Below are 72089 nucleotides of genomic sequence, written 5' to 3' on the forward strand. Positions count from 1 at the left end.
TCACATGGGACTTTTCAGCACACGCTGAAGGGCACAGTTCACTTTATCACATATTTCATCATTTTGTCTATTTTGCTTTTTTGCTTTACCTAAGTCAGTCTGGGTTGCTGTTGTTTTGCCTTTTTTCAGTGGAGAGCCTCCTGCCACTATAAGGAAGAAAGATGGCCTTTGCCCCTGAAGCATTTTGTCTACCTTTCCCAGCTCATGTCCCTCTAAACAGTATATGAGACCAAGTGTAAGAGGAAAGGCAATAAGCATAAGAAAGGGATTTTAAATAACTAATTGAGAACTTGATAGGATCATCTCCCTTTCAATATGAACAGACTAAATGTCAGAGGCAAAATAAAATGTTTTCTCTGCTTCCTCAACTGTGTAAAAGGGGAATAACAGAACTTATCAGCAAAGATGTTTTCCTCTCCATCCCCTGATTATCCTTATGTCTGTTTTCTCCCCTTAAGCAAATATGATTAGCTCCCAACTAGGTAACAAAAGTGAAAGCTTTGTGACTAGTGTCCTAGACTAGATGTTTCCATTTCACTACCAGCTCATGGTGTGATTATGAGTGTGATAAAACAGTGGTTTTTATCAGGTCAGGTTGTTAGACTGAAGCAGTGGTTTTCCAAGGAAGACTCAAAGAGCCCCAGGACCTCCGTGAATTTATTCTAAGACGTCCAAGTTAACTTCCTTTGTGTTCCTTGTTTCAGTTTGCTGGAGAGACTGTGGAGTGAGTGGAACTCTATGCGTTAACTCTCTTGTCTTTTTATTTCTTATTAGAAACAAAGTTTTCTGCCACAATCACCACTTTGGTCTCCTTTCATCTGAGCTGTTCACTTTATTCAATAATTAGTCTCATAAAGAAGAATAGGGTCTAGCAATGCCCAGAGATTTTCTCCATTCCTTTCCATGATATGCTCAAGCAATCGGAAATGTTTAAAGTAAAAGCAAGGTTTGCTTCAGGAATGCTGAAGTTTATGTTAAAACATTGACAAGATACATTTATTTAGCTTAGTCAATGATTTCTTCTCTGATCCCCCAATTAGGAGATGGTGGACGACCTGAGGCCTGACAGTCTATGACGGAACAATAAAATAAAGTCTAGTGTTGTTCCTTAAAAAAGGATTCAGATCCTGTGAATCCATTAACATTCTTACTACTATAATAAAACAAAGAAGGAGGACACAAACTGTGTTAAAGTCTCCGTAAAGGTGTCCTCTAAATCATGTTGGTCAGAGCGCCTGTTCCAAAGTACTTTATGTTTTCCATGCCTGGAATTCTGGCTTTAAAAAATGAACTGGGTGATGGGCATTAAGGAGGACACGTGATATAATGAGCATTGGGTGTTATATACAACTGATGAAGCACTAAATTCTACTTCTGAAACTAATAACAAAATAAATTTAAAAAATGAATTTCCTCCCAAATTCTATATTATTTTTTCAAAAGCAAATTCCCCTGGTAGTAATGAGCTGATGTCTAGTGGAGGAAGAGCTATTTATGGTTGCAGGAAAGAGAAACAAAAAGGCAGTTCTCTAGGTTTCAGTTTGGCTAAAGTTCAGCCTAGTATTTATTAGTATTTATTAAAAACTAATTAGTATTTAAAACTAATAATTAATTATTATTAATAACTACTTAATAGTAATACTTAACTATTTACTAATAAATACTAATTAGTATTACTATTTATTAAACATCTGTTTTTTAGCAGATACTATCTCATGCTAACTATGTCTATGAAGATGAATAAGGTGTCTGCCCTGAAGGATTCCACCATTCGATGTTAGAATCAGATATTAAAGAATCGTCCATAATAAAATGTGATGATACCAACAGAAAACACTTCTTAGGGCTTACCACATGCTAGGTAGTTTCAAAGGCACTTTTCCTACTAAGTATTATTATTAGTAGTAGTGTCTGTATTTTATATATGAGAAGCTAAGTAATTTTCCTAGCTAGTAAGTCACAAAACAAGAATTAAATGTCCTACCATCTGACTCCAGGGTCTTTTCTTTTAATAACTGAATGACAACATCAGCACCATCAACGCAAAGCAACTAAAAGCTCAGAGGAATGAGTGATTATTTCAACTTAGGGGTTTTGGGAAGGCTTTGGAGAAAAGGTGGCATGTGAGCTAGGCTTCAAAGGATGAATAATGTGGGAGGATGAATAAATGTCAGACAGAGGGTTGGAGAGTGCATAGAAGTGCATAAAAGAGAAGGGGACATCCTGCAGAAGCAGGATGAGTGATATGTGCATCATCTTCAGGGAAAACAAAATTGGTAGAATAGAGGGTGACTGGAAGCCTGAGTGGAAATGAGAAGAACAATAGGGAGACAAAAGGGAATGATGGAAAGGAGATTAATCAAATTATCGAATTTCATATCTAGGTAGGAATGTCCTATGTCCACATTTACCAGGGGAATTTGTGCATGATTGTTAATGATGCCTACACCCTCAAAAGTGCTCTGACTTGTGAGATAAATCATATGGATACCAAGGCCCAATCAAGGTGTGGAGGCTTATTATGACCTATGTCTGCCAAGAACATTTGCCAGTCCAGCTAGTGCCAAGCATACTGTAGGCCAGGCAGATCATGAACAGAGAGAACTCTGCTCTTTTACACTCTCATGGGAAGCACTTAACACTCACTAATCTTTGCACCATCAGCTGTAGGCTGGCCCAGTCAGCTATGCACCTCCTGGGACCCTTCATCCTCCCTCATCTGAGCTCATGCAGCAACGCTGTGGTAGAGGTGGGACTGGATTGAAGCCATCTAGTTTCTCTGTCCTACATTCTGTCAAATAGAACCACTTAGATTTTTCTCAAATGTGAGTGACTAATGTTCTGTTTTTCCATGTAATTACATAGAGTTACATGTATCATAGGTTTTTAACTTTCCAATCAGTATCTATGCATGTTCATGTACACGAGTTGGTGTTTGTGACTTGAGATTGAGGGACGAACCACAGTGAAACTGCGTGCCTCTCTGAAAATATGCTCCCAACTCAAAACAACAGCCATCACAAAGGATCAGATAGAGAGGTGTTTTGTTTTATGAAGTGGAATGTCTCACAGTCAGCAGGGTGTAGTTGACACTTCGGCTCACAAGGTTTATGATCAGGAAGGTGCTGAGAATCTCCAAGTTATCTGCTCACAGACTTAGTGATCAATACTACTGAGTTTCTTCCAAACATTTGCAGTCATGGGTCTGCGACCTCCAGATCTACTTATGCATCACCCCTTTCCACTCAATCAAAATTATTCTTCCCAGCAACCTCCAAATAAACAGATATCAATGCTTATCTCAAGGTTACCTTTGCTCCTAGATTCTGTGATGCTACTTTATGATGGTTTGCTTCCAGTTCTCTGGTCAGACATTTTCTCTTTCCTGGATTAGCTTTTTTGGGGGTTTGGCCCATGTTCCACTACTTAATCATTCCCCCAATAATCTCACCTAATGGAGTGACTTTAAAAGAAGGTAATAAACTAGAGTTGAGTTGAGTTACATAAAGGACTAACATAAGGGCAAGATTCCTACAGTTAATGAGTATTGCAAATCTTCCTTTATTCTTTGAGCCTCTTTTCTTTGAACCTTCTGGATAACCTTTTAGTGCTCTGAAATTTTGTATCTCTCACCTATGTTTGGTGAGTCCTATATTCCCTTTGGTTTTTAATTGCATTTCAGTCATCTTTTATGATTAAAGTATGGTTAAATACTAGTGTTACCTATTTTGGTCATATTTTGTAGTTGATAATTTAGGACGTTTTGTAGCTTCACTTATTTGTGATATTTGGATGGTAGGTACTCAGGAAAACTTTTATGGATGGATGCTGGTTGATATATGCTAACATGTCAAGATCCCCCCAAGAATGGAAAGATCACCAGATGTGATTCCTGAAACACACCACCCTTCCTCAGTAATGTCCCCAGTCATTTGAGCTCCTAAGGTGAAGGTAAGGAGGTGAACTGGTAAAGAGCTGTGAAAGGTGCTATACTACAGAAGGGAGGGTTTGCTTATATGAACTATTTTCTCACGTTTGTTTTTTGAAGCTGGGTTTGAGGTCTTACAGTAGGTTTCCCCATGCTGCAGAATGTACGTCAAGTTCTCGTAAGGCTGTTAAGGGTATCGTGTTGGTCTTTATCTTTGCTATTCCTATCTTTGGTCATCTCCTGAAAACCACTAAGAGAGAACCCAGGTAATAAGCTCATTTGTAGAGTGATAATGTATTCTAACTTTTAAAGAATTTATTAAACATTGAAGGCTAATATTCTAACAGAGGAAGAATGAAATTAGTTTGATTGCAGAAACATGAGCCGAGCAAAGGGAGTGATTTGTTCAGCTTAGTGTGTATACTCCACCTCTATATTCTCTTTATAACTGTAGCTCTATTGTGTTACCCAAATCCATATTACTCTTCTGTCCCAGAAGTTCTCCTTATTCTCATTCCCTGGTTTATGTGACATGCCAGGTCGCAACGATGTCTCTGATTGACCTTGGGCCTGATTCCTGCCTGAGTCACTGTAACGTGTGAAAATCCAGAATTGAGGGATTATCATATAGTGTAACAGTGACTGGTGAAACTAGGTCTAGACCCCAAAATTTTTTGATGACTTGGCATAGAGGCTGGAGACACAGGTTGTTTTGCACAGTCTGCCCCTAGGTCTTGATGACTTCTGAAGACATGATTTTCCCACTACTTGAAAAGCATGGAAAGAACACTGAAGGGTGCCTGGGTGGCTCAGTCAGTTAAGCATCTGCCTTTGGCTCAGGTGATGATCTCAGGTCCTGGGATTGAGCCCCACATCAGGGTGTCTGCCCAGTGGGGAATCTGCTTCTCCCTCTCCCTCTGCCCTGGCCCCTGCTCTTGCTCCTGTTCTCTTTCATAAGTAAATAAAATCTTCAAAAAAGAAAAATCAACAACACTGAATCAGGTAGTAACAGAAACAACACTGAATCAGCTCAGTGGTCAGAAGGCTTTCCGCATGAATCTTACCAGAAAACCTCAAGATTCCCTACCAAGTGATGTTTACTCTCCAAGGAGCTATGATGCCCATCATAGTAGATTCCATCAAAGACTCACTGAGTCACGGTCTTCCTGACTCCAAGGAAGACAAGGTCAACCTCGTGTTATTTCTCTAACACAAGTCAACATACCTGGACCAGGTGAGAGAAGGTAGAAGCTAATGCTCATCAAACTAGCCAGGTTAAAATTGCTCTCTCCATGATGCTCAGTTGTGACTCAGCTATTGCTCATTTCCCCTTGAGCTCATGGATAGAATCTCTGGACAAATTGTAAATTTTGTAAGGAAAAATATCAGGTTTCAAGTCCTGCTCTCTTAAGGGGGAAATGAGGACAGTAACTCTACCTCCTTTATAGGATCATTGTGAAGATCACATGATAAAATCTTTAAATCAGTGTGCCTGGAACATATTAAACAATTAAGCAATATCACCTAATTTTTTTTATCATAGAATCTTAAAGATCTTCCAGAACATCTAATATGCTTTATCCACTTTCCAATGAGGAATTTGAGACCTAGAGAGAGGGATTCATATCATCACATATAATATTAACAAAACTATATATCTATTTTATTTATTATATGAATACTTGTTCTATTTTATGAAGTATAATTTAAAATTTATTATTCAAGGAAAGATGATAGATTTTAAATAAAAAATGATTACATTGAAGTCAACACAATGTATAGCTTCCAAAAGCCTGTCCTTATTTGAGCTTTTATTTGGGGAAGAACCATATCACTAAAGGAAAAATTTAACCTCTGTGATTTAAAAAAAAAAAAGACAGAAGGGTGAGGAGTACAATGGGAAAAAAGGAGAAAGATTAAAAGCTGGAAGACTTAATGTGTCTTATCCTTGAGTAGAATGTCTTAATTTATAATGCACAAGGTTAATGGACATGAGAATTATTTTAGCCACATTTATAGGCAGAGAAATTGAGGACCAGAGAGATTGAAACATCCTAAGACCAAACGAGTAGCAGTACAGGCAGGATTAGAGGAATGCTCACTCCCACGACCTGTTCAATGTTTTTCCAGTCTAGAATCCCATATTCTGAGTCTAATGATTTCAAGTCAACTCTCTCTCTCTATATATGATATATTATATATATCAATAGGGTCTATCTATCAATATATAAATATATATTAGCAATGTCCTAAAATACAAAATAATTTATCTTAGTCCTGTGAAAACGTACAAACACGCACACACACACACACACACACACATACCCCTATATGTAAATGCATTTATACATACATAGATTTATAACTTGAGTAACAAATTAACAAGTGCTACATGTGGAGGTCATGGATGTTCTCTGAACTTTTCTTTCAATTCTTCCTCAGATTCCTCAAGTATACATGTAGAAAGCTCTGAGCATGGTGGTGCCCAAACTAGAAACTAGTCTCTGTTCCTTGTAGGATCACCTGTGTAAGGTCCTTTTCTCCTCATGTGTTGGTGATACTCCCAACATCTCCCTTTCCCATAACTGGTAGATCATTCTCTGGTCATTGGCATGAAAATCAGTCAGTGTAGAAGGTAATGATAAAGCTTCAAAAGGGTCAAATGAGCCAGGAGAAAGAGAGTAGGAGACAGAACTTGAATAATAGGTAGGATGGATACAAGTTGGTCTGTTGGACAAGACTATCAGATTTGATCCAGTAATTTAAATTTAATTTAAATAAAAAAGATGGCCATCACTGGTATCTCTGGCCCTTATTACAAGTGATGGTAATAAATCGAAATATGTGTACACTCATTTGTGGTTTGCAAAGTTATTATATACAAACCACATGATTTTATCCTCAAAATAAACCTGTGAGGATGGTAAAGTATAAAACAGATACTGTTATTTGCTCTTAAAACCAGATGCCAAAGACAAATGATCACAAATAACTTGGGAAGGCAAATAGATCACTCTCTGAAGCTAATATTTTATAATCAAAGCATACTATATCAGAAAAATGAACTTGAAGAAACAATGTATTTTGGTCCATCTGTATTTGACTATAATCCAAATAAATGTGTTTGTTTATCCAAAATACAATGTAGTAATTAGTGTCTTAGTCCACTTGGGGTGCTATAACAAAAACGTAGACAGGGTGGCTTAAACAACAAGCACGTATTTCTTCACAGTTCTGAAGCCTGGCAGCCAGCTGATTCAGGATCTGGTGAGACCCTGCCTCCTGGACACAGGTGGCCCTCATTGTACTGTGCCCTCACAAGGTGAAAAGGGCAAGAGAGCTCTCTGGGGACTCTTATACCAGCACTCTTCCTGCTCATGAGGGCTCTAGCATCATGACCTGATCATCAACCAAAGGACCTGCCTCCTAATACCATCATATTAGGAATTAGAACTTCAACATATGAATCTTGGAGGAACAGAAACGTTCAGCCCACAGCAGCTGGACAGTGTGTGGAAGTTGGGTAGGACCTCAGAACCATTAAAAAAAAAAAAAATCTTTAAGATAAATATTTATGGCTAAAATAAACCCAAGAGGTAAGATATCTAAACAAATGAACTGATGAATTCCAAATAGTCTGGTTTCAAAGACAAGCCCACCATCATGTAGAAAGGGATAAAAGAAGTTGTAGCCAGTAGATTCTTGGTGTTACCAGCCCATTGGAAAATTACTTATACAGAGAGATGAATGCAACAGCTATTTAAAATATCTAATTTGGTGATTTACTATCTCTGATCTAGGGAATAGCATGAAAGTACAATAAAATTTCCACCAGTCAATGGCAAAAATGTAATTTTAAGGTTGGCATTTCCTTTCCTTGGGAGGAATGCATTTTTCCTTCTGAAATTATATATCTCTCCTTTTCTTTAAAAAAAAATGGCAGTTCTAGTGTTATATTTTTAATGTCTTTACTTGCCTTTACTTTGTAGCCCTAATTGAATATTTTTCTTTTTATATTTGCTGACAAATGTAATTTAAAATCTGAGAAAAGCCAATTTTGTTCAACAATTTGATTCAATTCACCTCTTTTCCTTCTAATTTGGCTTCTTAGTAAGATCTTACTAGAGAGAGACTGCAGGCTTCAGATTTTGCTAGTTAGTGTGACATTTAGGATCTACATTTTAAGTTGAAGTTGGGGCATTCAGACTTCCCATGTATAGCAGAGTATTTCTTTTCTTTTCTTTTTTAAAGATTTTATTTATTTATTTGAGAGAGAGAGAAAGCATGAGAAGTGGGAGGGTCAGAGGGAGAAGCAGACCCCCTGCCGAGCAGGGAGCCCGATGGGGGACTTGATCCCGGGACTCCAGGATCATGACCTGAGCTGAAGGCAGTCGCCTAACCAACTAAGCCACCCAGGCGTCTCTAGCAGAGTATTTATCTTAATAATTTTAAGTATTCTAGATTTAATAAATAAGGATTCTGATTTTATGCCTCAGCTTTATGTGCTTGGTTACTGTGAAATATCACCTTGAGAAATCAATTCCTTCTCCAAGTGTAGAGAAAATTACATTTTCAAGGCTACAAAACTGAAGGTCAGATGATTAGACTGTGAGAAATTCTCTGATGTCATAAATACCAGTCTTTGTTGTCTCTTGGAACAGCTGCTTGGCTTTTTCCTATTGCTGAGTTCCACACTCTTAGCCTTTTTGTACTGACAGAGAAAAAAAACTCAAAACACTGAAACCAATGCGTGGCAGTGGGATAATTTGGGTTGATGTGGTTTCTAAATTTAAGTCTTCTGATTCTTGGTCCTACTCTTATGCTATTAGCTGGTGTTTCCTAAAATGTTGAACTGAAGCAACTCTAAAGGGGTGGGAAGCAAAAATTCTGTAGAATGGGATGAAGTTGGGAGGGAACAGGGGATGATGGGGAATGACAGTTAAATTTGAAATAAATTTTCTAAGCTTCCATTTTATGTTAAATGTCCTTTAAAAATCTGATTAATGAATATTTTATATTCTATTCCAAAATAACTTCATTTCTATTTTTTTATCCTCAAAATTTCAGGTCATTCAGACTTCATAAGATAAATCCTATTAATTCTGTTGCATCAAGAACCCCAAGCCCACCTTGAATTAATCCTTCTCCACATAACACAGTTGGAAAAGAAGGGCTCTACCTTATCTTGTTTCCTCTTAACTGTGGTCATTTTAAAAGAAATTTGCTTTTTCTGCATCCTCTACCTATTCCCTTATCTTCACCTAGTCTTTAGGGCCTTTATTCTTGAAGATTTAGCCCTGTAGCTTAAGCCCCTGATCTACCTCTTTCTCACCCACTGGTCCTGAGCAAGCGTCTCTGGCCTATGTCCTGGAATTAGTTCTGAATGTTAAAAAAAAAAAAAAAGTATATAACAGGGGTGCCTGGGTGGCTCTGTCGGTTGAGGGCAGACTCTTGACTTCAGGTCAGGTCATGATCTCAGGGTCATGAGACTGAGCCCCACTGGGTTCTGTGCTCATCGAGAAGTCAGCTTGAGATTCTCTCTCTTCTTCTCCCTCTGCCCCTCCCCCTGCTCACACATGTGCTCTCTCTCAAATAAATAAATAAATCTTTAAATGATTATGTACACACATATTTTCAAAATAAAGAACATTAAGTACAATATTAAAACTAATTATGGCTTATGCGATACCAGAAAAAATACTTTTTTCTTTACATTTGTCTATATTTTCCTATTTCATGCATTAGTTTCATAACCATAAAAAGACAATAAAAGTTTCTTTAAACACAAAATCAATTTTGGAGAAAAGAGAAACCATTATAATTCTATTACTGGAGAAATAGACAAAGAGAAGAAAAAAACTCCTTTTTTTTCCCCTCCATCACCATGATAACACTCTCATGTATCCTTTAAGTGTACAGTTTAATGGTATTAAATATATTCACACTGGGCAGCCATCACCTCCTCCCCCACACTCTTTTTATCATGTAAAACTGAAACTCCATGTCTAGTAAACAAAAATCCCTTCCCCCCACCACCCCAGACCCTGGCAAGTACAATTATATTTTCTGTCTTTATGACTTTGACTATTCTAAGTATCTCATTTAAGTGGAATCATGCCGTCTTTGTCTTTTTGTGACTTATTTCATTCAGCAATATGACCTTCTACCCATGTAGATGTTAATGCAGCAGAATTTACTCCTTTTTAAGGCTGTAGCCCCTCCAATTGTATGCATGTACCACATTTTGCTTTTCCATTCATTGTTCTACAGACACGCATTGCTTCCACATTTTAAATATTGTGAATAACGCTGTTATAAACATGGGTGTACAAATACCTCTTTGAGACCCTGCTTTCAGTTCTTTGGGGTCCATTCCCAGAAGTGGAATTGCTGGGTCATATGGTAGCTCTAGTTTTGATCTTTCGAGAAACCTCTGTACCATTTTTACACAGCACCTGCACCATTTTACAACCCCACTGAGAGTGCCTGAGGACTCCAATTTCTTCACATATCCTTTTAATGGGAATTTTTCCATAATCAATGAGCTCTGAAATTCTTTTTTACCCTTATAACACTATATGTACTTTCTATGTCTCGACAGTTTTCAAATTTCTTATTTAATAATATTTTTGCTTTTTTGATGTTTATGCAGATTTCCATTGAGTAAATGTATCCAAATATATGCTCATTTACTCTGTAAGTGACTTGCATGTTGTGTGACTGTGATTTATAAGAAATATATTTTTGGTTATTCACATCCTCAGTTCCTGGCTCAGTGGTCCCAAACCCCTGTAATTTCCTGAGAGATACTTTTTTCTTTACATTTGTCTATATTTTCCTATTTCATGCATTAGTTTCATAACTAATGAAAATGGGACCATTTTTTGTTACAATATTTGGTCTCTGGTCTACAGTTCCTGAGATCATTTCAGAGCATAAAAGTGAAATGGGTGTCTTGTTACTCATAAGGAGTCCCTTTCCACCACCCCTGTGTTTATGTTAATAAGATGACTTCTGGAAACACCTAAGGATGGGGGCTGGTTGCCAGGGGAACTGACAATGGATGAAAGGTTGCAACTTTTAGTCCCACCCTCTGATTTCTACAGAGGGAAAAGGGCTTGGAGGTAGAATCAGTCAGCACTGGCCAGTGATATAATCAGTTGTGACTATGTAACAAAACCTCCATAAAAACTCAAAAGGACAGGGTTTAGAGTTCCAAGTTGTTCCATGCATGCAGACTAGAGGAGAGGGGCATGCCTGGAGATAGTATAGAAACTCTATGCCCCGTCGCTACACTTTGCCTTATTTATCTCTTCTATCTGGATGTTCTTGAGTTATACCCTTTTATAATGAACTGGTCATCTAGTAAGTAAAAATATTTCCCTGAGTTCTGTGAGCTGCTCTAATGAATTAATTGAACTCAAGGTCACAGGTCATGGGAACCTTCAATTTAGAGCCAGTTGGTCAGAAGCCCATGTGACAACCCAGACTTGCAATTAGCATCCAAAGTGTCTATTTGTGGGGGAGCTTAACTTATGGGATCTGATGCTACCTCCAGGTGGATAGTGCCAGAACTGAGCTGGACTGTAGAACACCCAGCTGATGTCAGAGAATCACTCAGATGTGTGAGGACATCCTTCCTTCCTTTTGAAAACTGGGTATTCAACAACTATTTAAGACAAACAGCAGACATTTAATGCTATTCATGGCAAACAATCCATTTCTACTTGCCAGTGGTCCCAATTCCATTTCTGTCATTGCCTGGCTCCAGCCTTTTTCTGTTTATCAATACTTAAATTCCCTTACAATTAATGTTTCGTTAGTTCTGTCTGACTTTCATTTTATTTAAAGATTTTATTTATTTATTTGATACATACACAGTGAGAGAGGGAACACAAGCAGGAGGAGCGGGAGAAGGAGAGCAGGCTTCCCTCCAAGCAGGAAGCCCAATGAGGGGGTTGATCCAAGGACCCTGGGACCATGACCTGAGCCGAAGGCAGATGCTTAACAACTGAGCCACCCAGGTTCCCCTCTGTCTGACTTTTAACTCACTCCATGGACTTGAATCATACTTGTCGTACTGGAGATTATTGCTTTTTGTTCTCTTGAATAAAATGGTTAATGCAGACGTACGTCAGGTTTTCTGCCAGGCTCAAAGCTGCATGTGAACAGGAACAATTTAGCTGTCTTTCTAAAATTAGTCTATCCCCATAGCTTTGGACAGGGCCAGTCACTGGATCGTCAAGATAATTTCTTGATTTTGATTAGTTGAGTGAATGTTTTTGTTTTGTTTCTTTGTTTTTACACAATCCATTTTCTGAAAGGTGTCTGTTGTTATAGCAACATGTACAGATTGTCATGGCAACATGCTCAGGCATTAATTTCAATTACTTGTAAAACAGAAATGCTTGTCTGATTCAAAACAAGCAAGAGAGTCAGACTTATACTCTCAGGTTCTATGCTCTCATGCCTCTACTTTACCTCTGACAACAACCTGACCATCAATTTTTGGAACAAAATGAAGTAACCTGAAAGACTCACCTAATATTTTTGAGCAGCTGAAGAAACATATTACCTTTCAGATCCCTCAATTTGTGAATGATTATTCAATGTGATATTTTTTGGTAACCCAGTCTTGATGGCCATAAAAAGAGAGGGGGGTTTACTTATGAAATCCAGAAACCCTGTTTGGGTAGACTGTTCCTGATGATTCTCGGAAATGTTTAACATTCCTGTCCAGGAGGAATTGACTAATTCTGGAATCTGAATGTTCAGCCGGGGAGAAACCTGTCAGCTGTGTGGCAGGCAGAGTAATACTCCCCAAAGCTGTCCATGTCCTAATCCCCGGACCCTGTGAACATGTTAGGTTACCAGCAAAGGGGAATCAAGGATATAGATGGTTAAGTTAAGGTTGTTAATCAGCTGACTTTTAGATGAGGAGCTCCTCCTAGATGATAGTAGTAGACCCAATGTAAATACAAATTTTCTTATAAGTGAAAGAGGGAGGCAGAAAAGGAAATAGAGAGATGGCAGCTGAGAAGGAGCCCAGCCCTATCAACTCCTTGATTTTAGCTATTTTGGACCTCTAACCTCCAAAGCTTTAAAGCAATAAATTGGTCTTGAGCAGATGTCCCTCAGCCTCAAGCCTAGTGTACTTTCAGTGCTCAGAGGTCCTGGCTCTCAGAGATTATGAAGAAAAAATTTTAACAAAGAATTATCACACCCTCCACATGGTCCAGACGATCCTAAGTATCATTTGTTAAAACCAGGGGTAGTTATACACTGACTGAAAATAAGCATGCCAATCATTTAAAAAGGATGATAGCAATTAAACAAATTGTTTTGTTAGAATCTAAAATTTAAAGAAATGCTTGTCTTAAAACAATGAAAAAAGGCATATTCTAAATGTGGAAAATGGATTTTTTTGAGGAAAACATCTAAACTCACAATATGTGCCAAAATGAATATCAGATGAATGAAGCATTAAACAGTAAAAAAGAAAACAAAGGAAACAAAATCCAATAATCTAATGAAAAAAATTCTGTACATCTTCATGCATTTGCTAAAGAAGAAAAGAACACTTTCCCAAAAAACCCACTGTAAAACATAACCAGTTACCGTGTGCTGGCAAAGTCACCTAAGCTATCATCATTTCCCATACATAAATACACATTTCATTGGGAAAACTACACATTTCATTGGGAAAACATCCTTCACTGGATATTTGTACCACCTATATAGGATTAACACAGTTTACAACGATTTAAATACGTAACACAAAATTTCATGTACCTTGCCTTTATTTGGGAAAAATACAGTAATTTTGTTCAGTGGGAAGTTTTTTTTTTAAATTTTTTTATTAAATTTTATTTTTTATAAACATATAATATATTTTTATCCCCAGGGATACAGGTCTGTGAATCGCCAGGTTTACACACTTCACAGCACTCACCATAGCACATACCCTCCCCAATGTCCATAACCCCACCTCGCCTCTCCCAATCCCCCTCCCCCCATCAACCCTCAGTTTGTTTTGTGAGATTAAGAGTCACTTATGGTTTGTCTCCCTCCCAATCCCATCTTGTTTCATTTACTCTTCTCCTACCCCCTTAACCCACCATGTTGCATCTCCTCTCCCTCATATCAGGGAGATCATATGATAGTTGTCTTTCTCCGATTGACTTATTTCGCTAAGTTTTTTTTTTTTTAAGACTTTATTTATTTATTTGAGAGACAGAGATCACAAGTAGGCAGAGAGACAAGCAGAGAGAGAGAGGAGAAAGCAGGCTCCCCGCGGAGCAGAGAGCCTGATGTGGGCCTTGATCCCAGGACCCTGGGATCATGACCTGAGCTGAAGGCAGAGGCTTAACCCACTGAGCCACCCAGGCACCCCAGTGAGAAGTTTTGAATACTTCAGGCTCAGGTCCAAAGTTCTTTTAATAAAAATATTCAGAATGAGGTCCAAGAACTCTATCAACAAATTTTAATTTCTATCCTTTTCCTTTTTACTTGTGGCCACTAATGAATACAGTGGAGAGCAGCTACATTCCCTAACTCATCACATTCTGAGAGCTTTCCTGATTTAGAGCTTTGTCCCACTTATAGAGCAGGTACAGTTTATAATTATATAACATTGTAGCAAAATGATAGTACTTTGTTCCTGTTTTTGGAGAACAAAATTAAGGTAACTTAAACCTGTGGAAAAGCTGGAATGCTTTTAAGTCTCCAATTTCTTTTATTCATTAAATTCAGGATGGGGAAAATGATTCCAAATAATATATAAGTCAAATAAATTTCCATTGTATTTAGGCCCCCTAATAACTGTAGTGACAGAAATTAATGTCAGAGTAGCACCAAGAACAGAGAGCATAAATGAAGGCCCAGGAAATCACAGTGTTGGATAGACTGGAGACAGACAGATACATAGAAAGTTCCTTCTTTAAATCACAAATTCTCCACTAGCCTCTCAGATTTTGTTGCAAATGTCACTGTCAGTTCTAAGTGAACTTATAAATGCATGAACTGTGACCCTAGGCACTGGGCTCAGTATTTACTGTAAAAATGACCCTGAGAATGATTTTCCTGTTAAAGAAACACTGGGATGGCATTCAAGTAACGTAGCAAATACTCAACTCTTGAAAGCACTTGGGTGAAAAATCAAAATCCATGATTTTATGACATGATTATAACAACAGAAAATTGGAAGGAGGAATTGCATTTCCCTTCCCAAAGACATACTGCTACTGGTGACCTCACACCCGTCCTAAGATGTACATTCATCATATCATAGGTTATTGAAATACATAGCTCTAAGATGGGGTGGATATCACATTATTTACCGATCCTTTTTTTAATTAACATATAATATATTCTTTGTTTCAGGGGTACAGGTGTGTGAATCATCAGTCTTACACAATTCACAGCACTCACCATAGCATGTACCCTCCCCAATGTCCATCCCCCAGCCATCCCATCCCTCCCTCCCTGCTCCCCTCTAGCAACCCCAGTCTGTTTCCTGAGGTTAAGAGTCTCTTATAGTTTGTCTCCCTCTCTGGTTTATTCTCGTTTCATTTTTCCCTCCCATTTGCCATCCTTTTGAGAGATGAAATATCTAAAAGCTTCTGAAAGCCAATATTGTCTGGATAATTGAATAAAATAATATATCTATTATTTATTTGTATTAAAGAAATACCTTTCTTAAAGAGTAACATATATGTATAGTTTTTAGGCATATACATATATGTATCTTTAAATATACGGTGACTGTCACAAATATATGACACATATGTCTCTATATACACAGAGAGAGATTCTCAGAGGAGGAAATCTTTACACATACTTCATTCATGGAAGTAAGTTCTCTTTTGGATGTAATTCAAGATTAGAGAAGGGCCTGACCAGTTAGGGTTTTATTCTGTCTTTTTTTCCCCTTAAGTAATTAAATCAGATTAGCAGTGATCAACTTTGTTCTGCATTCAACAGATTTCAGTATTTTTAAACTCTTAAACCACTATTATCTACTGCATATTTCTTCAAAGAATTAACAGTTGTTCACCTTACTCAATCATGCTTTCAGTTTTGCATTTTCAGTTAATTTTTCAGTACTGCTATGAAATTGAATGAAGGAATTCTCATTTAGCATGGAGTCAGGAGGCCAGAAGGGGGAACTCTCACCTCCTACCACTTATCAGTTACAGAAGCCCACAGGAAGAAACAGAGCTTGCTTTCCAACAGAAGGAAGCCTGCTCTATTACTCCAGCAGGAGGACTTCTGGTCCACCAATTAGCCTATTATAGCAATAGGGTATTCTAAATCAGGGTTGTATTGAAGAAAGTTGTTACATTGTGTTGGGGGAGTTAGGAAGTAGTTCTGCTTGGCTTCTGGAAAAATCAAGTATGAAAGGGAAATGAGAACAAAACTGGTGATGTAGTTTAGGAGCAGATCCCAAAAGGTTTTGAATGTCAAATTCAACATCAACCTTGAAGTCAATAGAAAATGGAAACACGCTAAAGACATTTTTAGCAAGGGAGCTAAATTATGTCAATATTCTGTAAAGTAAAAATGACAACCTTAAGTTTCATATACCTTATTGTAGAATAGTTGAAATTCAGTTGTAGCAAATTATAAGAAGAGTTTGAAGTACACTCATAAACTCTCATAGGCAGTTATATTTAGGATGCCAAGCAATTAAAGACTTTTTTGGTAACAGACACATAGTGGTCATGACAATTATGGAGCCAGTTGTCACCAATGAAATGTGTTTTCATTCAGTTTGGCTACACTGAACATCTCATTTTAGGGAATGATCAACTTCGCACATTTTCCTAAAGTTCTACTTACGATTCTGTATTTGAGTAAAAGAGAAGTAATAAACATATGGGGTATGTGAACAGTACATTTTAAATTTATAATGAATGTGAGATAGATTTGTGCTAATTTGTAAGCCCTGGTGGTAGGAATGTTTTCTTAAGTTTTGATTTTTAGCAACATCAGGAACTGGAGAACTTGGAACTTCCCTTTGACCAATAATAGGTCAGTCATAGGATTTAAATCCCCTTCTTCTTTTGAGTCTCCAGTTACTGTAATGTGAGCAAAGGGTTCGCTGCTTTAGGCTGTGTGCCTCTAGGCTGTATTTAGTCTGTTTTTATAAGGTCAATGGAATGCAAAATGCTACAAGTTGTAGGTCCAAGGTCACAGTGATCCTGCTTGTAATCTACTTTATCAAAATGAAAGCAAGTCACTGGGTGCAGTCTCCATTTGAAACTCTGAAAGGTGGAAGAATGGGTAACTCAGTTTTTTCCTCTTCTGCATTTTGGGCTTGTGATCAAAAAGAATCAAGCATACAGTCTCTTCTAGTCTTTAAGTCATCCCTGGATCTTTTGATCTGTTTCCCCAGATTATTCCCTGCATGAGGATGGCATATATGGTCACTTTCTCCTTTTCAACATGTGTTAGCTTTACAGATAACAGGGATTCTGGCAGTATTTTGGGTCTGTGATGCTGTCTCATAAGTCAATAACTCTAGACAGAAAATTAGTCCAGTGTGGATACTACACAAACATTTGTATTTTGGAAACTGTGTTCTGTCACCCTCTGCTGGATGTAGACACATTTCCCTCTCAGCACTGAGTTAAAGGTTCTCTCTGATGAACACTCATTCTGGAGTTTGCTGTTGGAGGGGCAGGGATGGAAGAGGAAATGTGTTTTGTATGTTACTTGGTGATTTGGAGGAGATGACAATCTCTGCATAGATATTTATGTAGAAAGATATTCACTACCACATTATTTATAAGATTTTTTTTTAATTGGAAACAATCTGATTGTTTTATGATTATATATAGAAATGTACTTGATATTTGTATAACAAGATTATATCCTGTAACTTTTCTAAATTTGTGTATTAGGTATCATAATTACTTTACAGATGCTTTAGGGTTTGCTATACAGAAAATCATGTCATCTGCAAATAAAGAATTATCTATATCTTCTCTCCCACTGTATAGACCTCTACCCCTTTTATTGCCTTATTGTACTGGCTAGGACTTCTGGTGCAATCTTGAATAAAATTAGCCAAGGAAAACAGTCTGGACTTGTTCCGAGTCTTAGGGTAACAACATTCAATATTTCACCGTTAAATATTATGTTATAATCCTTTATCTATTGAGATGATCATTTAGTTTTTCTCTTTATGGTCTTAATGTATTGAATCATTTTCATTGATTTTCACATGTTAAGCCAAACTAATATTGATAAGATAAATCCTACTTTCTTGTGTTGTATTTTGGTATTTCCTTGTTACTATATTGTTAAAAACTTAAACCTCCTAATTTTTATTTTTTGTAATGTCTTTGTCAGGCTTTGGAATCAGAGTTATACTTGCCTCATAAAATACATTGATATGTATTTTCTTTTGTTCTCTTTTGTAAAACTGTGTTTAAGATTTACATTACTGGGGCACCTGGGTGGCTCAGTGGGTTAAGATTTACATTACTTCTTAAAGGTTTTAGTAAACTAGCTGAGCCTTGAGCCTCCTTTATAGCAGCTTTTTTTTTTTTTTGGTATTACAAATTCAATGCATTTAATGATCAGAGAACTAATGTGAGTTTCTATTTTATCCGATGTCAGTTTTAGAAAGATAGGTTTTTTGGGAAATGTGTAGATTTTGTCTAAATTGTTAAATTTATTGGAAAAATCAAATGACAATTAGAAACTTAAACATTCTAGGGGCCACTGGGTGGCTCAGTTGGTTAAGCATCTAACTCTGGTTTTGGCTCGGTCATGATCTTAGGGATATGAGATTGAGCCCTCTGGTGGACTCCACACTGGTGGTGGAGCCTGCTTAAGATTCTCTCTCTTTCTCTCCTTCTGCCTCTCTCCTCCTCTCAACAACAACAACAACAACAACAAAAAGATAAACATCCCTGCTCATCAGAATACTTGAAAGATTTTTTTAAAATCACTTGTAAGATTCTGATTAAGATGAAGTAAGCACACTCCTTCTAATCTCTCAAAATGAATGCATGAAGTTGCTGTCTGGAGACTCTGAAAAGTAAATGGTAGCAGGAAGCTAGGATAGAGAAACTGAGACTCAATATAACAATTAATTTCCTGTCCCCCTCACTCCCAGTGTCCTCTAGCCTGGATTCAAAGGCATATTGAAACCCCCAAATCACACCCTTTTACAGACAGAAAGAGCTGCTGGAGAAGCACTTTCCGATTTGAAGAGTGGGAAGGGAAATTCCAAGGGTCAGAGAGAGAATAGGAAGTCCCTGGATATTTCTGGAGTGTGTGGGTGTGTGTGTTCTCTATTCTTTCCTAACCCCTGCTCCCATGAGATACTGAGGCAGCAGCATTGGTGGCAGTCACAGTCAGGGCAGTAGCAGCCCAGCAAGGATGCAGAACTCTGAGGAAGGGGAACTATGGCTTCAAGGATGTGGGAGTAGTGTCTGTTACATTTTCTTTCTTTCTTTCACTTTCCCTAAAGGCAGATGCCATCACAAAAAACTAAAGTTCCAATTTTTTAGCTGGAAAATGAGTAACTGGGACTAAAAGGGTGGCTCTCTAAGCATGTAGAAAATGAAAACATGGTAATTAAATGAAATGTGTATATGAACCCTTTGTGTTCATCCCTTTGATGTCCATGCATGAATAGGACCATAAAAGGCATAGCCAATGTCTGGATAACTGAAGTATGAGGTACACTGCCCAAGTCCCAGATTTGCATGAAGTGGCCCACATGCAGGACAGATCCAAATAACAACACAGATGCTTCCAGAATTGAACTGACATTATTAGTACCATAACCCACAGAAGGAAGCTTAAAATTATAATAACCTGTATGGAAAAAGACCAGTTTTATAAATTATCAAAATTTGCCCAAGAAGAGATAGTCAATCTGAATATCTATTAAGAAATCAGGGGATGCCTGGGTGTTTCAGGCCCTTAAGTGTCTGTCTTCAGCTCAGGTCCTGATCAAGGTCCTGGGACTGACTCCCACATGTGGCTCCTTCTTTCTCTCCCTCTGCTGCTCCTCCTGCTTGTGCTCTCTCTCTGTCAAGTAAATAAATAAAATCTTAAAAAAAAAATTCGCCAAAAAACCCCACAAAAGGTAATTCCAAACCCAACTACAAATAATATTCACTGAGCTTTATTGTCTTCATCCACAGAACAGGACTTACCATTCATTCCGAGCCTTCACAGGGATTCACTAGTTTTAGGTAATGCATGAGAATGTGTTTTGCAAATGACAAATTCTGCACAAATGAGAGAAAATAAGTAGCTAAACAGCCCGTCACACATGTATGGCCTTTTGGGAGAAGTAGAACTTTCTCAGAACCTGAAAGTTTTTTTTTTCTTTTTTTTTAAACAAGAGAAAGTAGACAGGTACATGTTGGTAAATGCTAACTGTCCATATTCACATAGAGACACAGTGTAATCTCTGAGCCCAATATACAGAGAAAGGAGGAAAAAAGCTAGAATTCTATGCACTACTACACAGGGGCCTAGCACCCTCCAGCTTCCAGCAGAGCTAAGGGAGCAGAAGGTTTTTCTTTTTTCCCACAGAGCACGGTGGTGTTGATTCCATAAAGTTTTTGTTTTTTTTTGAGACAGGAAGGGACAAAAATGAATTTGGAACAAAAAGGGGTAGAGATTCTTTTCCCACTGTATTCTGCTCAAGGTATTTCCCCCCAAAATAAGCTGAGAACCATGGTATAAAGGGAGAGAAAAAGGAGACTTCAAAAAACAGGGCGAATGAGCACGAGAGGAGAAAAGAAAAAGAAAAAGGAAAAAAAAAAAAAAGATGGCAACTTGCTCCCAGGGACTGAAGAAAATTAAAAAAGGAAGGTTGGAATCCATCAGTGTTCCATTAGTCATCTTCTCCTTCATCCTCCTCTCCTTCCTCCCCCTCATCATCATCTTCATCTTCTTCACCTTCATCCTCATCTCCTTCTTCATCAATATCTTCCAATCCTTCTTCTTCTTCATCATCATCATCATCCTCTTCTCCTTCCCCTTCTTCATCATCCATATCGGGAACCAAGTAGTACTGTAATGGATTTGGCCAAATATCATCTTTGATGACCTCTCCTAACTCATCTGCACCTGCATCAGAATGGTCAGTAAACCAGGTGAAGAAGCTCTCTGGTTCCTCATGCTGTCTCTTCCTGCTGGCTTTATTCTGTGTTTGACTTGAACGTTTTGTCAAATCCTTTCCAGATTTCCATTTGATTCCAGTGGACTTTGAAGATGGATCACCACTCTCATTCAGATGAAATTCTTTGGAGAGAACTTTATTTTCGAAGTAAGGGTTTTCATCAAAATAAAAATCTATTCTGTAACCTGATTTAATATCTTCAAATTCTGTCACTTCAACTCTTGTCAAATAATGCAGCGCCTCTTCATCCTCCTCCCCAAGCAGTGCAGACACTTGTGGATGGTTGACAAATGTTGTTACCCAAAAATTGGGGATTTTGGCGATCAATTCCGACCTCTTCTGAAAAAATGGTTGGCGGAGTTTGTTATATTTCTGTTCTACTTTCAAAATCTCCTCACTGGCTTGTTCATTAAGTCTGTCTATTTCATTTTGTACTTCATCAATATGTTCAATTGCTTCTTGCTGTTCTTTTTCTCCCTTATGCAAGTGCTGAGATGTTGACGTCTGCCCTGGCTTGGGGGCAGGAGGCAGTCTCGGTTTCTTCGTTTGAGGCGGGAGCGAAGACGCGTTTGGGGGCCATGCTGCAAGGAAACTCCAGGAAACCGGGAGAGAGGCACGTCTGGAAGCTCTGATTCAGAACCTGAAAGTACATATGGTGTCAGTAATACCTTTCCTCCCTTCCTTTCACAGACAGGCTTGTTTCTGAACACAGTAACTCAACATGTAGAGGGTGGTGGAGGCCAGCCTGTGGCCTGAAGCTGACAGGAAATGCAGCTCCGGGTTTCTTCAGCTGGGCAATCACCCAACTAAAACAGAGAATAACAGAACATGAAAATGTCTCCCTCTCCATGCATAACAAGGAAATGTGTGCTTCCAACAGTGAGAAAGAGGGAATTTGCTATCGCTATGGATGGATATGCTGATGTTTGTTCTAAATGTAGAAATTAGATGGCCATAAATGGAACTGACTTTAAATAGCTCTCTTGGTTAAGTGCCTGACTCTTGGTTTCCACTCAAGCTGTGATCTTGGCGTCCTGAGATTGAGCCCTAGGTGACGCTCTACATTCAGCATGGAGTCTCCGTAAGACTCTCTTCCTCTCCCTCTGCTCTACCCCCGACCCCCTTCTCTCTTTCTCTCTCTAAAATAAATAAATAAATAAATCTTTAAAAATAAATAAACAAATTAGGTCTCAAGAACAGAAGAGGAGTCAAAATAAAGATATCTTGCTATGTAATGATAGAGAATTATTTAGTTCACATTAAATAACACTTTCCTGAATTGAACTCATATCCTGAGAGAATTAAATAAAGTCTGTGGGGTTTATGACTAACAAAACTCCAGATTAATCTCCCTCAATGGTTAACTCTTTTAGCACCTTCTAAGAATTCAAGAGAGACAGGACAATCTTTTAATTAATCTCATAGTTCCTCATCTCCTGGGAGCACAAGGCAAAGCTCAACAAATATTTCAAAGCTCTTGAAATACAGGTCTTGTGGATGAATTCTGGGTTTTGGGTAGAGTCCATTTTCCATCCAAGAAAATAACACAGCTGAGACCGGATGTGGCAAAAACAGAGCAGGGGAGATGGAAAGATCCCGACTCGAGAAAAATGCTTAGAGACACAAAATCAAGAAGCCATCAACCAGTCCATTATCTCTAGGCAGAAATGAAACTAAATCATTAACTACGATCTTTTAAAGCTTTTCAAGGAAGACATGTATATTCTCTGTTAGTCATCTAGCTCACTATGTGATAGTCTTTAAGTGTATAATTTAATCCCTTTTACTGTAAGTTCCAATTTTTCTTAAAGCTTGAAAACAATGGAAAGAAACTTGGAGCTAATAAGTTCATTTTTCTTTGTTGATAGAAATATGCAATAAAGAATATAATAAAGAACACTGAACCCAGACTGAGACTTGGTTGGTTTTTTTTGTTTGTTTGTTTATTTATTTTTTTTTGTTTTGTTATTCCCAGGGTCATTATGTAAAGTTATGAGCAACAGGGGGAATGGCTTTGCTCTATACCTGCCCAGGCTAGATCCCCGGGCTTTGCAAGACTTTCAGTAGACCAACCACTTCCCATTGCAAACATTTACCTTATCTTATTGATCTATTATTTTTGAACAATTGAGCTTTTCATGCTAAACATGTGAGATTCTTAAGCCCACCTAGAAGTTAACAGAAAATCATGGATCAGCTTCACTCTCTAGATGTCAACTTGTATCTTTTTAGCAATGGAATGTCCAGATTCCACTAAGTTGTCCGTTGATGTCTATAAGTATTATATTGACTCACCTTCACTGGGCATTATTTCTATAGCTCATGTCAATGAAAGCCAATTAGAAGAATTCCAGATATATAATATGGGCTTCAGAGAAGCCATAGTTTTCTATGTATTCACAGTCACAGCTCTTAGCATTAAAAGACCTCAAAAAATCATCTGCTTCCGACCTTTACTGAACAGATGGAAACCAAACCAAAACAAAACAGCTGTGGCTGGAGTAAATAATCCCAATTTAATAGATGAAAAATTGTAGCAAGTGGATTTAGTAGAAACTTTGAAAACGAGAAGGGGTTGGTGAATTTTAGAATGCTTAATGTAGCTGCAGCAAATAAAGATATGTTTAGAATAATTTTCCTGGAAATTCCTTTGAGTCTGTGTTAGCCAAAGTGTGTGAATATAATAATAACTAAATTTTTCTGCATATTTATCATAGTCCAGTGTTATTTGGTCTTTGCAATACTGTGTTATTCAATTCTAGCTATAAATTCATGATAAAAGTACCATGTGAATAAGCACCACTTTAACCATTAGGAAAGTAAGTTTTGCTTTTAAAATCAGTTCCTTTCCTGCATCACAAAGATGGTAAGAAGTAGAGGAAGGGCTTGAAACACGATTCATGTGACTCCAAAGTTCATGTTCTTAATCAGTACTGTAGGTACCCCCACAAGATAGAAAAGTATTCTAGAGGGGCGCCTGGGTGGCTCAGTGGGTTAAAACCTCTGCTTTCAGCTCAGATCATGATCCCAGGGTCCTGGGATCGAGCCCCACATTGGGCTCTCTGCTCAGCAGGGAGCCTGCTTCCCCGTCTCTCTCTGCCTGCCTCTCTGCCTACTTGTGATCTCTGTCAAATAAATAAATAAAAATCTTTAAAAAAAAAAAGAAAAGTATTCTAGAGAAAATTCAATGATTAATATTTGTGACTGAAGGCCTTAAGGTCAGGAAAAGCCTGAAGGCATCGACTTAGAGGTAAAATGTGAATTGCTCATCAGGCTACATATGTTATGTTACAACAATTTCTAGGCAATCCTTTCTTTTTAAGGGAAATTGACATGATCAGGTCAGGCCCCACCAAAAGGGTCAGAATGTTGAAGGCTTGAGAAATATTCCATGAAATGATACATGAGAAACATTTGGTAGAAGGAGACTTTTTAATTGAGAGGTGTGGGTGCCAGTAGTTCCCACGTGCCTCCTCGACTTCACTGTCAAGACAGATAACAACATAACCCTAGGACTGATCTTCAGGGTTCAAAACTATGAGTGGTCACCTCTAAGTATACAAATGCTTAGAAGCTTGAGATTACAAATGGCAGAGTCTCATAGCACAATGGACCTATTTTCCTTAGCAATTTTCACTTTTACAATTTTACATTTGATTATTTCATCAGTGTCTCCCAGCAGCACTATCCAATAAAATTTGGGGAAATGATGGTAATGTTCTACGTCTGCCTTTTCAAATCCAGTAATGACATGTGGCTAGTGAGTCCCCAAAATGTGCTAATGTGCCAGAGAAACTGAATGACCACACTGGGATAGTGATTATCATACTGGGGAGCATAGCAAAGCATCACACAGCAATCCCACTATATTTAATTTGCTCACCATCATAACCCCAGGACCTAGCAAAAAGCTTTATGCAAAACAGGAAGAAAAGTATTTTTGAACAAACAAATGAATGAATGAATGATTTTGCTAGTCTTGAACTGTAAGGGCCTACTTAGCCAGAGGGAGCCATTTTGTTGTTATTCAGTAAACTTAGATTGACCCTGCCCCTCCCAGAGGAACTTACTTGCAAAGCCCAAATACAAGGGCAGGTCAGGCCAGGTGGAGACATCCAATCAGTGGAGCACGCATACTGTCTCCCTAGCTACCAGGGAGAATGGGCCCCGCCTTTTGGGTGCCAATTCTGACCAGAGTGATAGGCTAGTTCAAATATCTACTAAGGGTAAATTGTAATCTCCATTGGCCACCTGTGTGTAGCCAGGCTCAACCACATGGCCTTTGCTCTATAAAAGTTAGTCTGGGGGCGCCTGGGTGGCTCAGTGGGTTAAAGCCTCTGCCTTCAGCTCAGGTCATGATCCCAGGGTTCTGGGATCGAGCCCCACATTGGGCTTTCTGCTCAGCAGGGAGCCTGCTTCCTCTCTCTCTGCCTGCCTCTCTGCCTACTTGTGATCTCTCTCTGTCAAATAAGTAAATAAAATCTTAAAAAAAAAAAAAGTTAGTCTGTGAGGTGGGGAAGGGTTGCCTCTTTGTAAGAGACGGCCCTGACTAGTCAGTTTGATTCTCGATGCTTGGCGGGAAATAAAGCTTTGCTTGACCTTCGCTTTGTATCAGTCTCGTTCCTTTGATTATGGACCCAACATTGGGGGCTCTCTGGGATCAAATGACGAGAACTGAGCCAGCATCAGAATTTCAGGAGTAAAGCCTCGAGAGGTTAAGATCTTGGGATCCTGTCTGTCTGTCTGGTTGAGGAGCTCCAGGGTATAGCCCACCAGGGAGAAGCTGGATGCAGCCATGCTCCCTAGGGTTGGAGTGGATGCAGGGATGCCCCATCCCTCCACTGGTAGATCATCAGTGGGTTCGAGTGCCCCTAGGACGTCAGGAGATTAAGAAAGTCCCCACTGGTGGTGGCAAGTTCTGGGTAAGGACCACTGGGCCTGCAGTTGTTTTTGTCTTGTCCTTTTGTTGTCTGTTGTGTTGTTTGTGTGTTTGCAGGGGACCAAGAAAGTCCCCACAAGCAGCAGGCTCTGGATTAGGATCGCTGGGCCTGTGGTTGTCTTTGTCTTGTCTTTTTGTTGTCTGTTGTGTTGTTTATTGTGTTTGGAGAAATGGGGCAAGTGGAGAATAAGGGACCTGTGACACCCCTAAGTCTTGTTATCCAGCATTTCAAGGATTTTCAAGGTAAAGCCACCCAGTCGGGTGACAAGGTTTACCCAGGAAAACTAAAAACACTCTGCCAATTAGAGTGGCCCATTTTCTCTACAGGATGGCCACTGGAAGGAATGTTTGCCTTGGCTCAGATCTACTCTACTCAGAGTAAGGTCTTTGATCTCCATCGAGACCAAATACCGTACATTGTAGCCTGGCAATATCTGATAGAAGAGTCACCATCATGGCTCAAGTCTCACCTTCCCCCTGCTAATGAAACCATCTCTCTCCCCCTAAGGCAGGTCAGATCACCAAAACTAGAACAGAAAGATTAAGGGGAACCAGGAAAGAAGACTGTCCTACCTCTGTCGGATGTGGAGGATGTGGGATCCCCCCCCCCTTCATCTGTCCCCTAAACCTGACTTGGTCCCGAGACACCCTTACCAGTCCAGCTCATACGCGGTCGGGATCCACCTACGGGACCACAGAGCATAAAGACCGCCCCGATCCTTCCCCTTTCCTCTATCCCCCTCTGCCTTCCTCTACCTCACTGGTTCCATCCGCGCCAATGCTGCCTCTCTGTGAGGTTGCTCTACCGGAAGGAAGAGGGCGCCCCCACCTAACCTATATCCCCTTCTCCTCTTCTGACATCTAAAACTGGAAGGCCCAACACAAATCCTTTTCTGCCCACCCTCAGGATTTAATTAGTCTCTTGGAGACTGTCTTTCTTACCCACCAGCCCACCTGGGTAGATATTCAACAGCTCCTTATGGCTCTCTTTAATGTGGAAGAGAGGGAGAGCATCGTTCGAGAAACCCATAAGGTGATAAGTGGGAGACATGGCAGGGACCTCGATCCCTGGTGAATGGAGGACTACTGCCTGAAGGAACCCCCCAACTGGGAGCCGAACTCTGATAAAGGTAAGGAGAGCCTATGCTTCTACCGCCAGTCTCTACTGGGAGGCCTCCGTGTAGCTGCAAGGAGATCCATAAATTTATCTAGAATTAGTGTGGTGACTCAAGGTAAGAATGAGTCTCCGGGAGCTTTCCTAAAAGGCTTATTGAAGCCTATAAAATGTATAGCCTGATCGACCCTGGGGCACCCAAAAATCGGAGGGCAGTGAATCTTGTTTTCGCTGGTCAGTCAGCCCCAGATATAAGGAGGAAGCTTCAGAAAATTGATGGATTTGAGGGGAAGAATCTGACTGAGTTAGTGGGAATAGCAGAAAAGGTGTTTAACAACAGGGATGCACAGGAGGATGAAAAACAGACAAAAAAACTGGTTAAGGTTTTGGCATTACATGAGGCGGGGAGGAGACAGGGGGAAAGAGGTCAGTGGAAAGGGAAAAGGCAGGTAGGGGATGGTAAACGGAAGGAAAAGCCTAAGCAAAGAGAAGGCAGGCGGGAAGACTTAGATTCAGATCAGTTCGCTTTTACTGTAAGGAAAAAGGACATTGGGCCAGGGAGTGCCCTGAAAGGAAGACGGCCATGCTGGCCTACAGAGACTGAAGAGGCCGTGGTTCAGAGCCCCTCCCTGAACCTCAAGTAAAAATTGAAGTGGAGGGGAAATCAATTGATTTTTTGCTGGACACAGGAGCCAAATTTTCATCATTACTTAAACCTATGGGAAAACTATCTGGAGTGAAGTCTGGGTACAAGGGGTGAATGGCACAGAAAGACATAAATGGACAACAGAAAGGACTTTAAATTTGGCCTCAGGAGTAGTCAAGCATCGATACTTGGTCCTCCCTAATGCCCCGTATAACCTAGTGGGAAGAGATCTCCTCCACAAACTATGAGCTGGTATTCAGTTCTCGGAAGGAGGTATGACTGTAACCTTGAGACAACCCACTGTGCAGATGTTTGTGGGAGCAGTAGATGAATACCTTCTTTACAAGCCAGTCTCAGAACCAGAGGAGACAAGAGAAGGGAGCCTTCTCCAAACCCTACAGGTTGAGTTTCCCAAAGTCTGGGCATAAGGGAAGACCCCTGGCTTGGCCAAGGGACAGCCCCCAGTGGTGGTACAATTAAAAGCAATGGCCATGGCTGTTTGCATCCAGCAGTACTCCCTTCCCTGGGAAGCAAAGGAAGGGATCAGGAAACACATTAACCACCTCCGAGGAGACGGGATCCTAGTTCCTTGCAAGTCTCCACGGGACACTCCTTTGCTGCCCATCAAAAAGGCCAAGACTGTGGAGTACCGGCCTGTTCAGGACTTGCAGGAAGTTAATAAACAGGTTGAAGATATCCACCCAACAGGGCCTAACCCCTATACCCTCCTCTCCCTCCTGGGCCCCAAAAGAACTGTTTATACCTCTTACATCTCAAAGATGCATTTTTCTGCATATCTTTAACAAGGGAGTCTCAGCTCCTCTTTGCTTTTGAGTGGTCCCATCAGGCCCTCCTCCTCAATGAACCAAGATTGACCCTCCGGCCCCTGGCGGTGCTAAATCCAGCCACGCTGCTGCCAGAGGAGCTGGCTGACCACCCACACGACTGCGGGGATGTCCTAACTCAAGTCACAGGAATAAGGCCAGACCTCAGAGACATTCCTCTCCTGGATGCAGAGATGACTCTGTTCACAGACGGGAGTAGCTACATGATTGATGGAAAGAGCTATGCGGGGGCTGCGGTGGTTTCCCCTGACCAGGAACTCTGGATGGCAGCCCTGCCACATGGAACCTTGGTGCAGAAAGTGGAGCTGATTGCACTCACTAAGGCACTGCAGATGGCCAGAGGTAAAACCACCAACATCTATGTGGACAGCAGGTATGCCTTTGCTACTCTCCATATATGTGGGGCTATTTATAAAGAAAGGGGCCTATTAAAAGCAGAAGGAAAAGGAATTAAAAACAGAGAAGAAATATAGGCTCTCCTCCAGGCTATTTGGGACCTAAAAGAGGTAGCAATTATGCATTGCCCAGGCCACCAAAAGGGGACTGATCTGATTTCAAAAGGAAACCAATTAGCAGATCAAGCTGCAAAGCAAGCAGACCAAGAGACAGTGCAAGAGCTGGTTACACTCCCAGCTCCAGCCCTACCAGAAAAACTGGACTATTCAGAGGAAGATTTAAAGTATTTACAAAAATGGGCTAAATTGGACTATGAAAGGGACTGGGCTAAGACTAAAACAGGAAAGTTAATTCTTCCTCGAAGACTAGGTAAGAAGTTAGTAGACCAGATACATCAGGGTACTCATCTGCAGACACGCAAACTCAAGGAGCTTATAGGCAAGCAATTCCAGGTTTCTAAATTAGGGCGTATGGTTCAGGATGTAGTTGATAGATGTGCTCAATGCCAGGCAGTTAATGTGGGAGTAACTAGAATGGGAAGAGGGAAAAGAGAAAGAGGTAAGGAACCAGGAATTTATTGGGAAATAGATTTTACAGAGATGAAACCTGGAAAATATGGGCACAAGTATATGTTAGTTTTTGTAGATACCTTTTCAGGCTGGGTAGAGGCTTTTTCTGCCAAACATGAGATGGCAGGAGTGGTAGCCAAAATCTATTAAAAGAAATAATTCCTAGGTTCGGGCTGCCTCTTGCGATTGGGTCAGACAATGGCCCTGCATTTGTGAGTTCAGTCTCACAGGCATTGGCCAAGGCTGTGGGCACTAATTGGAAACTACATTGTGCCTACCGGCCCCAGAGTTCTGGGCAAGTAGAGAGAATGAACTGGACTCTTTTTTTTTTTTTAAATTTTTTTTTTTAAGATTCTATTTATTTATCTGACAGAGAAAGATCACAAGTAGGCAGAGAGGCAGGCAGAGAGAGAGGAGGAAGCAGGCTCCCTGCTGAGCAGAGAGCCTGATGCGGGACTTGATCCCAGGACCCTGGGATCATGACCTGAGCCAAAGGCAGAGGCTTTAACCCACTGAGCCACCCAGGCGCCCATGAACTGGACTCTTAAAGAGACCTTGACAAAGCTAATTCTGGAGACTGGCGGTGGATGGGTGTATCTCCTTCCTTTCACCCTCCTCAGGGTACGGTGTACACCCTATTTAAACAAGGTGACCCCATTTGAAATAATGTTCAGGAGACCCCCCGCTCGGCCCTCAGCTACAAGAGGTTGCTATAGCAGAAATGACTGATCAGTCTGTACTCCAGTCACTGCAGGCATTACAGTCTGTCTTAAAAAAAGCCCATGCAGGGATCTGGACTGCCCACACTGGGACGGAGACAGAGGTGGAGCCACATCCTTACCAACCCGGGGACTTGGTTTGGATACGCTGCCACCAAGTGGGAAACTTGGAGCCTCGCTGGAAGGGCCCATTTACTGTCATCCTGACCACCCCCACGGCAGTAAAAGCAGAAGGCATCAGGGCCTGGATTCACGTGGGTCATGTCAAAAGAGCCGAGGACAAGGATGCCCCCCAGAGATGGAAGCCGCAGCCGATGGACCCCGCTGACCATGGACTAAAGCTATGACTCAAAAGACTGTGAGTTTATTGTTGCTCCTATTGTTACCTGTTTGTGTATTGTTGCTCCTATTGTTACCTGTTTATGTAAAGTATAAGTGGGAAATTAGATGAACGGAATTAGGAAAAATGGAAAAGATTATACAAAGCGGCGAATGGCTAACTCATCAGCCAACCATGCACTAACGTTACTTTTTGGCTCCTGCAATATAAACGCCCTAATGTCATTGGTACAAAAGAAAATTAGAGCAATAAAAATGCTACTCCTACATGCTCAATATAACCCCTTACAACAGGAGAACAAAGAACTGGCTGAAAAGTCAAAGATTTGACTAATCTCCAAAGAAAAGGGGGGAATGTAAGGGCCTACTTAGCCAGAGGGAGCCATTTTGTTGTTTATGCAGTAAACTTAAATTGACCCTGTCCCTCCCAGAGGAACTTACTTGCAAAGCCCAGATACAAGGGCAGGTCAGGCCAGGTGGAGACATCCAATCAGTGGAGCACCATACTGTCTCCCTAGCTACCAGGGAGAGTGGGCCCCGCCTTTTGGGTGCCAATTCTGACCAGAGTGATAGGCTAGTTCAAATATCTACTAAGGGTAAATTGTAATCTCCATTGGCCACCTGTGTGTATCCAGGCTCAACCACATGGCCTTTGCTCTATAAAAGTTAGTCTGTGAGGTGGGGAAGGGTCGCCTCTTTGTAAGAGATGGCCCTGACCGGTCATTTTGATTCTCGATGCTTGGCACGAAATAAAGCTTTGCTTGACCTTCGCTTTGTATCAGTCTTGTTCCTTTGATTACAGACCCAACAGGACCTTAGTAGAAATTCAGTTTTTTCTAAGTATAGGGTAAACACATGTCTTAGTTTACCGGGCATGATCTTTGTTTATGTTGGTTGTTGTTGCACAATTATTTATAAAGTCTTTATGAATCCTTCTGGGCTTCAGTTTCATCATCCTTGAAATGACAATAATTCTAATATATATAAATACATAAATATGAAGCAGGAGAGTGCTTAAACTATTTGACACAATATACATGCTATTGAACTCTTTACTATATATGCAGTAAGTTCAATTATAGATATTTAAAAATATATAGCTTGCATTTCCAAGGTTTTTTTCCTAATAAAAGAAATTTTCAACTTTTAATGTTTGTGGGGCCTCCTCCTGGGCTCCCAGGGAAGCTACATTTTAACTTTTAGCAAGGTCAGAATGACTTAACCAAACTTCAAAGCGTGGGCTCTATTTCTGCCCCGAGCACACATTTTACACCTATGTCTTAGCAAGTAACCTCAAAGAAACATTTCAAACTAAAGATAAGAGTAAAACTCTCCTTAAGTTCCATTCCCATACCTCTGGACCCTGAAACCTTGCACATATTAAATGTTTGTAATTTTCTGGAATGTCCTTTGTTATAATTATTTGTAACTCTTGATGTAACAAAAACATACATAAGCCTATATTAAACATTCTTTCCCCTGAGCACTCTCTTCTTTGTGAAGATTGTGTATCCTGGGAAGCTGTCCTCACTTGGGCTCAGATAAACCTCTCTCTCTCTCTTTTTTTTTAAAGAAATTCTGAAAGGTTTGCTCATTTTGTGCCAATAGTCCTAACCCATACTATGGTGTATTGCATGTCTATTGAAGGACTAAATGACTGAAAACCCTGAAATATGTAATATACCAGATGTAACCATATTATGAGCAAATTTACTATCTTGGTAAGCTTGGGCAAATGACTTCGTCTTTCTTGCCTCAGATTCTTTATTTTTAAAGTATTAAATATATTGTTAGTTTGAATCATATGAAATTGTTACCTGCCTGATTCAGCCTAATAATTATCTTTTACACTGTGCTATTGTGACAATTGAATAAATAAGTAAATGTAACAAGATTAGAATTATATGTGGCACATAAGTGTTCAATAAGTTCTGGCTATTATCATTATTAACAATGATTTATGCATACAAAAATATGTTGTTTGGAAAACTATAAAGAGTAGCCACCATTACTAATCATACATGTTTAACTATTTCTCCAAATTTTAAATTAACAGAAAAAAATTAAAATCATGATTCAAATATTTCAGAAATTATATTCAGTTAGGAAGCTGTTGTCATAAAGATTTTCTAGATCAATGTCTGCAAAGCTTTAATTTCCAGCTCTTAACCTAATTACTATCTACTATCACTACAATGAGAGAGAAAATTATACGTATGGTACCTAATGATAACATCAACAAAGGATTTTTTTAAAAAGCAAATTTTAATTGCTCCTGTGCCCCAATAGATCATCCCTGGTGAACGGAAGTCTCAAGGGAGCTTCCATGTATAGATCTTCAAGGCTATAACTTATATATTACCCCAAATAAAAACAAATCACTTTGGCGAGTGGCTCTGGTCACATTAAGAAGAGGCTACAATAGGGAACCATGGTGTTTGATACATAATGTCTATGTGAACTTCTCAGTAATTGAGACCTGCCTTTGTTCCCCTAGTAACCAGAAATTTCTATTTTGAACAGCCTCTACTCTCCTTCTCAGGAGCTATTTCCCTTAGAGGATACCTGGTCTAATTGCACATATAACCCAGAATAAGGTTTCCAAGTAGTACAGGGTGAGTATCTGAACTCTACCTATTCTAGAAATTTTAATCTCAGAATGTTAAAGGAGTCTAACGTCCATGCATTACAGGAATTTCCTAAAACTTTTAGAAGATAGTTATTCATCTTTTGCTATAAGGATCTGAAAACAGAAAATTCAACCCATACTACTTTCAGGCACATTTAATGGTTAAAGAGATATTTGATGTTGAAACAGGTAGCTCATTGGCCATAACTCTTCCCTTTGAGGTAACATACAATAAATCTGATTCCAGTTCCTGTTACTAGTCATGCAGACACTTGGTATAAATTATTTGGATCCAAATCTTCAGTTTTCGTAGATAATTATAGTTTGTAAATTGCAACCATAAAATACTACCCCCAGAACTAAACACAATTCACCAGATGCTGTTTTTCTTGTGCGACTATCAGTTTGCTCATTTTGGATACCGTGTTCCTTTTAATGAGTTTAACAGCATCTTTATGTGTTTTTTTTTCTCTTGATCCAGATCTTTTGAACATGAGAGTTGTGAGGCCAATGCTTCCCAATTTTGAATATTTGCAGACCTGGCTTATTTCTGCTTATCCTTTTAGATTAGGTTTCTTTTGGAAGCCTTCCTGGACCCTCTTCTGGATTAGCACCACATTCACCATCTTTCTCTAAAACTTGTGCAATCATGTATTTATCTCATACCTCGTTGGCCTCCCCACTTCTAGACTGTAAACTTTTTTTTCATTTTATTTCATTTTATTTCTTGTCAGTAGTCCAGCATTCATTGTTTATGCACCACACCCAGTGCTCCATGCAATATGTGCCCTCCACAATACCCACCACCAGGCTCCCCTAACACCCACCTCCCCTAAACCCTCAGTTTGTTTCTCAGAGTCCACTATCTCTAATGGTTCATCTCCCCCTCATTTCCCCCAACTCACTTCTCCTCTCCATCTCCCAATGTCCTCCATGTTATTCCTTATGCTCCACAAATAGTGAAGCCATATGATAATTGACTCTCTCTGCTTGACTTATTTCACTCAATATAATCTCCTCCAGTCCTGTCCACATTGATACAGAAGTTGGGTATTCATCCTTTCTGATGGAGGCATAATACTCCATTATATATATGGACCATATCTTCTTTATCCATTCGTCTGTTGAAGGGCACCTTGGTTCTCTCCACAGTTTGGCGACTGTGGCCATTTCTGCTATGAACATTGGGGTACAGATGGCCCTTCTTTTCACTACATCAGTATCTTTGGGGTAAATACCCAGTAGTGCAACTTCAGGGTCATAGGGTAGATCTATTTTTAATTTCTTAAGGAATCTCCACACTGTTCTCCAAAGTGGCTGCACCAACTTGCATTCCTGCCAACAGTGTAACAGGGTTCCCCTTTCTCCACATCCTCTCCAACACATGTTGTTTCCTGTCTTGTTAATTTTGGCCATTCTAACTGGTGTAAGGTGGTATCTCAATGTGGTTTTGATTTGAATCTCCCTGATGGCTAGTGATGATGAACATTTTTTTATGTGTCTGTTAGCCATTTGTATGTCTTCTTTGGAGAAGTGTCTGTTCATATCTTCTGCCTATTTTTTGGCTTGACTATTTGTTTTGTGTGTGTTTAGTTGGAGGACTTCTTTACACTTTGATGAGCAGGAATTTTATCTCATTCATCTCTCTATCCTGAGTGCTCACAACAAACTTTATGCTTATAAATTCTAGTCAATTAACAGTGCAATCTTAGTTTCAGCTGTACAATATAGCCATTCAACACTTCTATATGACACAAGGAGCTCATCACAAGTGTACTCTTTACTCCCCATCACCTGTTTCACCCATCCCCCCAACCACCTCCCTGGGGCTAACCATCAGTTTGTTCTCTGTAGTAAAGACTCTGTTTTTTGGTTTGCCTCTCTCTCTTTTCCCCACCGTACTCATTTGTTTCATTTCTTAAACACACATAGACCACACCATATATGAGTGAACACACACCAGAGATGAGTGAAATCATATGGTATTTGTCTTTCTTTGACTGACTTATTTCGCTTAGCATAATACTTTCTAGCTCCATCTATGTTATTGAAAATGGCAAGATTTCTAATTTCTTCCTCTTAATATCTGTCTAGATTCACAGACTAACATTATCTCCTTATATCACTATCTCATACAAGTTTTTATTACTCTTTTCTATGCTAACATTATCTCTGAATTTCATGATCTCTTCTATAGCATCATCCAAGTTACTGATAGAATGTTCTCAAAACAAGATTAAGTATACAGTCCTATGGAATAATAACTTAAATTTTCTCACTTTATGATTAATCTTTAGATATTCATTGAATTCATATAACTATGATGTTTGTTCTATATTTTTAACTACCACACATAATTTTATCATGTCCATAGACTATCACAAGAAATTTAGCAAACACTTTTTAAAAAATCAAGATAATCTAGGACTAGAACATTCTTTTAGTCTACTAGCATAGTAAAACTAAAGGAAAAAATCTGCGTTACCTTATGATTTTATTCTGGTTATAACTTATAACCTTACTTTTATAAGACTGCAACATTTTTTTCTTTCTTAAACTGATTTGGTGTTTTTCTCAGGCCGCATTCATGACTAAGATAGATTAGACTAAGATAAGAAAAGACCACTGATGCAATGTTGGGAATTCTCTGGGTATAGCAGTCATGGGCATTCAAACAGACAAATGGTGTCACCTGGGCAGACCAGGAAATAATGGGAACTGTGACCATGTGTCAGAGTCAGACTTCAGAGGGAGCTGGTCACACATAATGAGTAAGAGCCCAACACCCCCAATGAAAATTACAAAGATTGGACAAGATATAAAGGAGCTTCTGTGATGGTCTGGAGTACTTAGTGGGTCACTTTGTGAAGGGCCAGGAGTGCAGGAGAAACAGTCAGTTGGCCATTGTAAAGATTCAGAAATATATGGAAGGATACCACAACTCAGATCCTTTGTTATCAAGTAAGGTAAAATTAGGGTATGGATTAAAAAGAAATAACTGGGTAGAGAGTTGAAGCCCTGAGTTGGACTCTGTGCTGGATATGGAGCCTACTTAAAAAAAAATGTTGTAGTTTAACTCTTAAGTTTAGGTCTAAGACCTATTTTGAATTAAAAAAATTTTTTTTTTTGTATGGTGTGAGGAAGAAATCTGACTACATTCTTCTGCAGGTGGCTATCCAATTATTCCAGAACCATTTGTTGAAAATATTGTTCTTTCCCTATTGCATTGTCTTGGAATCCTTGTCAAAATCAATTCACCATAGATGCATGTGTTCTTTTCTAAACCATGATTTCAATTCCATCAATCTATATGTCCATTATGTCCATTTTTATGTCAGTAACATGCCATCTTAATTATGTAGCTTTGTAGCAAGCTTTCAAATTAGAAAGTCTGAGTCCTTAAACTTTGTTCTTCTCTTACCAGTTTATTTTGGCTACAGAATCCTTTATATTTGCACGTGAATTCTAAGAAGAGCGGTTAATATATGTAAAACAGATGAGATGTTGATAGAGATTGTATTGAATCTGTAGATCAATTTGGTGAGTATTTACATCTTAAAAATACCAAAGTTTTTGATTCATTAATATGGGATATCTTTTCATTTATGTAGGTCTTTCTTAATTTCTTTCAAAAATGTTTTGTAATTTTCAGTGTACATGTCTTGTGTTTCTTTTTTTATTTCATTGCCAAGTATTTTATTATTTTTGGTGCTGTTATAAATGGAATTTTTTTCTGGCTTCTTTTTTTTTTAATTTTTATTTTTTTTACTTTCTTTTCAGTGTTCCAGAATTCATTGTTTATGCACCATACCCAGTGCTCCATGCAATACGTGCCCTCCATAATACCCACCACCAGGCTAACCCAAAATCCCACTCCCCTCCCCTCCAAAACCCTCAGTTAGTTCCTCAGAGTCCACAGTCTCTCATGGTTCAACTCCCCCTCAAATTTCCCCCAAGAGAAGTGAGTTTTCTGGATTCTTTATTACAAGTGTGTAGAAATACAACTGAGCATTATATATTGATGTATTTTTCAACATAGCTGAACTGGTTAATTATATCTAAGTTTAAAAAAAATAAATTCCTTAAGATTTTCTCTATGTTACATCATGTAATCTGTGAATAGAGATAGTTTTACCATTTCCTTTCCAATGTGGATGCCTTTTATTCCATTGTTTTCCTTGAATGCTGTCAATAGAATCTCCAGTATAAGGCTGAGTAGAAGTGGTAGGATGGCCATCTTTGTCATGTTCCTCATCTTAGGGGATAATAATCAACCTTTCATCATTAAGTATGATGATAGCTGTATGTTTTTTTTTAACGGATGGGGCTGCTATTTAAAAAGTAAAACAGAATGTTTTTTGACCAGACATATGCTCTTCAAATTGCATCATAAGCTCTTATTTTTTTAAATTAAGGTAGTCCTTTGAGTCATTTAAGTTTGAGAAATCTTTAAGATGTTACTTTAAGTGAAATAAATCAGTCACAAAAATATAAATATCATATGACTACACTTATGTGAGGTATCTAAAGTAATTAAATTCATAGAAACATAGAATAAAATAAGAGTTACCAGGTCCCAAGGAAGAGGAAGAAAGGGGATTTATTTAATGGGTAGAAAGTTCCAGAATATGTATCACAATTTCTTTAACCATACATCAGTTCTTGGACACTTGGCTGTTTCCATAATTTAGCTATTATAAGTTTTTTAATTTTAATCTAAACATACATACCCTTGTTTTTGATACACCAATAATCTGTGATGGTATCTCTTGGATCTCTTTCTTTTGAAGACAGAACAATCATCACGGCATACTTTACTTGGAATCATCAGCTTTTTTTCCAGACCATATCCCAGAGACAGAAAGATACACATAATCATTTCTGCTTTGGTCTCTTGTGCCCCTGAAGGTGTGCTGTTAAAAGCTCTGGTTGAAGGTGAGTACAAAGACACCAAGACAATGTGCACAGATACATTTAGTATGTATCCTGCAAAATTGACATTCTGCAGCTCTGTTCTCCCAGAACATAAATTCCAAGGATCACAGACCACATCAAGTCATAGAAAGCACTTAGCTAATGGTGAGTTTTCTGTAAGTGTTTTTGGAATAAACAAATTTGGACTTTAACATTTCATACTTCCAAATTCCTCATTAGGAAACTCATACCCTTCCTGCATATGGAATTCAAGCTGAATGATAGACTTGTTAGCTATCCAGTTACATTCCAGAGCCAGTATTTCTGTATTTTTGAAGGGGTGTCAATAGTCAGGGTACTCTCTATAGGAAGTCTTGACTGGATCAGTTGTCTGTACACTACTGCAGTACTTTACATAAGTTCTTTCCTTCACACTAATTGCTGTGAGTGGCTTCTCTGCTATGACAAAGAGATAAAGATAGGGGAGCAGACATAAGTAGTTAAAATAAGATATGGGGGGGTGTCTGGGTGGCTCAGTGGGTTAAAGCCTCTGCCTTCAGCTCAGGTCATGATCCCTGGGTCCTGGGATTGAGCCCACATCAGGCTTTCTGCTCAGCAGGGAGCGTGTTTCTCCCACTCCCTCTTCCTGCCGCTCTGCCTACTTGTGATCTCTCTCTCTCTGTGTCAAATAAATAAATAAAATCTTTAAAAAAGATAAAATAAGATATGGAAGGTGAAACAGACAAGCCTTAGCTCATATCCTTGATCATTTACTGATTACATACCTAAATACGAGCAAATATCCAACCATTACAATCCTAATTACCTTGAGACCATTACCTAATATGTAAACCAGGCATACTGGTATTTGTTCTGCATAAGAAGTGAGAATAATAAAACCAAGCGATGGGCTATTTTTTTAAATTCCAGTGTAACATTCAGTATTATATTAATTTCAAGTGTACAATATAGTGATTCAACAATTCCCTATTATAACTCTGTGCTCATCAAGATAAGTTTACTTTTTTTTTTTAATTTTATTTTTTATAAACATATATTTTTATCCCCAGGGGTACAGGTCTGCGAATCGCCAGGTTTACATACTTCACAGCACTCACCATAGCACATACCCTCCCCAATATCCATAACCCCACCCCCCCTCTCCCAACCCCCCTCCCCCCAACAACCCTCAGTTTGTTTTGTGAGATTAAGAGTCACTTATGGTTTGTCTCCCTCCCAATCCCATCTTGTTTCATTTATTCTTCTCCTACCCCCTCAACCCCCCATGTTGCATCTCCTCTCCCTCATATCAGGGAGATCATATGATAGTTGTCTTTCTCCGATGGACTTATTTCGCTAAGCATGATACCCTCTAGTTCCATCCACGTCGTCGCAAATGGCAAGATTTCATTTCTTTTGATGGCTGCATAGTATTCCATTGTGTATATATACCACATCTTCTTTATCCATTCGTCTGTTGATGGACATCTAGGTTCTTTCCATAGTTTGGCTATTGTAGACATTGCTGCTATAAACATTTGGGTGCACGTGCCCTTTCGGATCACTGCGTTTGTATCTTTAGGGTAAATACCCAGTAGTGCAATTGCAGGGTCATAGGGTAGTTCTATTTTCAACATTTTGAGGAAACTCCATGCTGTTTTCCAGAGTGGTTGCACCAGCTTGCATTCCCACCAACAGTGTAGGAGGGTTCCCCTTTCTCCGCATCCTCGCCAGCATCTGTCATTTCCTGACTTGTTAATTTTAGCCATTCTGACTGGCGTGAGGTGATATCTCATTGTGGTTTTGATTTGTATTTCCCTGATGCCGAGTGATATGGAACACTTTTTCATGTGTCTGTTGGCCATCTGGATGTCTTCTTTGCAGAAATGTCTGTTCAGGTCCTCTGCCCATTTCTTAATTGGATTATTTGTTCTTTGGGTGTTGAGTTTGCTAAGTTCTTTATAGATTTTGGACACTAGCCCTTTATCTGATATGTCATTTGCAAATATCTTCTCCCATTCTGTCAGTTGTCTTTTGGTTTTGTTCACTGTTTCCTTTGCTGTGCAAAAGCTTTTGATCTTGATAAAATCCCAATAGTTCATTTTTGCCCTAGCTTCCCTGGCCTTTGGTGATGTTCCTAGGAAATGTTGCTGCGGCTGAGGTCGAAGAGGTTGCTGCCTGTGTTCTCCTCAAGGATTTTGATGGATTCCTTTCTCACATTGAGGTCCTTCATCCATTTTGAGTCTATTTTCGTGTGTGGTGTAAGGAAATGGACCAATTTCATTTTTCTGCATGTGGCTGTCCAATTTTCCCAACACCATTTATTGAAGAGGCTGTCTTTTTTCCATTGGACATTCTTTCTTGCTTTGTCAAAGATGAGTTGACCATAGAGTTGAGGGTCTATTTCTGGGCTCTCTATTCTGTTCCATTGATCTATGTGTCTGTTTTTGTGCCAGTACCATGCTGTCTTGATGATGACAGCTTTGTAATAGAGCTTGAAGTCCGGAATTGTGATGCCACCAACTTTGGCTTTCTTTTTCAATATTCCTTTGGCTATTCGAGGTCTTTTCTGGTTCCATATAAATTTTAGGATTATTTGTTCCATTTCTTTGAAAAAAAATGGATGGTACTTTGATAGGAATTGCATTAAATGTGTAGATTGCTTTAGGTAGCATAGACATTTTCACAATATTTATTCTTCCAATCCAGGAGCATGGAACATTTTTCCATTTCTTTGTGTCTTCCTCAATTTCTTTCATGAGTACTTTATAGTTTTCTGAGTATAGATTCTTAGTCTCCTTGGTTAGGTTTATTCCTAGGTATCTTATAGTTTTGGGTGCAATTGTAAATGCGATGGACTCCTTAATTTCTCTTTCTTCTGTCTTGTTTTTGGTGTAGAGAAATGCAACTGATTTCTGTGCATTGATTTTATATTCTGACACTTTACTGAATTCCTGTACAAGTTCTAGCAGTTTTGGAGTGGAGTCTTTTGGGTTTTCCACATAGAGTATCATATCATCTGCAAAGAGTGATAGTTTGACTTCTTCTTTGCCGATTTGGATGCCTTTAATTTCCTTTTGTTGTCTGATTGCTGAGGCTAGGACTTCTAGTACTATGTTGAATAGCAGTGGTGATAACGGACATCCCTGCCGTGTTCCTGACCTTAGCGGAAAAGCTTTCAGTTTTTCTCCATTGAGAATGATATTTGCGGTGGGTTTTTCATAGATGGCTTTGATAATATTGAGGTATGTGCCCTCTATCCCTACACTTTGAAGAGTTTTGATCAGGAAGGGATGCTGTACTTTGTCAAATGCTTTTTCAGCATCTATGGAGAGTATCATATGGTTCTTGGTCTTTCTTATATTAATGTGTTGTATCACATTGATTGATTTGCGGATGTTGAACCAACCTTGCAGCCCTGGAATAAATCCCACTTGGTCGTGGTGAATAATCCTTTTAATGTACTGTTGAATCCTATTGGCTAGTATTTTGGTGAGAATTTTTGCATCTGTGTTCATCAAGGATATTGGTCTGTAGTTCTCTTTTTTGATGGGATCCTTGTCTGGTTTTGGGATCAAGGTGATGCTGGCCTCATAAAATGAGTTTGGAAGTTTTCCTTCCATTTCTATTTTTTGGAACAGTTTCAGGAGAATAGGAATTAGTTCTTCTTTAAATGTTTGGTAGAATTCCCCCGGGAAGCCGTCTGGCCCTGGGCTTTTGTTTGTTTGGAGATTTTTGATGACTGTTTCAATCTCCTTACTGGTTATGGGTCTGTTCAGGCTTTCTATTTCTTCCTGGTTCAGTTGTGGTAGTTTATATGTCTCTAGGAATGCATCCATTTCTTCCAGATTGTCAAATTTGTTGGTGTAGAGTTGCTCATAGTATGTTCTTATAATTGTCTGTATTTCTTTGGTGTTTGTTGTGATCTCTCCTCTTTCATTCATGATTTTATTTATTTGGGTCCTTTCTCTTTTCTTTTTGATAAGTCTGGCCAGGGGTTTATCAATCTTATTAATTCTTTCAAAGAACCAGCTCCTAGTTTCGTTGATTTGTTCTATTGTTTTTTTGGTTTCTATTTCATTGATTTCTGCTCTGATCTTTATGATTTCTCTTCTCCTGCTGGATTTAGGGTACTTTCTTGTTCTTTCTCCAGCTCCTTTAGGTGTAGGGTTAGGTTGTGTACCTGAGACCTTTCTTGTTTCTTGAGAAAGGCTTGTACCGCTATATATTTTCCTCTCAGGACTGCCTTTGTTGTGTCCCACAGATTCTGAACCGTTGTGTTTTCATTATCATTTGTTTCCATAAATTTTTTCAATTCTTCTTTAATTTCCTGGTTGACCCATTCATTCTTTAGAAGGATGCTGTTTAGTCTCCATGTATTTGGGTTCTTTCCAAATTTCCTCTTGTTATTGAGTTCTAGCTTTAGAGCATTGTGGTCTGAAAATATGCAGGGAATGATCCCAATCTTTTGATACCGGTTGAGACTTGATTTAGGACCAAGAATGTGATCTATTCTGGAGAATGTTCCATGTGCACTAGAGAAGAAGGTGTATTCTGTTGCTTTGGGATGAAATGTTCTGAATATATCTGTGATGTCCATCTGGTCCAGTGTGTCATTTAAGGCCTTGATTTCCTTGTTGATCTTTTGCTTGGATGATCTGTCCATTTCAGTGAGGGGAGTGTTAAAATCCCCTACTATTATTGTATTCTTGTCGATGTGTTTCTTTGATTTTGTTATTAATTGGTTTATATAGTTGGCTGCTCCCACGTTAGGGGCATAGATATTTAAAATTGTTAGATCTTCTTGTTGGACAGTTCCTTTGAGTAGGATATAGTGTCCTTCCTCATCTCTTATTATAGTCTTTGGCTTAAAATCTAATTGATCTGATATAAGGATTGCCACTCCTGCTTTCTTCTGATGTCCATTAGCATGGTAAATTCTTTTCCACCCCCTCACTTTAAACCTGGAGGTGTCTTCGGGTTTAAGATGAGTTTCTTGTAGGCAACATATAGATGGGTTTTGTTTTTTTTATCCATTCTGATACCCTGTGTCTTTTGATTGGGGCATTTAGCCCATTAACATTCAGGGTAAGTATTGAGAGATATGAATTTAGTGCCATTGTATTGCCTCTAAGGTGACTGTTATTGTATATTGTCTCTGTTTCTTTCTGATCTACTACTTTGAGGGTCTCTCTTTGCTTAGAGGACCCCTTTCAATATTTCCTGTAGAGCTGGTTTGGTATTTGCAAATTCTTTCAGTTTTTGTTTGTCCTGGAAGCTTTTAATCTCTCCTTCTATTTTCAATGATAGCCTAGCTGGATATAGTATTCTTGGCTGCATGTTTTTCTCATTTAGTACTCTGAATATATCATGCCAGCTCTTTCTGGCCTGCCAGGTCTCTGTGGATAAGTCTGCTGCCAATCCAATATTTTTACCATTGTACGTTACAGACTTCTTTTCCCGGGCTGCTTTCAGGATCTTTTCTTTGTCACTAAGACTTGTCAATTTTACTATTAGGTGACGGGGTGTGGACCTATTCTTATTGATTTTGAGGGGGGTTCTCTGCACCTCCTGGATTTTGTTGCTTGTTCCCTTTGCCATATTGGGTAAATTCTCTCCAATAATTCTCTCCAACATACCTTCTGCTCCCCTCTCTGTTTCCTCTTCTTCTGGAATCTCAATTATTCTAATGTTGTTTCGTCTTATGGTGTCACTTATCTCTCGAATTCTCCCCTCGTGGTCCAGTAGCTGTTTGTCCCTCTTTTGCTCAGCTTCTTTATTCTCTGTTATTTGGTCTTCTATATCGCTAATTCTTTCTTCTGCCTCATTTATCCTAGCAGTGAGAGCCTCCATTTTTGATTGCACCTCATTAATAGCTTTTTTGATTTCAACTTGGTTAGATTTTAGTTCTTTTATTTCTCCAGAAAGGGCTTTTATATCTCCCGAGAGGGTTGCTTTAATATCTTCCATGCCTTTTCAAGCCCGGCTAGAACCTTGAGAATCGTCATTCTGAACTCTATATCAGACATGTTACCAATGTCTGTATTGATTAGGTCCCTAGCCTTTGGTACTGCTTCTTGTTCTTTTTTTTTTGTTGTGAATTTTTCCACCTTGTCATTTTGTCCAGATAAGAGTATATGAAGGAACAAGTAAAATACTAAAAGGGTGGCAACAACCCCAGGAAAATATGCTTTAGCCAAATCAGAAGAGATCCCAAATCGTGAGGGGGGAGAAAGGGGATAAAAAGGGGCTCAGAAAGAAAAAAAAAAAAAAAGGAAAGAAACTATTAAAATAAGAAAGCCGATAAAGAAAAAATATAAAAAGGAAAAAAATACATATATATATATATATTAGATAAACTATTTAAAAAACGTTAAAAAAGAAAACGGTAAAAGTTAAAAAATTTAGCAGAAGAAGAGAGAAAAAAATTGAAAAAGAAAAAAAAATTAAATTAACTGCAAGGCTAAAGAATCATGGGGAGAAAGCCATGAGTTCCGTGCTTTGCTTTCTTCTCCTCTGGAAATCCGCCGCTCTCCTTGGTATTGAAACTGCACTCCTTGGCAGGTGAACTTGGTCCTGGCTGGGTTTCTCGTTGATCTTCTGGGGGAGGGGCCTGTTGTAGTGATCCTCAAGCGTCTTTGCCCAGGTGGAGTTGCACCACCCTTACCCGGGGCTGGGCTGAGTAATCCGCTCGGGTTTGCTGGGTTCGCTTTCGGGAGCTTTTGTTCCCTGAGCGCTTTCCGTAGAGTTCCGGAGGGCGGGAATGAAGATGGCGGCCTCCCGGTCTCTGGCCCGGAGGAGCCGAGACCCCGGGGCCCCACTCCTCAGTGTGCCCTCAGAGAACAGCGCCCAATGACTCCTGCCACCCTGGCCTCTGGCCGCGCTCCGAGCTGACCGAGCCTGTGACCGGTTCAATGTAACCCCGAGCTGAGAGTCACTCCTCGGCTCTGTCTCTGCAGCCGGCTTCCCCGTTCTAATACCGGTAAGCTCTGTGACACTCAGACACCCCTGATCCTTCTCTGACCCTGTTGGACCTGAGGCCGCGCTGACCCCGCCTGGGCTTCACTCCAGTTAAGCCTCTGGAGCGATGTCCCTCAGCGGAACAGACTTTTTTTTTTTTTTTTTTAAAGATTTTATTTATTTATTTGACAGAGAGATCACAAGCAGGCAGAGAGGCAGGCAGAGAGAGAGGAGGAAGCAGGCTCCCCGCTGAGCAGAGAGCCCGATGCGGGGCTCGATCCCAGGACTCCGAGATCATGACCTGAGCCGAAGGCAGCGGCTTAACCCACTGAGCCACCCAGGCGCCCCAGCGGAACAGACTTTTAAAAGTCCTGATTTTGTGCTCCGTTGCTCCGCCGCTCACCGGGAGCCGGCCCCTCCCCCCGCGGTCTATCTTCCCGTCGCTTTGGATTCACTTCTCCACCAGTCCTACCTTTCAGATAGTGGTTGATTTTCTGTTTCTAGAATTGCTGTTCTTCTTCTCTTCAATCTCCAGTTGGATTTGTAGGTGTTTGCAATCTTTAGATAAGCTATTTAGCTGATCTCCTGCTACCTGAAGTAGTCTCAGCCTGCTACTTCTCCACCATCTTGACTCCTCCAAGATAAGTTTACTTTTAATCCCATTCTATTTTACCCATTCTCCACCTACCTCCTCTCTATTATCTGTTTATTCCCTATAGTTAAGACTCTGTTTTTGATTTGACTCTTATTTTTCCCTTTGTTTATTCGTTTTGTTTCTTAAATTTCATATATGAGTGAAATTATTTGGCATATGTCTCTGTCTGATGGGCTTATTTCACTCAGCATTATACTCTCTAGATTCATCCATGCTGTTGCAAATGGCAAGATTTCATTCTTTTTTATGGCGGAATGATATTTCATTATGTGCGTGTGTGTGTGTGTGTGTATCTCCCATCTTTATCCATTTGTCTATCGATGGACACTTGGGTTGCTTCCATAATTTGGCTATCACGAATAATGCTACAGTAAATATAGGAGTGCAAAAGAGCCACTCTTAAGCATAGAACAAAAAGGAGACTAGTTCTTTCTGATATTTATTTACATGCCCCATATTACTGAGACCTCAGGGTCTCTGAGCACTAACATGGGTCAGGGACAGACATAGAACTGGAGCTACCTGATTGAAAAGACAAATTCTGTTTCATACTACATTACATGGTGGGAAAATAAATATCTACCACGAATTTTCTTCTTTTCTTTCTACATAAAATTCCCAGAGGAAAATGACAGCAGAAAATCACTCTACAGTGACCAAGTTCATCCTTGCTGGGCTAACAAAGAAACCAGAACTCCAGCTGCTCCTTTTCTTCCTCTTCCTAGGAATCTATGTGGTCATGGTGGTGGGAAACCTGGGCATGATCATGCTGATAGGGCTCAGAGCTCACTTGCACACCCCCATGTACTACTTCCTCAGTAGCTTGTCCTTCATAGATCTCTGCCATTCCACTGTCATTACCCCCAAAATGTTGGTGAACTTTGTGACAGAGAGAAATTTTATCTCCTACCAAGCATGCATGACTCAGCTCTACTTCTTCCTTGTATTTGTTATATCAGAATGTCACATGTTGGCTGCAATGGCATATGACCGCTATGTTGCCATCTGTAACCCATTGCTTTACAATGTCACCATGTCTTATCAGGTCTGCTCTGGGATGGTAGTTGGGGTATATATCATGGGCTTGACTGGTGCCACAGCTCACACTGGCTGCATGTTAAGAGTGCTTTTCTGCAAAGCTGATAGGATCAACCATTACTTCTGTGATCTCTTCCCACTCCTGGAGCTCTCCTGCTCCAGCACTTATATTAATGAGGTGGTAGTTTTGTGTTTCAGTGCATTTAATATCCTTGCCCCCAGCCTGATGATCCTTAGCTCCTACACCTTCATCCTGTCCAGCATCCTCCGCATCCGCTCCACTGAAGGCAGGTCCAAAGCCTTCAGCACCTGCAGCTCCCACATCACAGCTGTGGCTGTCTTCTATGGATGTGCTGCCTTCATGTACCTGCAGCCATCATCTGTGAGCTCCATAGACAAAAGGAAAGTGTCCTCTGTGTTTTATACCATCATTGTGCCATGCTGAACCCCCTGATCTATAGCCTGTGGGATAAGGATGTCAAGGTTGCCCTAAATAAGATCCTTGAAAAAAGAAGAAAAGGGGTATTTTGCCTGAGCAAAAATTTATAATTCCCCAATGAGGTTTGATAAGGAAACATTCCAAAGACAGCAATGTATGTCAACAAATAATGAGATTGTTGTGACTATCTGATAATTTGGAAAAACTGTGTAGGATGAGACTGGATTCATAGTGCCAGTCATATGGAAAGCAGGACCATACAATGGCATGTTTTGGACATAGAATTGGACACCACATGGACATCAGAGAGCACCAAGTATACTGGGGTTAGAAAGCACAGTGCAGACAAATAAAATTTGCAGAATTAGAGTATCCTCTAGGAATAGAATGCACAAAACGGGTATTTTAACATAAATAGGTGAAATAAGTCAAGTACAATTCTTCTGATAATTCTTTAATTATCTTTTAATATGTTTTTCAAGACTTTTAACTTCTACTAGTTATTCGAAAGGATGAAATGTTATAAATGACTGTGATTGTCATATAGCGTTCATAAACTATTTTAATTTTACATGGTTGGTTTGAAGACTGTGACTAATCATAATAGATATCATATACCACTTGCCAGAACTCTATGGTAAGGTCTTACCAGTATGCTTTTCGCCCTCTCTTCCTCTTTTTTAATTCAAGTGTAGTTGACATACAATATTACTTTAGTTTCAGGTGTACAACATAGTGATTCAACATATGTTATGCTACGTTCTCCACAAATGTAGCTACCATCTGTTACTATACAACACTATTCTAATATCATTGGCTATATTCCCTATACTTTGCCTTTTATTCACATGACTTACTCATCCCATAGCTGGAGGCCTGTTTATCCCAATTCCCTTCACCCATTTTGCTCATTTCCCCCAATCCTCTCCCTTCTGGGAACCAAGAGTTTATGGATCAGATTCTGCTTTTTATTTGTTTATTCATTTGTTTTGATTTTTAGATTCCTCATATGAGTGAAGTCATATGGTATTTGTCTTTCTCAGTCTGACTTATTTCACTTAGCACACTATCCTTTAAGTTCATCTATGTTGTTGCACATGGCAAGATATCATTTTTATGGCTGCATAATATTCCACTGTATAGATATGTCACATCTTCCTCATCCACTCATGTATTGATAGACACTTAAGTTGCTTCCATATTTCAGCTATTGTAAATAATGATGCAATAAACATAAAAGTGCATATATCCTTATGAATTAGTGTTTTTGTTTCCTTGGGGTAAATATCCAGTAGTGGAATTATTGGATCATATTATGTTTCTATTTTTAGTATTTCAAAGAACCTCTACACTGTTTTCCACAGTGGCTATACCAATTTACATTCCCACCAACAGTACACAAGCATTCCTTTTTCTGCACATTCTCACCAATACTTGTTATTTTTTTGTCCTTCTGATTTTAGTCATTCTGATAGGTGTAAGGTGATATCTCATTGTGGTTTTCTTTGAATTTCCTTGGTGATTAATATATGGCCAGCCATATATATTCTTTTTATTTGGAAAAAAATTTTTATACTTTTTAAAAAAAATTATTTTTTAAAAATTTCTTTTCAGTGTTTCAGAATTCATTGTTTATGTCCCATACCCAGTGCTTCATGCAATATGTGCCCTCCACAGTACCCACCACCAGGCTCACCCAACCTCTCAACCCCCCTCCAAAACCCTCAGTTTGTTTCTCAGAGTCCACAGTCTCTCATGGTTCATCTCCCCCTCCAATTTCCCCCAACTCACTTCTCTCCATCTCCCCATGTCCTCCATGTTATTCCTTATGCTCCACAAATAGTGAAGCCATATGATAATTGACTCTCTCTGCTTGACTTATTTCACTCAATATAATCTCCTCCAGTCCTGTCCACATTGATACAGAAGTTGGGTATTCATCCTTTCTGATGGAGGCATAATACTCCATTATATATATGGACCATATCTTCTTTATCCATTCGTCTGTTGAAGGGCACCTTGGTTCTCTCCACAGTTTGGCAACTGTGGCCATTGCTGCTATGAACATTGGGGTACAGATGGCCCTTCTTTTCACTACATCATTATCTTGGGGGTAAATACCCAGTAGTTCAACTTCAGGGTCATAGGGTAGATCTATTTTTAATTTCTTAAGGAATCTCCACACTGTTTTCCAAAGTCAGCCATATATATTCTTTCAGCCATATATAGTCTTTGGAAAAGAAGCTCTTCTGTGCATTTTTTAATAAGATTGTTTGCATTTTTTAGTGTTCAGTTGTATAAATTCTTTATGTTCTTCATATATTTTGAATATTAACCCCTTGTTGGATATATCATTTGCAAATATTTTCTCCCATTTAGTAGGTTGCCTTTTGTCTTATTAATGGTTTCCTTCACTGTGAAAAGCTTGATTTTTTTAAAATTTGAGTATAGCTGACACACAGTGTTACATTGGTTTCAGGTCGATGACATAGTGACTCAACCTCTCTATACATTATGTTAGGCTCACCACAAATGTAGCTACCATCTATTACCATAAAACATTATTACAATATCATTGACTATATTCCCTATGCTGTGCCTTTTACTCCTGTGACTTATTCGTTCCATATTCATTCCATAACTGGAAGCCAGTCTCTCCTGCTCCTCTTCATCCATTTTGCTCACTGCCCCTGCCCCCGTCCTTCCCTTTGGCAACCGTCAGTTTGTTCTCTGTATTTATAGGTCTGATTCTGATTTTTTTTGTTTGTTTATTCACCTGTTTTGTTTTTTAGATTCCAAAAATGAGTGATCACATGGTATTTTTCTTTTTCAGTCTGACTTATTTCAATTAGCATAATATCCTCTGAAATGAGTTCTTGACTTCATTTTCCCTTTCCAAATTTTATATACCTTTCAACGACAAACAGAAGTTTTAATTCTCCATGCATTTCTGACCCCTCCAGGTTATCAGCAGACATACTTCTGGTTCATCTTATCTGCTCTAATAATGCCTTTTCCATTGTTTACTATTAATGTGTGCTTGTGGATATTATCTCTATCAAAATTGTCAAATTCTGAAGAACAAACCATATTTCTTGTTCTAAGGTTTGATTATTAATAAGTAACATTTTCCATAGGGTTTATGAATATTCTGTTCTAAATTTTTGCTCTTTTCAAAGCGATTGGCAAAAACACCTTTACAAAGAAGGTTGACATCCATTTCTAACAATAATTTAAAGCATTTCAGAGTAAATTTGATTAAGAAAATTTATTGTGATTATTGTCAAAAAGTATGTAACATTCAATAAATAGTTTTAATAAAATGTTAAATATGATTTTTATTTCCAATAAAATGATGTAGCCTTTATATAGAACTAAAATGATCTCTATAGCACATATGTTATTATTGCTTCTCATTATTTCTCTTTTAATTTTTGGAAAAAATAAAGTCATCATCTCTCCTTCCTCTTGTTAGGAACTCCTCAGGGGAATATGCAATATTTGTCAGATGCTTTCATTTAGGCCACAAATTAAAACATTCCAAGTGTCACTGTTTTCTGAGTACATTATGAAATCTAAGTACAGTTAACAGAGGTCAATGAAAATAAATACTTTCAGGTTTTCTACTTTGCCTTTGTGGGAAAGAACTTTAAGAAAACTTTTTTAGTGTATGTCTTAAAAATTTCCTGGAATTTTATATTTTAAAATGGTTTGGCATGAAATTCACTGGTGTCCTTACAATATCTCTCACATCCTAAATACTAGTATGTAACCTAACAAGAACAATGAATTACACCTATGTGGCACTATTAAGCACTTGAGAACAAATGGAGAAGGGGAAGTTCTGTTTCATTTCCCAAGAGTGGATCCTTGTGGGATAAGATTCTAGTGGGAGGCCATTATCATTGTTTGTTAATCAGACATTTATTATCTATACTCAGAGTATAAAATCCTCTCATCCTATCAAACAGCCTTTGAGGGGGACAGATGGCCTTGGGCAGCAACTTCACCAGCAATCAAGATCAGTGACTAAAAACAATTGCCAAAAAAAAAAAAACCCTTTTAGACCATGACCCTCTCAGCACCAAGGAGTCTTGCAAGGTTAGTACTCAGAACTATCTACCAGCATCATCATGTCATTTTCCCCTCTAGAACAATGAAGAAGAAAAATACACAGCATTGAACTCTCTGGGAAGAAGAAGGGTAGATCTGAATCTCAGTCCTTGGCTTTTAAAATCTTAGTCTTCCACTCAAGCTCCCTTTCCAGTGCACATACAGACACACGTAGTTATTTATATGTCCTCACCTGTCCTTATCCCATTATTCACACTCTAATGAGCACACGTTCCTTTATTTTCTCTCTGTTCCCTCTAGTATAAAGTTATGGCAAATACTTTTTTGTTTATTCATTTCAACTCAAGCAGTGAAGTCTTTGTTGATTTAGTCTCTGTTAACTTATCTCTTACCTTCCTTCACAATTTTATTTAACACCCATTGATTAAAGATCACTGGACACAAAGCACTGTGCCAGGGACTGTGCTGAATTTACAGTCTAGTAGAGAAGGGAAAACAGTAAATAACTAATAATAATTAATAGAAAGTTAAGTAAGTGCTTACGTAAACATAGGAAAGGTATTATGGGCACAAAACAATTGGTCATGTTGACTGGGGCTCTCATATTAATCTCCTTAACTAAATGATCCTAACTATTAAATAAGTTTCACAAGGTAGAGGGAATGGAAGAAGAGAAAAGATAAAGGACTATGATGAGTAAAAACTAAGAATCTACTAAATACCCTTGAGGAATAACTAAATAACATCATAACTGTTGGAACAGAAAAAAAGAATACTCTTTTGTTGTTGCCTGATGATATAAATCTTTGAATGACAAGTTGGTTTGAACTTCATTTGGAGACCTTGGAAAATGTTGATAATTTTAAGAGGTTGCTATTCAGTATAAAGTTTCTAAATTTCTGTATATTTTATGTATTTTTAAAATTTTATTATTATTTTAAAGATTTATTGATTTATTTTAGAGAAATAGAGAGTGAGGGCAAGCAGAGGGAGGGGCAGAGGGAGAGAATCTCAAGCAGACTCTCTGCTGAATGCAGAACCCCACACAGGGCTCGAGCTCACAACCCTGAGATCATGATCTGAGCTTAAATCAAGAGTCGCATGCTTAACTGGCTGAGCCACCCAGGATCCACATTGTGTGTATTCACAGAAACAAGAAGAAGATATGTTGAGGAAAGAAATTTTCATTATGGGTTTTCACATCTGGTTTTCATTATGGGAGAGATAATTGTTGGGCAAATGAAAGATATAATGGAGAGATACTCAATAAATTACAATTAAAACAACATTGATATTTATTAAGTTCTTATCAAGAGTCAGGAACTGTGCTAGGCACTTTGCAGGTATCATTTAATTTAATTTTCACATGAGAAAGAAATTAACATTTCCATTTTTCAGATGATTAGTGGAAGTGTAAGACAAAATTATTTGCATCCATGACTATCTACCTTAATATCAGGACCTATTGGAATTATACACAATCATGAAATACTGGAATTGAAAGAGATATTAAGGAGGACTTAATCCAACCACCCATCTAGAGCTTGTATCCATAAACAATAGCCACTAAATGGCCCTTTAGACTGTGCTCTAACAGTTCTGGTTGTAAGATCAAGGTGTATGTGATTATTGTCAGGCTTCTTTGATGTGAAACTGGATAGTACTCCCTATAGTTTCAAGCAGGTCATTTTACCTTATTTTCTTGGAGAAATATAAAATGAGTCCAACACCTTTTAAATGCAGCAATATATCGAAAATTTGGCAATAACTGTCATGTGCCACATGAATTTTTTGGATTTTTTGGTAATTAAATACCCTCAGTTATTTCAGCCATTCATCTAAAGATAAGATTTCTAAATAATTTTTCTGAAATTGTCCAGTTTTTTCTAAATCACATATAGTATTCTATCTCAAATTGAAAACACTATTCCAACTATGGCTTGAGTATTAAGAAAATGAATTTCCATTTTCTAGAATCTAGTTTTCTTTGTAGTGTAAATGGACTATTAGTCTTTTTTTAAAAGATCACATTGTTGACTAGTATTGAATTGAAACTAATATTTCTAATTGTATTTTGCATGTGTTCTAATAATCCATATCTCTATCATCCTAAAATTCTGTAGAGAGTACATGCAAAATACATGACAAGAAGACACCTAATGTTTTTCTTCCAAAACCTTTCTCATATTTTGGGAATAAGGGTAGTTTTCTGACCTCCACCACAACCATGATGTCCAATTAACATAAACCATTCATAGTCTTCTGCTTCTCTGGCCACAGAGGTAAAATAAATGATGTAAATTTCAGCCATTAGATCACTCCCCTGGGATTATTTAAATTATAAAGGAAGGAAGACAGTTTTCACTCTTGGAAAGTTGTTGAGGTATAGGTATGTTATGTTCTTACCTTGTGAGGTAGTAGGTCTGGGTGGAGGAAACTAGGACAAGCAGAGAAGCAGAATTCTAGGTGGAATGATATTGCTAGCCGCCCAGTCCTTCAGGTATTTTGTGCAGAAATTCTAGTAAGGAAAATGATTCAGACCAAATTAACAACTTTTCACAGACTTATGAATCCTGTGTTTATTGCTTGTAGAAAACATATTACTCTTTCTTATTTTCAACTGAATGACAATTTAATCATTATGACATTTGATTAATATGCCATGGCATTAATATAGACATATAGGATATCCCATGGGATATAGGATGATTATATACATATAGGGAAGAGTCATTAGAAATAACAGCACTTGCATCACCATACTATAACCTGAAACTAATATTACACTGTATGTTAACTAACTGGAATTTGAATAAAAAGTTAAAAAAAAAAGAAATAACAGTAGTAACTTCCCTACTAACTGACTCAAAGCATGTAAACTTAGAGTTTTCTATTAAAATTAGAAATATCTTAGTTAGAAGTTTCTTGAATTTTCCTCTGTCAGCTGGAATCATTGGTTGTCCCAGAGTGATAGAAGAGATTCAAGAGATATCTGCATTAGGAATGACCTTTGATGCGGGATAAAATAATGATCTCCATAAAATTATTCTCTCCCTCACACACATACACACATACATATGTATACACATATTCACACACCCCACACAAGTACACTCATTTTCTGTTTTTTAAGCTTAGAACTCTTTGAGAGGATAATGGACCCTGGAAATCACTCTAAAGTGACTGAGTTCATCCTTGCTGGGCTAACAGAGAAACCAGAACTCCAGCTGCCCCTTTTCTTCCTCTTTCTAGGAATCTATGTGGTCACTGTGGTGGGGAACCTGGGCATGATCACGCTGAAAGGGCTCAGTGCTCACTTGCACACCCCCATGTACTACCTCCTCAGCAATTTGTCCTTCATTGATCTCTGCCATTCCACCGTCATCACTCCCAAAATGCTGGTGAACTTTGTGACACAAAAGAACATCACTCCCTACTATGAATGCATGACTCAGCTGTATTTCTTCCTCATTTTTGGTATTGCAGAGTGTCACATGTTGGCTGCAATGGCTTATGACCGCTATGCTGCCATCTGTAATCCCCTGCTTTACAATGTCATCATGTCTTCTCACTTCTGCTTCTGGCTCACAGTAGGAGTTTATAGTTTGGGCATCATTGGATCTACAATCCACACAGGCTTCATGATGAGACTCTTTTTCTGCAAGAGCAATGTGGTTAACCATTATTTCTGTGATCTCTTCCCACTCTTGGAGCTGTCCTGTTCCAGCATCTACATCAATGAATTACTGGTCCTAGTCTTGAGTGCATTTAACATCCTGACTCCTGCCTTAACTATCCTTGCCTCCTATGTCTTCATCCTCTCCAGCATCCTCCGCATCCGCTCCACTGAGGGCAGGTCCAAAGCCTTCAGCACCTGCAGCTCTCACATCACAGCTGTGGCTGTCTTCTATGGATCTGCTGCCTTCATGTACCTGCAGCCATCATCTGTGAGCTCCATGGACCAAGGGAAAGTGTCCTCCGTGTTTTATACCACCATTGTGCCCATGCTGAACCCCCTCATCTATAGCCTGCGGAATAAGGATGTCAAATTTGCCCTGAAGAAAATTCTGGAGAGTAGAAAGTCTTCATGAATAGAATCAGTATCATGATGTCATGTCAGAAACAGTTTTTTTTTTAATTTGTTAATATATATAACATGTTAAGTTTATTGTTCAAATGTTTGGAAATTCAATGACATTCTCCCACATAACATGTCTCCTACATTCTTCTCCAGGCCATTCCTTGGAAGCTTATTGGAGTGATTATAGTAGAGAAATACTAAGAATAAAATCAGTCTCTTGAGTATGAAAGGAGCCTTAGTTTTATTTTTAATGATAACACAAATAATAAGAACGATGATGGTGATGATGATGATGATGAAGATAATTTTTGAAGATAATAGTAGTTTGTAGATTATTAAGATTTTGTTAAATGTCAAGCACTATGCTCAGCACTTTAAATGAATAACCTTATTTATAGTATTTACTTACCAAATGTTTATAGTTTTCTCTCAGGAAAAGCCCTTGTATTACTTCTCTTTCAAAGATGAAATAGAACCTTAATTCGTTTGAGTAAATGCCCTATGTCCCAAACATAAATGATTGATCCTCGAAAGTTTGGCTCCAGGACCCATGAGTTTACTCAAATGATACTTTGGTCTCATGTAACTGTGGATAGGTCTAGAACATCCTCAAGAATTTCCTTCCAAAAACAGATGACATCTCCAGTTCCTTATGTAAGAGTGCTGTTTTCCTACAGATACCTTCAATATTATTTTCACTTTTATTTCATTTGATAGGATCAAAATCTTTCAAATCTGGTAGACTCTCCTTACAGAAGCTCAAGTTATCATTCTTGATAGCAATAATTTATATAAAAGCAGCCCAACCAACATTATTTTGTCTCTATACCAGTGATGCTGTAGCTATTTATGAAGTAACCGTTATGAAAGCCAAAAATCCTGCTAAGTTGTACCATTTTTATGTGGCTCATGCTCTTTTCCCCATAATTTACAAATAATTGCCATAGCATGCCAATTTCATCTTTTAAACATCTTGCCTTTCCTTTCATATTTTGCTTTTCTGCTTCTGGGCTTTTAACATCTTGTTACTGTGGATTTGTATGATACTCTAAATATTTAACTGTTTTCTGTCTCTTCTCAATTCAAACCATCCACCTGATTGTTGTCACAACAGTGTTCTTAGGTTACTGTGTTTATGTTATTCACCTGATACAAAAAGTTGCAGTGTTTACAGGACGAGAATATTTATCTCACTACTCTTATATCCCACTATCTTCTTATTCATGTCAAACATTCATTTTCAAAAAGTCCCCATAGTTTTTATGTGACTTAATTTTCATCAGTCCAAGAAAAGGAAGGGAAAATGGCTACAATTACGACTCCTGTCTTGAGCACGATTCCTAGCCCAGTGCTCTGTCCAGTAGACACAAATGGACTCATGCAGGACAGAGTGCTGGTGGGTAGACCCTTGAATCACTGCAGCTTCAGGCCCTATATAAAATACAGATTAAATGAAAGGTAATGGTCTCTTCAAGAAAAAGGGGGCAAAGTCTCTGCAAACTCAGAAAATCATGTCATATTTTGGGTAATATGTAAAGCTACTAAAAGAGAAAAGTGGACAGAGGACAGTTCATGGATCACATCTGGATCACTACAAGTCATGACTATTTTAGTGATGGGAGCTGCTTAATGTTTTTTAAGCAAGTGAAACAATTAGCTTTGCATGCTAGCAGTATCACTCTTAAGGTGGTGAGGAAGATGGATGGAAAGACATTAAGGCTGAATCAAGACTGGTTAGCAGCCATTTGATTGTTCTAAGCAAGACACTGCATGCAATGACAGCAGAGCCAGAAAGGAAGGAGACGCTCAAGAGGTTTTTGAAAAATGGATCATTCAGACAGAGTTGAGCGGAGGTGAGTTGAGGTACAGAAACGTGTAAGGATGAATGCAAATTTTGAGTCTGAATTATTATGTAGAAGGACCATGATGACAGAACTCTCAGGACGGAGCTCAAGGCAGCAAGGCAATTGGGTCACATAAGTCTTGTAAAACTCAACTCTCTCTGTTTCTCTCTCTATATAAAATATGTATACATATACATGTTATATGTACACATATTATATACACACACACACACATATACACACACACATATGTATTTAATTTTCTGAATCAGTACATATACCCTGACAAAATGAAAACTATGGTTTCTGTGAATCTCAATTATTTTCATTATTGTGTAATCATTTATGGAAGGGTCGTTTTATACCCTTCCCGTTTCTGTCTTAACCTCCAACTCTGCTCCTACTCATTTTATTCAGCACACTGAGAAAACAGGCAGATCTAGTCTGCTCACTTGCAAAGTGGCATTTCGGACACGTAGTTTCTCCCGTAAACGTCCTGGAACCCGGCAACCACTGTTATTCCAAAGCTGAAAGAAGCTTTGTGATGTGTGAGCATACAAAACCTTGCTTGAATCTGCATGAATTATAGATAATGAAAGGGACTCAGAACAAGAGATCATTTGATGCATTGTTCCTCTAGGGGAGTCCACAGACCACCAGGATAGGTAAAATCTAAGAGTGTGTTAAAATGCATTATCTCAAACCATACACTGGCTTTCCTAAATCAAGAACTTGCTTTTGAGCAAGATTCCCAGGTTATTCCTGTGCACATTGAAGTTTGACAAGTTTGGGGGTACCTGGGTGGCTCAGTTGGCTGGGTATCCAACTCCAGATTTCAGCTCAGGTCATGATCTCAGGGTTGTGAGATCAAGTCCCATGTCAGACTCTGTGCTCAGTGGGGAATCTGCTTGAAGATTCTCTCCCTCTGCTCCTTCCCTGCCTTGTGCGTGCATGTGTGCCCACGCTCTCCCCCTCCCAAAAATAAATAAATAAATCTTTTTTGGAAAAAGTTTGACAGGTTTTAGAAAACATATTATCAGAACTCAGTCCCCAAAACTGTGGTTTAATTGATATGGGGTTCCAGATGGATATAGAGATTTTAAAAAACTCCCTTGATTATTTTAAATGTGCTGTTATAAGTGAGACACACTAATGTAACCCGACACTAACGTAAAAGTAAACTTCTTTAAAAAGAATTGAACTTAATATATGTAATGATATATTATAAGAGCTCCCCTGATGTGAGTGTCCCATTTACCTTAACTCATACTGTAATAAATCTGCTTTCAATTATTCCAGCTTTGGGGAAAAAATTAAAAATATGTAAGAAAGGAGAATTAATTAGTATGAAACACTGGTGCCTGTAATAAAATATTTTCTTTAAATACACCATTTAGCAGTGGGATTATTTTTAGTGAGGACCTCACAAAAGCAAATAATACATCAAAATTCTGAATTCTTATCCTACACCTTTAATATCCAGTTTTATATAGGTCTGACTTTTGAATCAAGTAAGTATATTACCTAGTTATGCATAAAATAAGATTTTCTTATGTAGGAAAAATGGTTCAATTCATTACTTTAAAATTCTGGCCCAATTAACAGAAAGATACTCTGTCAGGGTTTGCCTTGATCCTCTAAAATGGGCTATTCACAGTGTGGGCTGTGAACCAACTGCACTGACTAGGAGCTTGTAAGAAATGCAGAATCTCAAACCCCACTCAGACCTGCTGGACATGAACCTACATTAAAAAAAAAAAAATCCTGGGGTGCCTAGGTGGCTCAGTGGGTTAAAGCCTCTGCCTCCTGCTCAACTCATGATCCCAGGGTCCTGGGATGGAGCCCCGCATCAGGCTCTCTGCTCAGCAGGGAGCCTGCTTCCCTTCCTCTCTCTCTGCCTGCCTCTCTGCCTGCTTGTGATCTCTGTCAAATAAATAAATAAACTCTTAAAAAAAATAAAAATCCTCAGGTGATCCTATGAAAGATCTTTATCATTAATTGATAAAATCAGAATTGATGAAGAATCCCTAGAACAAACGGAATGCTAAAGATAAGTACTTCTTTTCTCAAAAGCTTGTACCCTGAGACATGGAAATCCTCAAGAGTATTTGTCCCCATGTTGTTTGGTGCCTGGCATGCCTGAAACCAGGAGCAACCTTCAGAGCTCAGTGATGAGAACCACTCAGGGGCCTGTGGGGGAAGAGGAGTTTGCTACCCTGAAGCCAGAGAAATGCAAACTGAAGACCTACAGTCGGAGGCACTGACCTATGACCTCAAAGACTATGATTCACTAATTCCTGTCATAGAATAAGAAATCTCTAATAACAATCTCTCCGGATGAATTGAGAGATTTTGGGCAGTTGATGAATAAAAAGGTTCAAGAATACTTTCTAAAGATTTAGGAGCCACTAAGAAAAGAATAAAAAAAAAAAGCATCATATATGAGGATAGAGGGGAGACGGTGATCATGATTTAAGTAAAGTGAGGTCATAGAATAGTGGAGATAACACCTAAAATTGATAATCTGGAAATAGAAGATGTGTGAATTATTTAGAGCTGTGGAGGTAACCTTCAGAAGAAGACATGAAAGAGAATCTGTTTATCAGAGCTATACAGAGATTAAATTGTCCCTCGAGGAAGACTGAATGTAGGGAGAATGATTCAGGAAGGATGGCTTTGTCATTATAATCATGCTTAGATTTTTACAGTCATAAGTTTTATAAATACCATAAGCTCCCTCGGTGACTTGATGATCAAACATGTGGGGAAATCCTGGATAAATAAACACTCGACTATGTTTTATGTCTGACTGTAAAGCAACAACCCACAGACCTCTATCTCACAAGCACATAATGAGAGCTTATGCCTCTCACCTGTATGAAATGATGAACTAGCTCTGTATTGTGTTTATGTGGAGAAACGGAAATATTGGGCTTGATGTAAAAATTTCTCTGATGAGCACTGGGTGTTCTATGAGACTAATGAATCATTGAACATTACCTCAAAAACTAATGATGTACTGTATGTTGGCTAACTGAACATAACAAAAAAAAAGAATAAACCAAAATTTCACACACACAAAAAATTTCTCTGAGTTGAGACTGGTTGGATTCTAGAAAGAATCGTGTTTCCCGATCCTATAAGTAGATTTTAAATGGATGCAGATGCTAAGAGAAAGGGGTTTAGAGCATGAGGGACAGCACATTAAAATATATACCTTGAGTTTCCAGATTCCACTACTGTGAGCTCTTGAGAATCATATTCTTCAGGATAGACCTTGTAGCTGAGTTGATATTTTCCAAAAATTCTAAGAGAACCCTCAATACAGCCAAATGATCCCACCAGTACTTACTCTATTTTGCCTTAGGATATTGTTTATCTCAGTTTAAATGTTATATCCTGGGCTCATTTAGTAGCAAGAACGATCAGAGAATAGTTGGGGCCAGAAGTAAGCTGACCCTGTAAGTTTGAATCGTCCCTAAAGGATTCATAATAGGAAAATGGAAAGTACATTTTGTCTTGTTTTATGCAAGTTTCAAAATGGTCAAATGCTGAAAGTCTGGGAAGACATATGTATTGTCTGAGGGGTAATGTAGCTATTATTGTTCCTCAATATATCTCTCTTAATTTTAGAGGAAAATCAGTCATGATCTTCCTTTGTTAGACTTGTTAGGAACTTTTCATGGGGTTCTGGCAATATCTAGCAGATGTTTTTATCCAGCCCCAAGTTAAAGTATCCCAAGTAATGCTGTTTTATGAGGACAACACGAAATCTAGTTAGTAGAAGTCAATGAAAATAAAACTTTTAAATCTTACATCTGAGATTGTTTTCCCTAATTTTCTATTTATCCTTTTTTTTCTTTAATTTTTAATGTAAATTCAGTTTTGTTAACATATAGTGTATTACTAGTTTCCGGGGTAGAATTTAGTGATTTATCAGTTGCCTATAACCACGACCAGTGCTCATCACATCATGTGCCCTCATTAATGCCCATCACCCACTTACCCCATCCCTCCACCTACCTCCGCTCCAGCCACCCTATTTATTTGCCATGATTGAGAGTCTCTTATGGTTTACCTCCCTCTCTGATTTCGCCTTGTTTGATTTTTCCTTCCCTTCCCCTATTTTATGTTTTTTTTTTTTAAGATTTTATTTATTTATTTGACAGACAGAGATCACAGGTAGGCAGAGAGGCAAGCAGAGAGAGAGGAGGAAGCCGGCTCCCCGCTGAGCAGAGCACCTGATGCGGGGCTCCATCCCAGGACCCTGGGATCGTGACCTGAGCCAAAGACAGAGGCTTTAACCCACTGAGCCACCCAGGCGCCCCTCATCTGTTTTGTTTCTTAAATTCCACATATGAGTGAAATCATATTGATTACATGTTGAAATGGTAATATTTTAGGTACATTGAATTAAATAAAATATGTCATTGAAATAATGTCACCTCTTTTTCACTTTTTTAATGTATCTATTAGTAAGCTTACAATGACATATATGGCTCATATATGTGGCACCCATCATATTTCTGTTATCCTTTTTGGGACATCAGTTCAAAAAATTCCTTTAGGGTATGTTTATAAGGTTCCATGAATTTTTTAACTTTTAAATAGCTTGGTGTGAAATTCACTGAAACACGAACAAAATCTAATACTTCCTTGTTTTCAATCCGTAATTTAACAAGAACAATAAATCTCACTTATGTGGCACTAGCAAATGCTTGAAAACCAATAGGGAAAAAGAGAAATTCTGATTGTTTCTTTTCCCAAAGGATGATACTCATGGGATGAGGCACTAGTGGGAGACGATTATTATAACTTGTTCCTAATCAGACTCTTGGCATCACTATTCAGTATAAAAAAATCATCATATCAACCAACTGGTGTAGAAGGGAACTGGCTTCAGTAGAGATCAGGAACAATAACCCCAAATTATTGCCGTGAAGGGTTTTAATCCAAGGCCCCCTCGGCACCAAGAAGTCTTGCAAGGTTAGTACTCAGAACTATCCACCAGCATCATTAGAGTATTTTCTCTTCAGAGGAATGAAGGAGAAAATTACACATGGCTGCAGTTTGGGGGAGCAAGAGGGGTATGTCTGAATATGTCCTGGTCTGTAACTTTTAAAATTTTAGAATTCTCTCCTCTAGCTCCCTCCCAGTGCACTGGAGCTTTCACTATTGGAGCCCTTAACTAAAGGGCCCTAACTAGTAAACAAATTTCACAGGACACAGAGAATAAATGAAAATTTTTTTTAAAAAAGTGCTAAAACAATATGATGGTAGTGTACTAATGCTTTTTTGTGAAATAGCTAAATCATGTGATACTTGCTGGGAAATAAATAAGAAAACTTTTCTTTTTGTTACCAGATGACATAAACCTTTGAATGACAAGGAAATTGGCTTGGACTTTATTTGAAGACTATGAAAAATATTGATGATTTTAGGAAGTCAATATTGACTGAAAAATTTAAAATCTCTTTATTTTTGTATGTCTTAATGCCAGAAGGAGCAATAAGAAGATGTTCTGAGGAAAAAAAAATTAAGTTTGATCCTCATTAAAGGATGAAAATGTTGGTCAAATAGAAGATACGACAGAGCAAAACTCAAAAGATTAAAATTAAAATAACATTGACATTCTTAAGTTCTTACCAGGAGCCAGACACTGTGCTCAGCATCTTGTAGGCATCATTTAAGTTAGTTTTCACTGGAGACAGATAATAGCATTTTTGTTTTTCAGAGGGTTGGAGAATGGACATAATTATCCCAAGGTGGTACAGCAAATTTGGGGTGGAGTTGAGATTTCAATCCATCTTGTGTAACTTAATAATCGAGACCTACTAGAATTAGAGAATCATGAAACAGTGGAACTGGAAGAGGTGACAGGGATGATTTAATCCAATCACCCATGAGGCAGGCGCTTGAGTCCTTAAACAAAATCAGCTTGGAAAGTGGTTATTCAGGCTATGTTCAAACTTTTCTGACGATAAGCTCAGGGTATTTCTGAGACTGTTATCTTTGTTGTGAAACCAAATATTTCTCTCCAGAGTTTCAAGCAGTTTTATTTCATTCTTTTGGAGACATGGGCAGTTAAGTATGGTACTTCTTAACTAAAGCAATCTGTTGAAGATTGAGGTTCGTGCCATGTGCCACATGAATCTTTGCTTTGCTAGCAAAATATCTTCAGTTATTTAAGCCATTCTTAAAATGAAAAATTTCTAGATCATTCTTTCTGCAGTTTGCCAATTCTTCTACTATCACATAAAGTATTGTACCCCCAACTAAAAACACTAATACAACTGTTGCTCGAAAGATACGTAAGATTAAGAATTTGCATTTTCTAGAATGTACTCATTGTTTCTTTCTTTTTTTTTTTTCAAAGATGTTATTTATTTACTTGAGAAAGAGCAAGTGAGAGAGAGCAGGAGCAGGGCAGGGGGTAGGCACAGAGCGAGAGGGAGGCGCAGACTCCTGCCACGCAGGAAGCCCTATGTGGGGCTTGATCCTAGGACCCCCGGGATCAGGACCTGAACAAAAGGCAGACACTTAACAGCTGAGCCACTCAGGTTCCCTGAATGTACTCATTTTCTTTTCAAATCTAAAGTGACATTAATCTTTTTTTAAAAAAACACGTCATATTCTAGATTAGTATAGGCTGAATAACCTAAAACTTCTAAGTGTATTTGCACATGCTCTAGTAATCCATATCTTTACCACCTTGGAATTCTATAGAGAACACAGGCAAAATACATGACTTAAGAGAAGACCAGCATTAAGTAACACCTAGAGTTTGTTTTAAAAAACCCTTCTTGGGGCACCTGGGTGGCTCAGTGGGTTAAGCCGCTGCCTTCGGCTCAGGTCATGATCCCAGGTCCTGGGTTCGAGCCCCACATCGGGCTTTCTGCTCAGCAGGGAGCCTGCTTCCTCCTCTCTCTCTGCCTGCCTCTCTGCTTACTTGTGATTTCTCTCTGTCAAATAAATAAATAAAATCTTAAAAAAAAACCCTTCTTACATTTTGAGAATATGAATAATTTTCTGACCTCCACCACTTCAACCATGAAATCCAAATTGCTTAGACCAGTCATAGATCACTGTACCCCTGGTCACATAGTGAATGAATACATGGCCTCCATTTAAGCCATTATATTACACACTGGGATGGCTAAATTAGAAGAGGGGAATGGTTCCTTGTTCTGGGAAAAGCTGTTGAAATATCAGCATGATGTCTGTCAAGCAGTTATGTTTCTGCTCATGGGGTTATAGGCCTAGAGGAAGAGAGCTGGGACATATAGAGGAGAGATTCTCTAGTGGAAAGATATCAGGAGCTGTTCAGTCCTTCAGTTATTTTGAGTTGTGGTACTAGTAAGGAAAATACCTCACAGTAGCATAATGAGTTTTTGCAGACTTATGAATTGTATATTTACTCAGTATAGAAAATGTATGCTATTCTAAATAAGTTGAAACTGTCATTTGACAAGCATGACATTAATATAATATACATATAGAACACAGGAGAAGAAAGAGTCCTCAGAAATAAAAGTAGAAATGTCCCTTCTGATTGACTTAAAAAATATAGAAATTGGTGTTTTCTCTTAACAAGTTATGAAATATCTTAATTATGAGGTTCGTGAAGTCTATAATTCCTTCTGCAGTTCAACCAGAGTCACTGCTTGATGAGCAGTAAAGACTCAAAAGATCCCTGCTTTATGAAACTTCTCTAGTCAGGAACAAAATCATGATTTCCATGGAACTATTCTCCTCACATATACTCACACAAACACCTATGTACACACTCAAATACACACACACACACACAGAATTTCATTTTCTCTCTTTTAAACTTAGAATCTGTTATGGAGATAATGGACCCTGGAAATCACTCTACAGTGACTGAGTTCATCCTTGCTGGGCTAACAGAGAAACCAGAACTCCAGCTGCCCCTTTTCTTCCTCTTCCTAGGAATCTATGTGGTCACTGTGGTGGGGAACCTGGGCATGACCACGCTGATAGGGCTCAGCGCTCACTTGCACACCCCCATGTACTACTTCCTCAGTAGCTTGTCCTTCATAGATCTCTGCCATTCCACTGTCATTAACCCCAAAATGTTGGTGAACTTTGTGACAGAGATGAATATCATCTCCTACCCTGAATGCATGACTCAGCTCTATTTCTTTAGCATTTTTGCTATTGCAGAGTGTCACATGCTGGCTGCAATGGCTTATGACCGCTATGCTGCCATCTGTAATCCCCTGCTTTACAATGTCATCATGTCTTCTCACTTCTGCTTCTGGCTCACAGTAGGAGTTTATAGTTTGGGCATCATTGGATCTACAATCCACACAAGCTTCACGATGAGACTCCTTTTCTGCAAGAGCAATGTGGTTAACCATTATTTCTGTGATCTCTTCCCACTCTTGGAGCTGTCCTGTTCCAGCATCTACATCAATGAATTACTGGTCCTAGTCTTGAGTGCATTTAACATCCTGACTCCTGCCTTAACTATCCTTGCCTCCTATGTCTTCATCCTCTCCAGCATCCTCCACATCCGCTCCACTGAGGGCAGGTCCAAAGCCTTCAGCACCTGCAGCTCTCACATCACAGCTGTGGCTGTCTTCTATGGATCTGCTGCCTTCATGTACCTGCAGCCATCATCTGTGAGCTCCATGGACCAAGGGAAAGTGTCCTCCGTGTTTTATACCACCATTGTGCCCATGCTGAACCCCCTCATCTATAGCCTGCGGAATAAAGATGTCAAATTTGCCCTGAAGAAAATTCTGGAGAGTAGAAAGTCTTCATGAATAGAATCAGTATCATGATGTCATGTCAGAAACAGTTCTTTAATTTGCTAGTATATGTAACATGTTAAGTTTATTGTTCAAATGTTTGGAAATTCAATGACACTCTCCCATATAACACATCTCCTAAATTCTGCTCCAGGCCACTACTTTGAAGCTTATTGGAATGATTATGAGTGGAGAAATACTAAGAATAAAATCAAAGTCTCTTGAGTATGAAAGGAGCCTTAGTTTTATTTTTAATGATAACATAAATAATAAGAACGATGATGATGACGAAGATAATAATTGTAACATATGTTATTGAGAGTTTATGAAATATCAACAAGTGCGCCCAGCACTTTAAGTGAATAACCTTATTTAATATTTACAGTATTCTCTCAGGGAAGGCCCTAGTATTATTTCCCCTTGAAAAATGAGGAAATAGAAGTTTATTTAGTTTGGTTAATTGCCCTGGTCCCAAACATAATAAATGATCAGCCTGAAAAATTGACTCCAGAACCCACAATTTTATTCAGAGTAGTACTTTGGTCCTAGGTGCCTGTAGATAGGTCTAAGACATCCTGAGAATTTCCTTCTATACATACATCATTCCCAGTTCCCTATGTGACTGATGCTTTCCTAGAATTTCAATGCTATTTTTTTTAACGACAAATAATCATGTTTATTCAAGGAGAAGGAAAATGTGAGTGACAGCCATAATGATTCATCGTATTCATCATGTTCTCTACATTAATTGAAATTTAAAATAAAGAGTAGCTGAGCTTTGCTTATTGGCTGGAAGGTTGGGCAACTGCAGAGCTTAGATTTTTGCCTATTGTTGTAATAGAATCACAGAATCTCAATGCTGGGATGGCCCCTGGATGGCAGCTCTGTCATTTAGGCCAATGGTCACTGAGCGGGGAGCTCATGGAGGGAAAAGCTTCAGAGACCTCTCAGAGGTTTGGTTCAAGCTTCATTTAAAAATATTTGTACACCTGGGACTTAAAAAAAATTACACATACATCCAGAGGGACAATATGCCAAAGTTAACACATGGAAACCATGCAATAATGCGTGCTATAGGTTAACACAATAATCAGAGCTGCAGAATAAAAATAGTTACCAGTTACTATGTGCTTATTATTCACTAGGAACACCCTAATTGACTAATAGACACTTGACTGACAGTCAAATAAATATTTGACTACTTATTTGATTATTTAATCATAAGTCATTTAATAGTAGCTTCCTCCTCTTGTTTTTATGATGAATAAATGAAAAGATATACATAAACTCTTAAGTATAGTACTTGGCACATGGTAAGCATTTACAATATATTAGCTATTATTAATTCTTATAAACATTCCTGTAAGGGCTCCTTCTACCCCTATTACACTACATGTAATTCGCTGTAGCATGTTTTAACCTTAATATCTATCTGGGGGTGTTAATTGATGTTTTCAGTTCCTAAATGAAAATGTATAATCCAGCGGGGTTAGTTAGTATGTTAAAGATTCTAATTCAAAACCCAAACTCCACTGTTATTATTTCTGATCAACACCAGAAGGCTTTTAATTATCATAATGGATGTTAGAAATGACATTTCGTTGGAGAATTGAACAGTGTTCAAGAATGAGTGATCCGGCAAAATCTGACAAGGCACTGCTGCCCTTGAATGAATAGGAAACGAGAACCTAGCTAGCCCAGGGGCACCTGGGTGTCTTAGGTGGTTTAGCTCCGACTCTTGGTTTTGGCTCAGGTCATGATCTCATGGGTCCTGGAACTGAGTCCTGCTTAGGACTCTGCACTCAGCAGGGAGTCTTTTTTTTTTTAATTTTTTATTTTTTCAGCGTAACAGTATTCATTATTTTTGCAACAATGGCCATGGTCGCCAAACTGTGGAAAGAACCAAGATGCACTTCAATGGACGAATGGATAAGGAAGATGTGGTCCATATACACTATGGAGTATTATGCCTCTATCAGAAAGGATGAATACCCAACTTTTGTAGCAACATGGACGGGACTGGAAGAGATTATGCTGAGTGAAATAAGTCAAGTAGAGAGAGTCAATTATCATATGGTTTCATTTATTTGTGGAGCATAACAAATAGCATGGAGGACAAGGGGAGATGGAGAGGAGAAGCGAGTTGAGGGAAATTGGAAGGGGAGGTGAACCATGAGAGACTATGGACTCTGAAAAACAATCTGAGGGTTTTGAAGGGGCGGGGTGGGAGGTTCGGGGATCCAGGTGGTGGGTATTGGAGAGGGCACGGATTACAAAAATAATCAATGCTATTTTCACTTTTATTTCATTTACTACAATGAAAACAATCAAAATCTTTCAAACCTGTATTGATCAAGCCAGAAAATAGCAAATATGGAGACTCATTGTAGAATCTCATTCTCATCATAGAGTTTCAAGTTATTACACTTGAGGACAACATTTTTTTTAATAAAAGCAGTGCAAACAACTTTGTCTTATCTTTATACCAGTGATGCTGCAGCTGAGTATGAAGTAAATGCTACAGAAGCCAAATATCTTGCTCAGTTATGTCGTTTTCGGGCGGTTCCTGCTCTTTCGCCCAATAATTGAGAAAGAGTTGCCATTTCATGTCAGCTTTTTCTTTGAAACATCTTTTCTGTCCTTCCATATTTTTTTCTTCTGTTTTTGGGCCTTGAACATCTTGCAGGGATGGATTTACATAATATTCTTGAACACTCAGTTGTCCTTTGTCTCTTCCCAGTTCAAACCCTCCACCTCATTGTTGTCAGGTCAATGGCCTGTGTGCTGATAGAATGAGTTGCAGTGTTTACCTATACTTTCAAAATCTAGGACAGAAAGATATATCTTTACCACCTTTGTATTCCATTATCTGTTCATTCAGTGATGTCAAGCATTCGTTTTCAAAAAGTCCTCACAGTTTTTATTTGACTTTTTCATCAGTCAAAAAAAAAAAAGTGGAAGGGAAAAATCACTAAAATAGCTACATTTGCAGCTCCTGTCTTTTTTTTTTTTAAAGATTTTATTTATTTATTTGAGAGAGAGACAGTGAGAGAGAGAGCATGAGCTAGGAGAAGGTCAGAGAGAGAAGCAGACTCCCCGTGGAGCTGGGAGCCTGATGCGGGACTCGATCCCAGGACTCCAGGATCATGACCTGAGCCGAAGGCAGTCGTCCAACCAACTGAGCCACCCAGGCGTCCCTTGCAGCTCCTGTCTTATGCATGAGTCCTAGTCCAGTGCTCTGCCCAACAGACACAAATGGGCTCACGCAGGACAAACAAAAAGAGTCCTGGTCCCTTGAATTACTGGAGCGACAGCTCCTATATAAAATACAGATTAAATGAAAGGTAATGGTCTCTTCAAGAAAGAGGGAAAAAACCTCTACAGACCAGAAGATCATGTCATATTTTGGGTAATATGTAAAGCTACTAAAAGAGAGAAGTAGACAGAGGACATCTCATGAATCACCTCTGGATCACTACAAGACAACACTCTTTATTTTTAAAAAATTTTAAAAGATTTTTATTTATTTATATCAGATAGAGAGAGAGAGAGAGCACAAGTGGTGTGGGGGGGGGTGGGCAAAGGGAGAGGAAGAAGCAGACTACCCACTGAGCAGGGAGCTTGATGCGGGGCTCCATCTCAGGACTCAGGGATCATGACCTGAGCTGAAGTCAGAAGCTTAACCAACTGAGCCACTCAGGATCCCTCATCACTTCTTATTTTAGTGATGGGAGCTGCTAAATGTTTTTATTTTATTTTATTTTAAATATTTTATTTATTTAACAGAGATCACAAGTAGGCAGAGAGGCCGGCAGAGAGAGAGAGAGAGAGAAGTAGGTTCCCTACTGAGCAGAGAGCCTGATGCGGGGCTGGATCCCAGGACCCTGAGATCACGACCTGAGCCGAAAGAAGAAGCTTTAACGCACTGAGCCACCCAGGCACCCCTTCTAAACGTTTTTAAAGCAGGGAGTGAAACAATTAGTTTTGCATGTTAGTAGTATCACACTTAAGGTGGTGTAAAAGATGGGTAGAGAGACATTAAGGCTGAATCAAGATTCATCAGCAGCCATTTGATTGTTCTAAGCAAGAAACTGTATGCAGTGACAATGGAACTAGAAGGAAGGAGTCTCTCAAGAGATTTTTGAAAAGTAGATTGTTCAGACATGGTTGAATCGAGGTGAGTCGAAGGTACAGGAGAGTATGAGGATGAACACACAATTCTCGTTTGGATTACTAGATAGGAGGATGGTAGAACTCTCAAGATGGTGCTCACTAACCCTAGGTAACAATTCTTAGCAACACAACTGGGACATGTAAGCCTTGGTAACATCCCAACTTTCTGTCTCCTCATTTCTCTTTCTTTATATATGTATTCTCTCTTGAATCAGTACATATAATCCTCCCAGAATGGAAAATGAGCTTCTATGAATCTCAATAATTTTCATTATTGTACAGTCATTTATAGAAAGATCTGTTCATACCCTTCCCATGTCTGACTTTAACCCAGTTCCAGCTCTCTTCCCACTTGCTTTATTCAGCACACTAAGGAAACAGTCTAAGTCTGCTCACCTGTAAGGTGGCTTTCTCAGCCCATAATATTCTCCCATAAAAATCCCAGAATCCTGCAGCCACTGCTGTTCCAAAGCTAAAAGAAGATTTGTGATGCGTGGACATGTGGGATCTTGCTTGCATCTGAAACAATTATAGTGGGAGGGATTTGCAATAAGAGATCATCTATCACTTTGTTCCTAAGGTGGTCCATAGTCCAGCCACAGTGGAATAGCCTGAGACTTGGTTAAAAATGCATAAATCTTAAGCCATACACTATATTTACTATTTCAGAATCTGCATTTGAACAAGTTTCCTGGGTTATTCCTGTACACATTAAAGTTTGAGAAGCTTCTAGCAAATATTGATATCTGACATCAGACTTTAAAATTTTGATGTAATTGATACAGAGTGCACCCTAGGTATTGAGATTAAAAATAAAACTTTTGATGTTTTGAAATGTGCATCTAAAATGTGCATCTAATGTAACCCAACCTTAAACTCCTTTAAAGAGAATTGAACCTGATATATTTAGCCATATTTTAAGAATTTCCCTTCTGTTGTGAGCATCTAATTTACCTTGATTCATATTGATATGTTTTCAAATATTCCTGTTTGTGAAAAAACTGTGTGAAAACATATAGGAAAGAAAAAGCAATATGAAACAGAGATGCTTAATAATAAAATACTTTCTTTAAATGCACAAGTTAGCAAGTGAGATTATTAATAACAAGGACCACCAAAAAAGCAAATAATACATCAATATTCTGAATTCTTGTCCCCTAACCTCAAAATTCAATTGTACATAGATTAGACTTTTGAATCAAGTAAGCATATGACCTACTTAAGCATAAAATAAACATATTTTGTGCAAGGAATTAATGATTTAATTCATTATTTTAAAATTTGTAACCCTATTCGGCATAAGATACCTTGTCAGTATGTCCCTTGATTCTCTAAATCCTGCTATTCACAGTGGGGACTATGAACCAAAAGCCCAGACTAGGAGTTTGTAAGAAACGCATAAGCTGAAATCCCACTCAGACCTGCTGGATCAGAATCTACATAAAAAAAAAAAAAAAATCCTCAGGTGATCCTATGAACAAATCTTTAACGCTAATTGACAAATTCAGAATTGACCAAAGAGGCCCTCTGGAAGGACAAGTTCACATAACTGGAAAATGACAACTGCAACTGCTTCTTTTCTCAAGAGCTTGTTCCCTGAGACATGGAAATCCTCCAGAGTATTTGTCTCCAGGTCATTTGGTGCCTGGCATGCCTACATCTGGGGACAACCTTCAGAGCACAGCAATCTGAACCGTTCAGAGGCCTGTGGAGGGGAGGAGTTTGCTACCCTGAAGCTGGAGAAACACAGACTGGAGACCTACAGTTAGAGATGCTGGCCGGTGACACAAGCCAGGTTTGAAGGGGGCTCTGAGACCAGTGGCTGTGCTTGCCCTCTCAGCACTGAAAGCGGCAG

The 72089-nt window shown here is 38.8% G+C and overlaps 4 protein-coding genes across 4 annotated transcripts; 3 read left to right on the forward strand and 1 right to left on the reverse strand.

Annotated features, from left to right (window-relative positions):
• Positions 1-20268: 20268 nt before the first annotated feature.
• On the reverse strand, positions 20269-26792 carry LOC125079671 (protein SET-like). The gene is made up of 3 exons (XM_047693476.1): positions 26779-26792; positions 21752-21889; positions 20269-21675 (listed from the first exon to the last, which is right to left on the reverse strand). The coding sequence occupies exons 1-3, from the start codon at positions 26790-26792 to the stop codon at positions 20796-20798; spliced, it is 1032 nt and encodes a 343-aa protein (XP_047549432.1). The 3' UTR covers positions 20269-20795.
• Positions 26793-46436: 19644 nt separating this feature from the next.
• LOC125079183 (putative olfactory receptor 8G2) lies at positions 46437-47291 on the forward strand. Its single transcript, XM_047692642.1, has one exon. The coding sequence runs from the start codon at positions 46437-46439 to the stop codon at positions 47289-47291; it is 855 nt and encodes a 284-aa protein (XP_047548598.1).
• Positions 47292-54514: 7223 nt separating this feature from the next.
• Positions 54515-55450, forward strand: LOC125078923 (putative olfactory receptor 8G3). Its single transcript, XM_047692190.1, has one exon. The coding sequence runs from the start codon at positions 54515-54517 to the stop codon at positions 55448-55450; it is 936 nt and encodes a 311-aa protein (XP_047548146.1).
• Positions 55451-65131: 9681 nt separating this feature from the next.
• Positions 65132-66076, forward strand: LOC125078723 (putative olfactory receptor 8G3). The gene has a single exon (XM_047691795.1). The coding sequence runs from the start codon at positions 65132-65134 to the stop codon at positions 66074-66076; it is 945 nt and encodes a 314-aa protein (XP_047547751.1).
• The last annotated feature ends 6013 nt before the right edge of the window (positions 66077-72089 follow it).

Source organism: Lutra lutra, chromosome 10 (assembly GCF_902655055.1).
Source record: "Lutra lutra chromosome 10, mLutLut1.2, whole genome shotgun sequence".
Taxonomy (NCBI): domain Eukaryota; kingdom Metazoa; phylum Chordata; class Mammalia; order Carnivora; family Mustelidae; genus Lutra; species Lutra lutra.

Coding starts and splice junctions, on each gene's coding strand:
- LOC125079671 (XM_047693476.1), bottom strand. Junction 21,676..21,751: donor GTGAAAGGAAGGGAGGAAAG/GTATTACTGACA, acceptor GGTTTCCTGGAG/TTTCCTTGCAGCATGGCCCC.
- LOC125079183 (XM_047692642.1), top strand. CDS start 46,437: ATGACAGCAGAAAATCACTCTACAGTGACCAAGTTCATCCTTGCTGGG.
- LOC125078923 (XM_047692190.1), top strand. CDS start 54,515: ATGGACCCTGGAAATCACTCTAAAGTGACTGAGTTCATCCTTGCTGGG.
- LOC125078723 (XM_047691795.1), top strand. CDS start 65,132: ATGGAGATAATGGACCCTGGAAATCACTCTACAGTGACTGAGTTCATC.